This window comes from Lolium perenne, chromosome 2 (assembly GCF_019359855.2).
Source record: "Lolium perenne isolate Kyuss_39 chromosome 2, Kyuss_2.0, whole genome shotgun sequence".
NCBI lineage: Eukaryota > Viridiplantae > Streptophyta > Magnoliopsida > Poales > Poaceae > Lolium > Lolium perenne.
In genome coordinates, this window is record NC_067245.2 from 127,814,531 (window position 1) to 127,886,619 (window position 72,089).

The following is a 72,089-nucleotide window of genomic DNA, read 5'->3' on the forward strand; positions in this document are numbered from 1 at the left end:
CCCGTTCCTTCGTCATCACCTCGCTGACGACCTTCATCTTCATCGCCAAGGTTCAGATAAGAAGAGATATCGTCTTCTTCATCTTCTTGGGGCGGCGACACATAAAGAATGTCGCCGTTTATGATGCCGAAAAGATGTACCTCGGCTTCCGCATTATAGTTATCCCTAATCGGGTCGGCTCTATCGTCCGCCATATGTGTCACCCCTGAAAACATGTAGTAATTAAAAACTAATTATATTAAGTAAAGAAGGTGGCGGTGGTGAAAGGGGGGTGGCCTGGTGAAAGGGCGGTGGCGCCGGTGGTGAAAGGGCGCGGTGGCGGTGGCGGTGGCGAAAGGGCGGTAGTGCACCGCCCCCTTCGATAGCGTAACAAAATTATAATTACGCGGGGTCGGTGGCGAAAGGGCAATGGCAGTACGCGCCGTAAACAAAAAAAACCCCGCGCGTATACGGAGGGGGCGGCGAGGGGGGCAGCGCATCGCTAGGTATGAGGAGGACGGTCTGCCTCCTGGGAACTTCCACGAGGCCGGCCGTCGGCTATGGTGGTACGGCCGGACTCTACTGAGCGTTATGGACTACATCGCGGCCGGCGATATCCCCCGCCTGCGCTACCCTCAGTTCGAGCCACGAGCGCCGCCCGACGACAGCGACGACGACAGCAGCGACGACAACGGCGACGACAACGGTGACAACTTAGAAGGCGATGACTACCAGTACAACGGCGGCGACTATGAAGACTACGAGTATGCATATTATACGCCTAGGCAGGAGTATGACTAAGTCACTCCAAATTTCATATGTATCATCAGTGGTATTTACGGCTCCTCTAGTCCTTTTCCCATTATACGCCTAGGCAGGAGTATGACTTAGTCACTCCAAATTTCATGTATCATCAGTGGTATCTCGAATCAATCGAATCATTCGAAAATGGACACCAAACACATCACAGATAATATAATTCACATGATCCATTCAACAAAGTTTGGTACAATAAATTATTACACATCATTTCTTCCCTTGTGTCCCTGCTTGCTTACGATTGAGCCGTATCCATGGAGCATCCTCATCATTTAACTTAATGCTTGGGTCGGTGTTCACTTTGAAGGGCGGAATTTCACCAAACATATTATAATCTTCTAACATGTCTGTCTTGCACTCCACTCCCACGATGTTTCTTTTCCCTGAAAGAACAATGTGGCGCTTTGGATCATCGCATGATGTACTGATTGTTTTCTTATCTTTCCGTTTCCTCGGTTTGCTACTCATGTCCTTCACATAGAAAACCTGAGCGACATCTTTCGCTAGGACGAATGGTTCGTCAAGGTAACCAAGATTGTTGAAATCCACCATTGTCATTCCGTATTGCTGGTCCACCTTTACCCCACCTCCTGTTAGCTTGAACCATTTGCACCAGAACAAAGGGACCTTAAAGGAGGGTCCATAGTCAAGTTCCCATATCTCCTCTATGTAACCATAATATGTGACTTTTTGCCCATTCTCGGTTGCTGCATCAAAGCGGACACCACTGTTTTGATTGGTGCTCTTTTTATCTTGGGCGATCGTGTAAAATGTATTCCCATTTATCTCGTACCCTTGGAAAGTCGTTATAGTCGAAGATGGTGTCTTGGCCAACATGTACAGCTGATCTACAACATGATCGTCATTCATTAAATGTTTTCTCAACCAACTGCCGAAAGTCTCCATGTGGGACTTCGTAATCCAGGATTCAGGCTTCCCCGGGTTGTCCTCGCGTAAAATATTCTTGTGTTTCTCAAAGTACGGAGCCACCAAGCTGGAATTAGTTAGAACTGTGTGGTGTGCTTCAGTCATAGAATGGCCGTCCATACATATCGTTGATTTCCTGCCGATCGTGCCTTTTCCACTTAGTCTCCCCTCGTGCCGCGATCGAGGAAGACCAATCGGCTTAAGGTAAGGAGCAAAGTCAACACAGAACTCAATTACCTCCTCATTTCCATAGCCCTTGGCAATTCTTCCTTCTGGCCTAGCACGGTTACGAACATATTTCTTTAATACTCCCATGAACCTCTCAAAGGGGAACATATTGTGTAGAAATACCGGACCGAGGATGGAAATCTCTTCGACTAGGTGAACCAGGAGGTGCGTCATAATATTGAAGAAGGATGGCGGGAACACCAACTCGAAACTGACAAGACATTGGACCACATCGTTCTGTAGCCGTGGTAGATCTTTTGGATTGATTACCTTCTGAGAGATTGCATTGAGGAATGCACATAGCTTCACAATGGCTACTCGAACATTTTCCGGTAGGAGCCCCCTCAAAGCAATCGGAAGCAATTGCGTCATAATCACGTGGCAGTCGTGAGACTTCAGGTTTTGGAACTTTTTGTCCGCCATGTTTATTATTCCCTTTATATTCGACGAGAATCCAGCCGGGACCTTCGTACTGCTCAGTCATTCAAAAAAGATGACCTTCTCTTCTTTGGTCAGAGCGTAGCTGGCACGACCTTGAAACCATTCCGGATGCCGGTCATTAGGGTCTTTCAAACGTTGCTGGTCCTGCCGTGCTTCCTTTGTATCATTTGTCTTCCCATACACGCCCAAGAAGCTTAGGAGGTTCACGCAAATATTCTTCGTAACATGCATCACGTCGATTGCAGAGCAGACATCTAGGACTTTCCAATATTCTAGCTCCCAGAATATAGATTTCTTCTTCCACATGGGTGCGCGCCCGTTAGCTCCCTGCGGAACTGATTGTCCGCCAGGACCCTTTCCAAAGATGACTTTCAAATCCTTGACCATATCAAATACCTCAGCACCAGTATGTTCCGCAGGCTTCGCCCGGTGATCTGCCTTGCCGTTGTAATGCTTGCCTTTCTTTCTTACTGGATGAATTTTCGGAAGAAATCGACGATGCCCAAGGTACACGTTCTTCTTACAATTTGGCAAATATACGCTTTTAGTCTCATGTAAGCAGTGCGTGCATGCATTGTATCCCTTATTTGACAGTCCGGAAAGGTTACTAAGAGCAGGCCAATCGTTGATGGTTACGAAAAGCAACGCTCGTAGGTCAAATTCCTCTTCTTTGTGCTCATCCCACACACGTACACCAGGTCTGCCCCACAACTGTAAAAGTTCATCAACTAATGGCCTTAGGTACACATCGATGTCGTTGCCGGGTTGCTTCGGACCTTGGATGAGCACTGGCATCATAATGAACTTCCGCTTCATGCACAACCAAGGAGGAAGGTTGTAGATGCATAGAGTCACGGGCCAGGTGCTATGGCTGGAGCTCTGCTCGCCAAAAGGATTCATGCCATCTGTACTTAGACCAAATCTTATGTTTCTTGCGTCAGCTGCAAAATCTTTGAACTCTCTATCGATCTTTCTCCATTGCGTTCCATCTGCGGGGTGTCTCAACTGCCCGTCCAACTTACGGTCCTCTTTGTGCCATCGCAACAACTTGGCATGCTCTTTGTTCCTGAACAGACGTTTCAACTGTGGTATTATAGGAGCATACCACATCACCTTGGCGGGAACCCTCTTCATGGGTTTCTGGCCCTCAACATCATCACCAGGGTCATCGCCTCTGATCTTATAACACAATTCAGTGCATACCGGGCATTCATTCAAATTCTCGTATTCACCGCGGTAGAGGATGCAGTCATTGATGCATGCATGTATCTTCAGAACCTCTAAACCTAGAGGGCAGACAACCTTCTTTGCTTCGTACGTACTGGCGGACAACTCGTTATTCTTTGGAAACATATGCTTCAACATTTTCAGCAAGTTTTCAAATCCCGAGTCAACTACGCCTTCCTGTGCCTTCCATTTCAGCAAATCCAGTGTGCAGCCCAGCTTTTTGAGACCATTATCGCATCCGGGGTACAGCGACTTTTTGTGATCCTCTAACATGCGATCCAAATTCTCCCTCTCCTTTTCAGTTCGACTTCTCCGTGCATCAGCAATGGTCCGACCAAGATCATCAACGGGCTCATCACGTGCCTCTTCTTCACCTTCCCCTTCACCTTCCCCTTCACCTTCCCCACCTTCAGCATCCTCCATGAAAGTATCACCGAAATGATCAAGATAGTTTTCATCGATGAAATCATCCCCTTCTTCATCTTCTTCCATTATAACCCCTCTTTCTCCATGCTTGGTCCAACAATTATAGCTTGGCATGAAACCCTGCCGAAGCAGGTGCATGTGAACATCTCTTGAGGAAGAGTAACCCTTCTGATTCTTACAGGCAACACATGGACAGATAACAAAACCCCCCTGCTTGTTCGCATTAGCCACTACGAGGAAATCTTTCAAACCCGTAGTGAACTCGCCGGAGAGTCGATTACCGTACATCCATTGCCGATTCATCTGCATTATTATAATATAAAATATATAATTAACCAATATGCATTTGTTAAACTAACTAACTAACTACAAACAATAGAAATCAAACAATGAACTACACACATATGCATATTTTATCAATGACACATCAAAGGTTCAAGTTGCTAACCGCGATCGAGGTGGAAAAAATAAATTAGGAAGCTCAAGTGTGGCTCCGACACTTCATATCATGTTTGTTTCATGCTCTTGGGGCATTTCATCAAACACCTTGTGTGCATAAGAGGAACCAAAAGCAAACCTAACACCCCTTATGAAGTTTGTGAAGAGAATGACTCCAAATGGCTAAGTGCTGGCTGCTGGATGGGTATATATAGGGGAGGGGCTTTAGTCGCGGTTGGCCTAGCAAACCGTGACTAAAGGTGCCCGAAGGCCTTTAGTCGCGGTTGGCCTGGCCAACCGCGACTAAAGCCCCTCACGTGCACCAGCTGGCCAGCGAGCGCCCTGGGCCCAGGCCTTTGGTCGCGGTTCGCCTCCCGAACCACAACTAAAGGTCCCATTAGTCACGGTTCCAAATATTTGGGGACTAATGGGGCTGGATGGAAGACCCTTTTTCCACCGGTGGGAAACTACTACTTGTTACATCCTTCAGTTTTTCTAGATGTAGAAAATAGCAGGGTGGCTATCGGTTCTCGGGCAGCGCCGACTGCTGAGTTATTGAAACCTACGTGTGGAGTGTGTACAAATCTCGGGCATGCAGCATGGCTGATGGCTTGGATTTGTCAGTGTATTGTGACCTTAACTTGAAAAACTACTCCTAATTAAATCCATGGATCAGGTGTGCAAACTTTTAAGAGCATCTCCAGCCGCGTTTTCCAAAGCGTTCCCCAAACCGCGCTGGATTAAGCGTTTGGGGGATGTGTTTCGTTTGGGGGACGTCGCTTCCCAGTCGCGTCCCCCAAACAAAATTTCGCAAATTTTAAACTTAAGCGAGATTCATCCAAACTTGCCATATATTACATAGATTCGAACGAAATTTGGCTAAATTTAAACTAAACCGAATCTAGAACCACTTGCGGCGGCCGGAGGCGTCGTAGTACTGCTGGAAGTTGTACATCTCGTCGGTGACGACCTCCTGCTTGACGCGCTCATCCACGGGCTCGTCGACGGGCTCGTCCTTCACCAAGCCGCTTGGTCCTGCCTCGCCGTCGTCGGTGAGGTCCACCAGCGGCTTGCCGGAGTCACGGATGGACAAGGCGATCGCCGCGTCGAGGTCGCCCCTCCAGGCGTCCTTGTCGTTCATGGACGCCAAGAACGCCGCCCGCAGACCTGGGCAGTCCTCGGGGTCGTCGCTGCTGGCGATGAGCCGCTGCTGCCGCTCGTACTCCGCCAGCAGCACCGCCTGCGACGCTTCCTCTGGCTCCTCCTTCACCTCCGGCTTCGGGATGAGGAGGGCGTCGCCGCGCCTCCCTTGCTGCCGCCGGCTGCCGCTGCCGCCACGCCTCGTGTTGACGGGCGTCCCCGGCTCCTCCTTCACCTCCCGTTTGGGGACGGTGTACGGCGCCGACCGGTAAGACGAGGACAGCATCGATCGCGCCGGTCCTGAGGAAGAAGAGTGCGAGGAGGACGAGTACGTCGTCCTCCTCGGCTGCCATTGAGGAGACGGCGGCGGTGACGACGGCATCTCCAGCCTTGGAGCGCCGTTGCGGATGTCGCGGATGACGTTCTCGAGGGTGCGCCCCGGAACGCCCCAAAACAGGGCACGGCCGTCCTTGTTCCAGCTATTGGGGCCGCCGACGAGCCCGTCAGTGCTGTGCATCTCGACGTCGTACTTCGCCTGGAAGTACGTCGTCCACCAGGCGTCGTTGTTGTTGGCTGCCCACGTCGGATCCAACCGCTCCTCGGCGGTGAGTTGAGCCCGACGGGCCTTGATGGCGTCCCTCCATTGGTCCGTGCGCGGCTTCGGCGGCGGCGGAACGCCAATGCCATTCACGGCAATCTTCCAGCCACCGCTGCTTGGCAGCCGCATGTCCGGCGGGACTGGATAGCGGGCCTTGTACAGCGCCCACGCCTCCGCCACGGTGAGGCTACCGCGGCCGAAGCCGTTCGCCGCGGCGATCTTGCGGGAGGACGAGCTCGACATTTTTGGAGCGGCGAGGAGAAGATCTGGGAGGGGGGGAGGCGGCGGCGACGAGATGGTTTGTGAGCGGTGAGAACTGCAGGGCATCTTTAAACAGCGGCGGCAGCGGGTGGTTGCACGCAATAACGCCGGCGCGGACGACCACACGGCCATGCACGACGAGACGTGTCCCTGCGTCGCCTGGGAAAACAGGGACGCCTTTAACGTCGCTTGACCAAAGGTAGGCGACGGGGGTTTAGGCTTCCGAGCCGCTGACGCGTCGGGCCCGCGTCGGTTCGCCTCGCTTTTCGTTGTGTCCGGCGTGCCCGGAGCGTCCCCTGTGGGACGGGGACGGGCTCGGGGTGCCGGACACCGTATGGGGGCGCTCCGGACAAAAATAGGCTTTGGGGGGGGGACGCGGCTGGAACGGTTTTTTGGACCGGCGCGCTCCAAATCCCTTTGGGGGACGCGGCCTCTAAGGCTCAGAATTTCCACCAAATTTGGTCCGCACTGGTGCTAGAAGTCCAACAATACTCTCTGACGAGTAGTAATGATCTAATGGGGAGCTGGTCAGCTCTACCAGAGGAATGGACCCGATGGTGCGACGACTAACTATCCAACTTGCCTGCTGGATATCACTTGTAGCTTTTCCCATTGATTGCAATGGTAACGGCACCTCGCCTGAAAACTTGGGTCAGTTCAGGTGTTTGCATCACGCAGAACTACATCACGACCAGGGCAAAGACAAAAGTATCACCATCGAACGGGAGGTCGTTGTGCAGCGCGCCTCTCGTCGCCGGTGACCTTATTATATTGGGAAACACTATTAATTAATTTGATGATGTTTGAAGTACAGATCTGTGTTGTAGTCTTGTAGATCTTGAATAAGAATAAATTCTAACTATGCTTTAGTTAGATACAAATTTTCTGTTGGCAACTCTTTTTGTTTCTCACCTCCTATCTGTACTACAAACATGATCATACTTTGTGCAAACAAAAAAAATATTTGACCATGTTTGCTGAAGGGGATTCAAAATTTTCGAGAGCCCTTGAGGTACACTAAATGAATGCTGTTGTTTCCTCAAAAAAAAAAAAAAATGAATGCTGTTGCTCTTGTAGTACATGCTAAATTAGTTGATTTTCATACGTAATAATTAATGGCAGCTCTCATGGATCCCGTGGCGAGTGAGATGTCATCATGCCCAGTGGAAACAAATGAGTGTGATGATGTTGAATCCATTGTTGTAGCGAGCTCTACCATATCAGACGACTTCTGTACACCAACGAGCAGGAAGAACTATCCTTTCTGTGTGCGTGTATCTGGACTTTAGTCTTTTCGTTTACCTCTCCCCTCTCACATACATTTTTCTGCTGATATTATAATCAATTTTTCAGGTGACGTCCTGGACCCCGGAATGTGATGAGGCAAAAAAGCGAGCCATTGGCATGCAGTTCAAAGATTTGGCTGATGCTGAGCACTTCTACAAGTCGTATACCCATACTGTTGGTTTTTCTTTACGAACTTCGAACAATCTTTGTGCCAATGTTTTTCTGTACGGTTGACCTAGTTACATAGCATATTTCCTTATTCTGAACCAGTTGAGTCATCTTCCATAGTTTGCATTTACTGGAGCCACATTAGTTTCATCCGAAATAATGGGACCTACAACCAGTAGACTACAACCTTTGATTTATGATGAAACTACATTGGTGTAGGTTTGTTTCATTCTTTCTGCCTATGTAGTTTCTCTTCAAATTCTGGAGTCTGGACGTGTCTATATATTGGTTATTGCCTTGCAGAATTACATTGGCTTCAGTGCCTGAATACTGAGTGAACTGGTGTTCACCGTTGTAAGTGTTATTTTACAACAGGGTATACACAGGTAGTACAAAATGAGACAATGGCGACTTGATGTAGAATGTCTCTACTGAATGTATGCACAGATCGGAGAAGAATAGATCTGCAGCCTCTCAATGTGAAATACTTCATGTTCCTGGGCTACACAAAAACTTGTGCATACATAATTTTCTGGATTTTTTTTTAAATGTTGTCTTCTCAGGAAACTTGTGAATTTTATTTTGCAGATATTTGAAGCACACCAACGCACTGGGTTCATTTAGAAGCGCTTGACGCATGATAGAAGTTGACCAGTTGTCTCGTAATATTAGAAATATGTATATTATCTGCAAGTTATGTATTGATTGTTACTTCCTAGAACTAATATGAATGCAAACTTTATACTGGCCACTGATGGGTGGTTCCAGAAAAGTAGATATGCTTAGTTGATACCTTTTTTACCTATGGGGTTGACAATTTATGAAGTTTGTATAACTAGTATAAATGCCCGTGCGTTGCTACGGGAACAAAACAAATCTATGTATAAAAAATATAACCTAAGGGTATTATATTCATGTGTCTATTTCTTAACAATGGAACAATGAACATTATATTCGAACCATGCATCAACATATTGTTTACATATGTGAAGTCCCTATCAGGGTTTGAAGCTATGGATGGCAACATTAGTAGGCTTAACCTCCTGTCACTTTTAATCTCATATGTGTATATATCATAAGTTTACACAATAAATTCATGTTTGCTCCTGAACACAATGTTCAAAATATTCGGGTGGAAACCTCAACGGAAAAAAAACTGCAGTGATCCAAGAGGATAACTGGACTCACGCCCCTAATTTCTGCTCTTTACAATTAATGGAAAGAAGAAAAAAAATGAATCGAGTAAAGCGAGAGAACCTTGAATCGATATATGAATAAAGGCACGGAGAGTCTAAAATCTATATAAAAAAAGAGTAAAGCTAGAGAAGAAAAATGGTGCTCGCTTGTTCTTGGGCGGTCGCGGCGACATCTATCTGCTCGCTTGTTCTTGGGAGACGGTGCGTCCGCTGCGGTGGCATTGGATTCTCCGCAGCTGGCTCGCCGTCCATTTCGCGAGCGCGAGGGCCGATCTACATTAGTACGGGCGTCGTGCGGGGCTAGGGTAATCATCTTCCACGACCGGCCACTATCTGCCCCGCTCGCCCCCACCTCCTGCTCGCTCGTCGGCCGAACACCACCTTCTCGCCTGCCCCGCGCCACCCACCCTCTTGCCAGGGAGCTACCTACATCCTACCCCGCGTGCCGCCCAGCAGTCCGCCGCCGCAGCCGCGCGGCTCCGACCCCGACCACCGGTCTCTCTACAGTCTCCATCTGGCCGGAGGAATTCCGACACGTGCATATCACCGCCCCACTCCTCACCAACCTTCACTCGCAAGGAGTCTCAGGGTGGACGATGGGCGAGAGCCAGGCAATGGCGCCGCCCCAACCCTCCCCAACCTCCACTCGCAGCGTGCGTCTTCTCCCAGCCTCCCGTACAGCCGCTCGACCCTCTGCGGAGCTCGCTGGCGCAGATGCGCAACTCTCCCCAACTTGTGCGCCGCCCCATCCGTCACGCCTCACGCGGCGAGGGAGCACTGCTGCCTAGGTGTTCCCCATCGGGAAGAGCAGGCTCGAGGCCGTCCAGTGCACCAGCGCCCTGCAAGTCCACTTCGCGCCGCTTAGTAGTTCAGCTCGTGCCTCCCACGTCAGCTCACCATCTGCTCAAATGAACCGTTGCTTCTGCTGATATGAATTGCAGGGCGTCTTTAAAAGTCAGTCCGTCATCCGATCTGTGCGACGTGCTGCGGCAGCAGCGGGATGCTGCAGCGAGAATAGAGGAGCGGGGAAGCACGGCTGCTTGAGGATGAGCAAGGGCGATCTTACATCCAGCTGCCAGCTCTCGCTATCGGTATGTTACCGCTCTCTGTAGTATCTCAATAGCAGCGATTCTATTTGTCACACCAATTGCTTACATTTGAACAAAAAATGTCCCACCAAGTGGAAAGTTCAGAAGATGAAACCACTTTTAACACTTCGAAACTTTTTGTAGTCACTTTGGTCAGAAGGGAACCTTGGAGTCAATCAGAGTTCAACAGAAACCCTCCCCCCGCGTCGCCCTCCTCTGGCGGCCAGGGGGGAGCCCTACCCGCCGCCGCCCCTAGCCACCCTCCACCTCTCCTCCCCGTTTCACCGCCGCCGGAGGGGGGCCGGCAAAGCCGCGCGCTCCCCTGGGAAGGTGGCGGCGGGGCGGTTCCTTTCCCTCCCGCGTTCCCTGGCGAGAGGGAGCTCGTCGGGCGCAGGGCATGGCGGCGGGCGCTGGGGCCGGCGATGACGGCGTCGCAGGCGGCTGTGTTGGCGCGTGGGCGGGGCGCAGCGATGGCGCAGCGGTGCTGGCGGGGCGGGCATGGCGGCGCGCGCTCGGGCCCAGATGGGCTTCGGCGGGCCTGCTCGGGATCGCCCCTGCTCGCGCTGGCTCGGCCCGTGGATGTCGGGGCTGAGGCGGCGCCCTTCTTCCCGGCCTTCACCGGCGTTGCTGCAGGGGTGGGGGCGGTGCTGGATGGCGGGGCGGCGGCCCTGCGGGTGTGATGTCGGTGGTTGGCGGCAACTGTGGCCGCGATGGCGGCATGGTGGCTTGACCGGGGCCTCGCGCTGCTGCGGCCGACGGCTCTGCCTTGGACCCCCCGTGTTGGCGTCCGTCGAAGTTCCCTCTCTGTGGTGGTTGGCGGCGTCCGCGGAGCTCTTCTCGGTGAGTTGGTCGGCAGTAATTGTGCGACTTGGCTCTTCAACCCCGCGTGGTGCGGGTGGTGGCAGCCGAGCTCGCGGAGCTCCTTGGTCTGATGGAGGTGGCGGTGGTGGCTTGTGTGTGGCGGTGGCGCCGCTTCTGCACATGAGGTGTGTCTGCGGACTGCGGGCTGTCAGCGTTTTTCGATCTTCGTCTCGCTGTCTGGCCGCGTGAGGATGTGGTGGTTCGTTTGCTCCGGGCGAAAGCCTGACCGCGCGGCGTCTATGGATGTCGCCGTCCTTCTTGGGGGGCGGTCGTGGAGCTCTACGACCATCGCTGCCTCGGGTTCACGTCTTCGGGTGAAAGCCTTGATCCTATGGGATCGGACGACGGCGTCGATTCTTCGTCGTGTCCCCTCTTGAGGGCGTCGTCTTGAAGGTGGTGACCCCCTTCGCGCACTCCGGCGGGGTAGGCACACATGGCTTCTGGGTTGGCAGGAGGTCAATCGGAGGTCCAGGTGTTCCGGGTGGAGTCTTGTGAGGCAACGACGATGGTGGTGACCAAGGTTTGGTTGCGGCAAGGTCATGTTAGTCGGCTCCGTTCCGGCGTGTTCGAATGTCTTCGTGGTGATCTCTTCTTGCTGTGAAGTCGAAGCCACCCTCGGGCGGTGTACGATGACCTGCTGCGTGAGGCGGTCCGATGAAGGTTCTATTCGGCGTTTGTCTTGCGCATCTCCTCTCCGAGGCTCGTCGTCAGAAGCGGAGCTGCCGGTCTCTCTCCGAAGAGCCATCTGTTTGGCATAGGCCGGCTTGAGCTTCTTAGCTTTTGTGGGTAGCCAAGGTGGCTGGATGTGCCCTTGTGGCGGTGTGTGTGGTTTGGGTGTGCCATTATGGCACAGTTGTTGTTGGTTTTTGCTCGGTTTTCTCCTAAAAACCGGGCACCTTCTGCTTAATAAATGGACGAGGCAAAGCTTTTGCCTCTGTTTCGAAAAAAAAAAAAACTTTGGTCAGAAGGAGATTGTAGCTGTCAAGGACAGTTTCATTCAGTTTGGTTGTAGTGTAGGCGTGGCACCACATATACTTTCCATAGCAGCGGAAAGTGGTGTAAAAGCATGAAGCAGTAAAGATAACTTCTTATACATCTGTATATCCTAGATACGTAGCATAATACACAGCACAGAGTAGGCATTTGGAAAAGATAGCTATTAGATGATTGCTTAAAAAATACACTAAAAACTGAGCTGAATGCATTTTAGGTAGTAAAACACACCCAGAGATGATACGGCATGGATCAGATATTACGATAGGAGGACGATAACAGGGCAGTCCATGAACAGGCGGGTAAACCTGTAGGCAGTAGAAACCTGAGCATGAGAGTATCCGTTAGAATTTTTGTTAGAAGGGTATATGAATGACATAGATTAAAATCAAAACAAAAAAGAGCACAATAATATAGCTACAGAGAGGCATATGGATAACCTGACACGTCCAGCATCAACAACAGGAGAGCGATAGCAGGTGTACCAAATAGATAGTCATTCGTTCTAAAATCTAAACCCACAGCACATAGCATAACAGAGATATGCATGTCTAATCAAGTAATCAAAATTATATGCTTTTCTGGCTTGCTTTTTTTTCTGAACATTTGCAATTTTAATAGTAGAGGTTGTTAACTAATGTAGGAAAAAAAGAAGAGAATCAGTACCATAGGGGGGCTCGACGGGCCGTGTTGGCACCAAGTATACGGCCCCTAAGGAAGGTAAGTGGAAAAGCTGAACTTCACTCCGAAAGCTGACATTTGTTGCACCTTATATTCTTATAAGCAAAGACCATAAGCTTATCTTTGGTAACCTGACGAATAAATAAAAATTAGAAAAGCAAAGGAAGAGCTGATTTCACAGAGACCATAGTCATTGCAGAGTAAGGTGATTGAAACAATCAGAAGCAGTATAAAGACAGAAGAAAATAGAGGGCTGACTATAGTATAGCATGGAAATGGTTACTAACAGAAAATATAGATAACACAGCCGTTGCATGTTTGCTGACAATTAAATTCAGTAGTTGACACTCCTATGGGGCCAAACATAGTTTCAGTTTGCATGGTTCATGTCTCAGATTCCATGTTTACATATATGGAAATGCACTAACGAGAATCAGTAGTAAATTTAGAAGAAAATCTAAAGAGAAAAATTCAGCTAACAATGACGTGTCCAAAAATTAAATGAATCAGAAAAGAAAACTGTACCATATTAAATGAGAGACCTATGAGAATAAGATGCAATAATTGGTTGATCAGAGAAGATGGAAAACTGCCTCAACTGAGAAACACAATGGTCCCTGTCCACGCTTTGAAGGTGAAAATGTGTATCAGGCTATCAGCCGGTAAAAACAGATGGCTAGGTCTATGGCAAACGTGGCAAATTAAGCTCAGTCCCTCCGGTTCATATTAATTGACTCTAATATGGATGTATCTAGACACATTTTAGTTCTAGATACATCTATATTAAGTCAATTAATATGGATTGGAGGGAGTAACATAATATTGCTATTTTTTACCAATTGGCATATTAGGATATGCATCTAAGTTTATCCATTTCTTATTGTCACTTTCTAAGATTGTTTCCTGTGGGCCGTAGGTGACACCACACTGGCCTGGTCGTTTCATTGTAATCACTCTTCCTGCTGAACTGAGCTAGTTGTGATGATCTCCACCTCTCCTGATCGTTTGCCTTGGTGCGTGCTTCGCCCTCAGGAGTTTCTGCATGCACAATCCCGGTGAGGAGATATGAGCTCATTTTCATAAATTATCTTTTTGAGACAGAACTAAACATGAAAACTTGGTGATGAATCACAACACCGGCCTGAAGGATTAGAGAATATCAAATTTTACCACTGTAAGGTCCATTGGTACGGAAACAACTAATGTGAGCTCATGTAGTACCCCTGCAAGCTTCTACAGACATCATGAATTAAGTGATAGTTTGAATAAATAATATGGATCAATCAAGAATTCAGGTCACAAATGATTAATCAGGAGGGAGTTACCTACCTGTGCCACTCCAGTTGCACAAAAACTAATGTAAAGTTTCAGATTCCTTCATGAATTAAACTTTGGCAGTGGGAAAGGCTACACCTAGTTCTCCTCACAAGACTAAGATGCACAATAAGCAAATCAAATCTGCAAAACAAGGTGCAGTCAACTAACATGTTTACTCATGTCATTACCTAAATAAATTGGTTAATGCTTCCTTTAAACCTCGAGATCCTTGTACTCCTTCTGACCCGACTCCCGGATCTGCACCAAATCAGATTATGACTAACTGGCTCTTTTGAGAAAGTCACAACAATATTCAAATACCTATATCTATTCACCTTCCATGATTGCACAGGGGCAACCTCTTGCACATTGTATTTGAGCCTAGACATCCTTTTGCTCCACAACCAAGCTTTTTAGAAGCTCAATTTCAATGAGCTAACTAATAGAAGCTACCTGCTCCATCAAATTGCGAACAACCAGAGCTGGTGGAGGTAAACCATGGGCTGCACACCGCCATATTTGTATTATTTGATAAGGTCAAGGGTGACTTTTCAGTTGTGACTGACCGTGAGCTCCATCTTGACTTGGATCAACCTTCAACTGTTATAAAGAGTTAGTAGTTAGTACAGAAGGGAGATATGTGATAGATCAAAAGGCAAACGAACCTAAGACTTTAATCCCTCTTCCAATGTTAAGCAACGGTTGTTACAAAATGAAGATGTGTGATGATCAAAAGGGAAACTAAACATAAATATAAACAAGCTGCTTCATCTTTTGAGGAAATCGGCAACATCATTGCCTGTCCACTACATCACTAACATAACTAAGCTAACATTGTCGGCATAATGTAGGACAAAACATGCCATCAATTTACCTTCCAGGATGAAATCACACACATGCTCCTTGGATACGCCCAACACGCGCAGCACCACCCCAATGTCGTGACACCTCGGAGCACCGAGCAATCACACATCCCTCACTGCCATTGTCGCTGACTTCTTCGGGTAAATCTGGATCATCTCATCATTTATGCTATAAAACATAAGGGTTGCATGCAGTTGAAGGAGATATGCCCTAGAGGCAATAATAAAGTGGTTATTATTTATATCTTTATGTTTATGATAAATGTTTATATATCATGCTAGAATTGTATTAACCGAAACATTAGTACATGTGTGATATGTAGACAAACAAGAAGTCCCTAGTATGCCTCTTAAACTAGCTTGTTGATTAATGGATGATTAGTTTCATAATCATGAACATTGGATGTTATTAATAACAAGGTTATGTCATTGTGTGAATGATATAATGGACACACCCAATTAAGCGTAGCATAAGATCTCGTCATTAAGTTATTTGCTATAAGCTTTCGATACATAGTTACCTAGTCCTTATGACCATGAGATCATGTAAATCACTTATACCGGAAAGGTACTTTGATTACACCAAACACCACTGCGTAAATGGGTGGCTATAAAGGTGGGATTAAGTATCCGGAAAGTATGAGTTGAGGCATATGGATCAACAGTGGGATTTGTCCATCCCGATGACGGATAGATATACTCTGGGCCCTCTCGGTGGAATGTCGTCTAATGTCTTGCAAGCATATGAATGAGTTCATAAGAGACCACATACCACGGTACGAGTAAAGAGTACTTGTCAGGAGACGAGGTTGAACAAGGTATAGAGTGATACCGAAGATCAAACCTCGGACAAGTAAAATATCGCGAGACAAAGGGAATTGGTAATATATGTGTATGGTTCATTCGATCACTAAAGTCATCGTTGAATATGTGGGAGCCATTATGGATCTCCAGATCCCGCTGTTGGTTATTGGTCGGAGTGAGTACTCAACCATGTCCGCATAGTTCTCGAACCGTAGGGTGACACACTTAAAGTTGGATGTTGAAATGGTAGCACTTGAATTATGGAATGGAGTTCGAATATTTGTTCGGAGTCCCGGATGAGATCCCGGACATCACGAGGAGTTCCGGAATGGTCCGGAGAATAAGATTCATATATAGGATGTCATTTTATGTGAAATAAAATGTCGCGGAAGGTTCTATGGAAGGTTCTAGAAGGTTCTAGAAAAGTCCGGAAGAAACCACCAAGGAAGGTGGAGTCCACAAGGGACTCCACCTCCATGGCCGGCCAGCCCTAGATGGGGTGGAGTCCCAAGTGGACTCCACCATAGGGGGCCGGCCACCCCCACATGGGAGGTGGGAATCCCACCTTTGGGTGGGAGTCCTAGTTGGGCTAGGTTTCCCCCTCCTATGGAAGGTTTTGGTTTCGGGTCTTATTCGAAGACTTGGACACCAACACTTGGGATCCACCTATATAATGAGGGGCCAAGGGAGGGGGCCGGCCACCCCCAAGACCATAGCTTGGCCGCCCCCTTGAGTGGCCGGCCACCCCTCCCAAACCCTAGCTTTGCTCCTCCACTTCATATTGCCCGCGTAGCTTAGCGAAGCTCCGCCGGACTTCTACACCGCCACCGACACCACGCCGTCGTGCTGTCGGATTCAAGAGGAGCTACTACTTCCGCTGCCCGCTGGAACGGGGAGGTGGACGTCGTCTTCATCAACAACCGAACGTGTGACCGAGTACGGAGGTGCTGCCCGTTCGTGGCGCCGGAACCGATCGTGATCAAGATCTTCTACGCGCTTTTGCAAGCGGCAAGTGATCGTCTACCGCAGCAACAAGAGCCTCATCTTGTAGGCTTTGGAATCTCTTCAAGGGTGAGACTCGATACCCCCTCGTTGCTACCGTCTTCTAGATTGCATCTTGGCTTGGATTGCGTGTTCGCCGTAGGAAAATTTTTGTTTTCTATGCAACGTTATCCTACGGTGGTATCGAGCCGTGTCTATGCATAGATGGTTGCACGAGTAGAACACAATGGTTTGTGGGCGTTGATGCTCTTGTTATCTTTAGTTTGAGTACTTTGCATCTTTATGGCATAGTGGGATGAAGCGGCTCGGACTAACTTTACATGACCGCGTTCATGAGACTTGTTCCTCGTTCGACATGCAACTTGTATTGCATAAGAGGCTTTGATGGTGTCTGTCTCTCCTACTATAGTAAAGATTCAATTTACTCTTCTATTGAAAACATTAGTATCAACGTTGTGGTTCATGTTCGTAGGTAGATTAGATCTCTCTCGAAAACCCTAAACCACGTAAAATATGCAAACCAAATTAGAGACGTCTAACTTGTTTTTGCGGGGTTTGGTGATGTGATATGGCCATAATGTGATGATGAATATGTATGAGATGATCATTATTGTATTGTGGCAACCGGCAGGAGCCTTATGGTTGTCTTTAAATTTCATGTTGAGTAGTATTTCAAAGTAGTTGTAATAGTTGCTACATGGAGGACAATCATGAAGACGGCGCCATTGACCTTGACGCTACGCCGACGATGATGGAGATCATGCCCGAAGATGATGGAGATCATATCCGTGCTTTGGAGATGAAGATCAAAGGCGCAAGAACAAAAGGGCCATATCATATCACATATGAACTGCATGTGATGTTAATCCTTTTTATGCATCTTATTTTGCTTAGATCATGACGGTAGCATTATAAGATGATCCCTCACTAAAATATCAAGATAATAAAGTGTTCATCCTTAGTAGCACCGTTGCCAAGTCTTGTCGTTTCGAAGCACCTCGTGATGATCGGGTGTGATAGATTCAATAAGTACATATAACGGGTGCAAGACAGTTTTGCACATGCGGATACTAAGGTGGCCTTGACGAGCCTAGCATGTACGAGACATGGTCTCGGAACACGTGATACCGAAAGGTAGAGCATGAATCATATGGTTGATATGATGAACACTTTGAGTGTTCGCCATTGAAATCACACCTTTTCTCGTGATGATCGGGTTTAGGTGCGGTGGATTTGGTTCGTGTGATCACTAAGACAATGCGAGGGATATTGTTTTGAGTGGGAGTTCACTTAGGTTTTTAATTATGTTGAATTAAAATTTGAACTCAATTTGTCATAAACTTAGTCTAAACTATTGCAAATATATGTTGTAGAGATGGCGTCCCCAATCAATTTTAATCGGTTCCTAGAGAAAGAGAAACTTAAGAGCAACGGTAGCAACTTCACCGACTGGTTCCGTCATGTGAGGATCTTCCTCTGGCGGAAATCTGCAATTTGTGCTTGATGCACCGCTAGGTGACCCTCCTGCAGAAAATGAATCCGATGAAGTAAAAGCTGTTTACGCGACTCGGAAAACTCGGTACTCTCAAGTTCGGTGTGCCATCTGTGCGATCTGGAATCCGATCTTCAAAAACGTTTTGAGCACCATGATCCTCATGAGTTGATGAATGAGCTGAAAGCTATATTCGAGACTCATGCGGCGATGGAATGCTATGAAGCATCGAAACATTTCTTCACCGTATGATGGAAGAAGGCAGCTCCGTTAGTGAGCACATGCTCGCCATGACCGGGCATGCGAAGAAACTCGATGACTTGGGAATAGTGATTCCTAACGGACTGGGATTAATCGTGTCCTTCAATCACCGCCACCAAGTTACAAGAACTTTGTGATGAACTACAATATGCAGTAACATGAACAAGGAGTTACCTGAACTTTTTGGCATGCTAAAAGCTGCTGAGATTGAGATCAAGAAAGAGCATCAAGTGTTGATGGTCAACAAGACCACCAGTTTCAAGAAACAGGCAAGTCTAAGGGAAAATTCAAGAAGGGTGGCAAGAAAGCTGCCACGCCTCCTATGAAACCTAAGAACGGCCCTAAGCCTGATGCTGAGTGCTATTACTGCAAGGAGAAGGGACACTGGAAGCGTAATTGCTCCAAGTATCTGGCTGATCTGAAGAGCGGCCTTGTCAAGAAGAAGAAAGAAGGTATATTTGATATACATGTTATAGATGTTCATTTCACTGGTTCTCGTTCTAGTACCTGGTATTTGATATTGGTTCGGTTGCTCATATTTGTAACTCGAAACAGGAACTAAAGAATAAACGACAACTGCTGAAAGATGAAGTGACGATGCGCGTTGGAAACGGATCCAAGGTCAATGTGATCGCAGTCGGCACACTTCCTCTACATCTACCTTCGGGATTAGTTTTAAGCCTAAATAATTACTATTATGTACCTGCGTTGAGCATGAACATTATATCTGGATCTTGTTTAATGCAAGACGGTTATTCATTCAAGTCTGAGAATAATGGTTGTTCTATTTTTATGAATAATATCTTTTATGGTCGAGCACCACAAAAGAATGGCTTATTTCTATTAGATCTCGATAGTAGTGATACGCATATACATAACATTGATGCTAAGCGAATTAAACTTAATGATAATTCTACTTATATGTGGCACTGTCGTCTTGGTCATATTGGAGTGAAACGCATGAAGAAACTCCATCCTGATGGTTTCGTTGAAGGACTTGACTTGGAGTCACTTGATAGATGCGAAGCATGTCTAATGGGTAAAATGACAAAGACTCCATTTTACGGTATGATGGAGCGAGCTACGACTTATTGGAAATCATACATACAGATGTATGTGGACCAATGAGCGTAGCATCGCGCGGTGGTTATCGTTATGTTCTAACCTTCACAGATGATCTGAGTAGATATGGGTATATCTATTTCATGAAACATAAATCCGAAACTTTCGAGAAGTTTAAGGAATTTCAAAGTGAAGTAGAAAATCAACGTAACAAGAAGATCAAATTTCTACGATCTGATCGTGGAGGTGAATATCTGAGTTATGAGTTTGGCATGCATTTAAAGAAATGCGGAATACTTTCACAATTGACACCGCCGGGAACACCTCAACGAAACGGTGTGTCCGAACGTCGTAATCGAACTCTCTTAGATATGGTTCGTAGTATGATGTCTCTTACAGATTTGCCGTTATCATTTTGGAGTTATGCATTAGAGACAGCCGCATTCACTTTAAATAGAGCACCATCAAAATCCGTAGAAACGACACCGTATGAATTATGGTTTAATAAGAAACCTAAGCTGTCGTTCTGAAAGTTTGGGGTTGCGAAGCCTATGTAAAGAAGTTACAACCGGACAAGCTAGAACCCAAAGCGGAGAAATGCGTCTTCATAGGATACCCTAAGGAAACTATAGGGTACACTTTCTATCACAAATCCGAAGGCAAAATCTTTGTTGCTAAGAACGGAACCTTTCTTGAGAAAGAATTTCTCACTAAAGAAGTATTTGGAAGAAAAGTAGAACTCGATGAGATTGATGAATCTATACTCGTTGATCAAGTAGCGCGATGCGGAAGTTGTACTGTACCGCCTACACCGCAACAGAGGAAGCTAATGATAATGATCATGAAACTTCGAACGAGGAAACTGCGAACCTCGCAGATCGACAAGGAACGTGCCACTCTGATTGGTATGATCCTTGTCTAAATGTCATGATTGTAGATAACAATGATGAGGACCTGCGACGTATGAAGAAGCGATGATGAGCCCAGATTCCAACAAATGGCAAGAAGCCATGAAATCCGAAATGGGATCCATGTATGATAACAAAGTATGGACTTTGGTAGACTTACCCGATAGCCGAAAGGCTGTCGAGAATAAATGGATCTTCAAGAGAAAAACAGATGCTGATGGTAATATTATCGTCTATAAAGCTCGACTTGTCGCAAAGGGTTTCCGACAAATTCAAGGAGTTGACTACGATGAGACTTTCTCACTGTAGCGAAGCTAAAATCTGTGAGGATTTTGTTAGCAATAGCTGCATTTTTCGATTATGAGATTTGGCGAGATGGATGTCAAAACGGCGTTCCTTAATGGAGACATTGAGGAAGAGTTGTATATGGTACAACCCAAAGGTTTTGTCGATCCTAAAAATGCTGACAAAGTATGCAAACTTCAGCGTTCAATCTATGGACTGAAGCAAGCATCAAGAAGTTGGAACCGACGCTGTGATAAGGTGTTCTAAGACGTGGGGTTTATACGGTGTCATGGAGAGGCCTGTATTTACAAGAAAGTGAGTGGGAGCTCTGTAGCATTCCTGATATTATATGTAGATGACATATTATTGATCGGGAATGATATAGAACTATTAAGCGATGTTAAGGGTTATTTGAATAATAGTTTTTCAATGAAAGACCTTGGTGAAGCATCATATATATTAGGCATCAAGATTTATAGAGATAGATCAAGACGCCTAATAGGGCTATCACAGAGTACATATCTGGACAAGATTCTAAAGAAGTTTAGAATGGACGAAAGTAAGAAAGGGTTCTTACCAATGTTACCGAGGCAAGGTATTGAGTAAAACTCAAGGACCGGCAACGCCAGAAGAAAGAGAAAGGAAGTCTAACATCCCCAATGCCTCCGCAGAAGGATATATCATGTAACCCATGCTATGTACTAGACCGGATATAGCACATGCTTTGTTAGTTTGACTAGCAGATATCAAAGTGATCCAGGAATGGAACACTGGACAGCGGTCAAGAATATTCTGAAGTACTTGAAAAGAACTAAGGATATGTTTCTTTGTTATGGAGGTGACCAAGAGCTCGTTGTAAACGGTTACACCGATGCAAGTTGGAACACTGATCCTGATGACTCTAAGTCACAATCTGGGTACGTGTTTATATTGAATGGTGCTGCGATGGTGGGCAAGCTCGAAGCGGTGCACGGTGGCGAAGTCTTCAACGAGAATCGAGTACATAGCGGCTTCGGAGGCTTCATCGAAGCGGTATGGATGAAGAGGTTCATTGTAGAGCTCGGTGTGGTTCCTAGTGCATTGGACCCATTAATCATTTACTGTGATAACATGGGTGCCATCGCCAATGCACAAGAGCCAAGGTCACACAAGAGGCTGAAGCATATCAAGCTGCGTTACCACTCGATTCGCGAGTACATCGAAGATGGAGAAGTAAAGATTTGCAAAGTACACACGGCTCTGACTGTAGCAGATCCGTTGACTAAAGCTCTCCCTAGGGCAAAGCATGACCAACACCAGAATGCCATGGGTGTTAGGTATATTACAATGTAATCTAGATTATTGACTCTAGTGCAAGTGGGAGACTGAAGGAGATATGCCCTAGAGGCAATAATAAAGTGGTTATTATTTATATCTTTATGTTTATGATAAATGTTTATATATCATGCTAGAATTGTATTAACCGAAACATTAGTACATGTGTGATATGTAGACAAACAAGAAGTCCCTAGTATGCCTCTTAAACTAGCTTGTTGATTAATGGATGATTAGTTTCATAATCATGAACATTGGATGTTATTAATAACAAGGTTATGTCATTGTGTGAATGATATAATGGACACACCCAATTAAGCGTAGCATAAGATCTCGTCATTAAGTTATTTGCTATAAGCTTTCGATACATAGTTACCTAGTCCTTATGACCATGAGATCATGTAAATCACTTATACCGGAAAGGTACTTTGATTACACCAAACACCACTGCGTAAATGGGTGGCTATAAAGGTGGGATTAAGTATCCGGAAAGTATGAGTTGAGGCATATGGATCAACAGTGGGATTTGTCCATCCCGATGACGGATAGATATACTCTGGGCCCTCTCGGTGGAATGTCGTCTAATGTCTTGCAATCATATGTATGAGTTGATAATTGACCACATTCCACGGTACGAGTAAAGAGTACTTGTCGGGGAGACGAGGTTGAACAAGGTATAGAGTGATACCGAAGATCAAACCTCGGACAAGTAAAATATCGCGAGACAAAGGGAATTGGTAATATATGTGTATGGTTCATTCGATCACTAAAGTCATCGTTGAATATGTGGGAGCCATTATGGATCTCCGTATCCCGCTGTTGGTTATTGGTCGGAGTGAGTACTCAACCATGTCCGCATAGTTCTCGAACCGTAGGGTGACACACTTAAAGTTGGATGTTGAAATGGTAGCACTTGAATTATGGAATGGAGTTCGAATATTTGTTCGGAGTCCCGGATGAGATCCCGGACATCACGAGGAGTTCCGGAATGGTCGGGAGAATAAGATTCATATATAGGATGTCATTTTATGTGAAATAAAATGTCGCGGAAGGTTCTATGGAAGGTTCTAGAAGGTTCTAGAAAAGTCCGGAAGAAACCACCAAGGAAGGTGGAGTCCACAAGGGACTCCACCTCCATGGCCGGCCAGCCCTAGATGGGGTGGAGTCCCAAGTGGACTCCACCATAGGGGGCCGGCCACCCCCCACATGGGAGGTGGGAATCCCACCTTTGGGTGGGAGTCCTAGTTGGGCTAGGTTTCCCCCTCCTATGGAAGGTTTTGGTTTCGGGTCTTATTCGAAGACTTGGACACCAACACTTGGGATCCACCTATATAATGAGGGGCCAAGGGAGGGGGCCGGCCACCCCCAAGACCATAGCTTGGCCGCCCCCCTTGAGTGGCCGGCCACCCCCTCCCAAACCCTAGCTTTGCTCCTCCACTTCATATTGCCCGCGTAGCTTAGCGAAGCTCCGCCGGACTTCTACACCGCCACCGACACCACGCCGTCGTGCTGTCGGATTCAAGAGGAGCTACTACTTCCGCTGCCCGCTGGAACGGGGAGGTGGACGTCGTCTTCATCAACAACCGAACGTGTGACCGAGTACGGAGGTGCTGCCCGTTCGTGGCGCCGGAACCGATCGTGATCAAGATCTTCTACGCGCTTTTGCAAGCGGCAAGTGATCGTCTACCGCAGCAACAAGAGCCTCATCTTGTAGGCTTTGGAATCTCTTCAAGGGTGAGACTCGATACCCCCTCGTTGCTACCGTCTTCTAGATTGCATCTTGGCTTGGATTGCGTGTTCGCCGTAGGAAAATTTTTGTTTTCTATGCAACGTTATCCTACAGCAGTATCACATCAAATCCAAATTCCAGGTGGAACAGAAAAAAGGCAAATAAAGTGTGCTTTCTTACTACAATGATCTGAGGTTTAGCTTGTCAGAGTGGAGCGGCCCCAGGACTTGTGATGGTGGAACTGGCACGGAGGGGTTCCGCACGTGCGTCAGCATCAGTTTGGGAACCCGACCGTGTGGTCTCCAGAGGAACTACATCACATCAGATACTGAACACTGTTAGCGATACATGCTTGGAAAGCAATGATATGTCACAAGTCGTTAACATAATGCTATTAGTATGTCAGTAAAAAAAATCTTATTTGGTGACCATGCTTCAAGACTGGCCTATTTTTTCCAAACTCTAGATAATCTAAACGGACACATTTGAATCTCTTAATCTCAGCTCACACTTTATCTAAATACTGAGTAGTATATGTCGATCGTAGTGAGCGAATAGCGTGAAATAAACATTTCATTTGTTGTGTTGAAAGCAGTGTAGAACTTCATCAGGTGATTTATCCTTTCAAATTTATTCTCAACCATCATTCCTAGTGAATTTACACTATCAGCTTGTCATAGTTCGATGAATCCTTAGCATGTAAGCGCTGACATACCATATGAGAAGTATACATGAAATGATGATCATATTTAAGGGAGCTGGATTCTAAAAGTGCCATAGACATCTCCTGCTTAGGAGTTAGGAATTACAAAACATAGGTAAATAATTTTCTTCTATATAAAAATTAGAAATCTCTACTACTTAAATTAGTTCATGTCTTTGTGTGCTTCCAATTGGATATGAAAATAATTTTTGTAAATGAGTTTCTGTTCTTACAAAGACTTAGTTAAAACAACAAAATTGTGAGAAAGTGCCCGAAACCTCCAACTTTCATGCTGATTAGCACGTCTTTCATGCCTCAAATTATTTACAACAAAAAATATTTATCTGTTAGAAGAACGATACCAATATGGCACATCCAATTGCCAGTGTAGATACATTTTCCTAAATTATGTTCATTTACTGAAGACTGTAGTTTACTCCATGTATTTGCAGTTTCAGAGACCCAAGTAACTCACCATTTAAGCTTCGTGCTTCTCTCATGGTACGATCCTCTTCCTGCTGAGCCCCCTTTCTCCTCGGTAACTAAGAGAATAGTACTACTACTAACTAATACTATACTAACTAATACTAATATATAGATAATGAAAATTGAAAAGAACTGTCTTTTCTGTATACTTTTCCCGTTCTATTGCAACTGCGGGTCTTAACTGTGACTAACAACATGCAAACAACAAAACTTGGCCACGCCCACAACATGTAACTGATTTTCCCTTAAACTATAGTACTTTCATCAGTTATTTCTGACAAAACAATATTCAAGATTGTAAAATAAGTTGCAACACGAAGTACCCAAAACTTGATGATGATGCAGAGTATAGCCATGGATAGTAAACAGGTGCTGCCATGTTGTCAAAGAAAATCTTTCCATCCTCTTGGTGTGAAGAATGATGCCTATTTATGCAATATCACAAACATGTATCCAGTCTTATTATTTACCCTATGAACAACAAAACGACTGTACCTGCGCGTATTCTTAGATTTCAACTGATCGGGTATCCCGAGACCTATAAAAATTACCATCATCTAATGAAAATTTCAGGAAAATGCTAATCTTGACCTTCAGCATCATGCGTGCAGCTTGACAGATACTCTTAAATGTTTGTCCAATTGACCGGCCTGGAACAAAATACATATTCACACTTCATGTCTTAGATAATGATTTTTTAAAGAAATTGTAGCAATTACACAAACTCCATTTACATCAACTGCATTTTTTTCTTTTCGACAGCCAATACCACCAGATACAGTAAATATGGTATCTCCTAACAAGGGATGTAATTAATATGTAATCAGACGGTGGTTACCTTGATATTCATGTGGATGTTAAATTTCATCAGTTCGTAGATCTCCTCACATGCCTTTTTCAACAGCCTGAACCTCACATAAGTCATTTTTCAATATGAATCAGTGAAATAGTGTGTATGGCCTACATAGAATGGGAAAAAGTCATCTACTCCCATTCACTGATTCACGTATATATGCCAATCTATTAGTGCACAATGCCATTACCAGTCTACATCATCTACATGTTCATCGAGGAGTCATGTATGCACTGAAGCACTCTTGGGACTTTGGCAGGTTTCTCTCGTAATACGTATGAATCTAGCGGACTTAGGAGTAGTACCTTCGTGGTCATGTGGCACTTAGGCAACGCGCTCTTGTAATTCTTCTCTTCATCAATGATGGCCGAACGAAGACGAACGACTACGGCTGTAGGCCAGGGAGGATCAGTTCTACAAGGAACTGCAGGAGCGGCATACAGGTTGCATCTCGAGGTAGACGAACTGATCGGGGAGGAACAACTGCTTAATCTGGTCGGGGAAGTTTAGCGGGTGGAGATCCGGCCGCGCGGACGGGGAAGTGGACCGGAGTTAGACGACCACCATCGTGGAGCGACGCACCCCCTGTGCTCCCGTTCGTCCTCTGCATCTCCAACTCCGTGGCCGGCCCTCCGTCCAACCCTAGCTAGGAAGCGGCGGCGCTGGTTCCATGGTTCGTGACTCGTGAGGGAGGCGATGTAGTATTGTAGTGTGTGCGATGGATTTGTTGGGCTTGGCCCATTCGGCCGCGATAACGCGCGACGAAGTGGGACGACGAAGGTGTCTGACGTATTGGCAGAATAACGAACCTATTCCTTCTTTTTAAGTAGTGTAGATACCTAGATTACCTGATGTATGATGCCATGTTTCATTATCTGGAAATTATCTATTAATTGATTATGCAGTTTTATTATTTAGTTCTCTTTTTACTTGCCAGGTGCACTACTGCTAACTTTAACTAAAATATTTACACAATGTAACTGAAACAAATATTTACTAACATAAAAATTCCGGTCAGCCTTCAGCCCATATTCTGCAAACATGGGAAGTGTTAAGTGGTATAGGAAGATCCAGGAACAAGCAAAGGTGGCGCAGGAAGGTCCAGGGACGTAAGAGCATCTCCACTCGTTTGCCCTCCCCACGCCGAAATCTGAGGAAATTTACGTCCGGATTGGACGTAAATTTGGCGTGGGGAGGAGTAGTTTTCCAGCCGCGATCTCAGGCGAAGACGGCGATCTAAATTTGAAAAACGGAAACTTGACAAACTACGACATAAAACGGTCGAATTTAGACTAAATTTAATGATATTTACTATATAGAGGGCGAAGTTCATACATAGAGACCGAATTCGACTATATTTCGAATTCGGCTAGGGGAATACAACTGTAAATATAAAAACACGGCGCTCTACATGCCGAAATGGCGGTAGAACACCGTGTAGTCGCCGCCATCATCGTCGGAGCCGTCGTTGTCGAACTGCGGCGACGCCGAAGCCGCCTGGCTGCTGCCTTGGCCGGCGTCTCCCCACCGGCCACTGGTGCGAGGCGGGGATGGCGATGGCTTGTACAGGTCGTCGTCGGAGGCTTCGAGGTCGACGACGGGGACGGCGGCACCGGATGGAGGAGTTGCAGGCCGGCGGTAGCGAGCGACGTCCTGGAGGAGCCTCGCCTGCCGCTCCGCCTCCTCCTTCTCCCACTGCTCCCTGCCTGGTCGAGCGGCATGGCGCTCTCAGCGGGGACGAGGTCCTGGAGGGACCTCGCGATGACGGCCTCGAGGATGGCGGCGTCCTCGGCGCTTTCGGCCTCCTCCACCTTCACCTTCGCCGGCTTGCGCTTCCGCTCGCCGGAGGTGTCATGTTCGCGCTTCGGGCAGAGCCGTCCTTGTGTCGTCGAAGGCTCGCGGATGACGATGCCGCCGCCGCCGCGCGTGCGGTAGCTCGGCGGGGAAGCCGGCTCCTTTTTCACCGGCTCCAAGGATGGCGCTGACCTGGAGAGCGACCTCGACGCCGTGTCGGAAGACGACGAGCTGGCAGCCATGCGCCGTGGCTGCCAGCTGTTTCCCCGGTGGCGGCTGGTCGATGCCCTCGATGGAGGGGGCATCGTGAGCACCGGGGAGTTCCCGCCCTCGATGTGCTCGAGGACGTTATGGGGCGTCCTATTCGGCGCGCTCCACCAACGCCGGCGACCCGCGGCGTTGTTGCGCGGAGGCGGAGGTGGCGGGCCGTCGTAGGACGCCAGTTCCCGCTCCCACCGCCGGAGGAAGAAGGAGTTCCACCGCGTGTAGTTCTCGGGGTGGTGGCGCGGGTCGGCGCGTTCTTCCTCCGTCATCGCCATCCGAGCCTCCTCGATGGCGACGTCGAGGGCGTGGCCCTGGGGCGGCGGCGGGATTGGCACGCCACCAGCACTTAGCCGCCACTCGCCGCCGGGAGGCCTCGTGTCCGGCGGGCAGGGGTACCCCGCCTGGTGGAGGAGGTGCCCCTCCCACGCATGGAGCGACCGGTGGGGGAAGCCGTTGTTGGCTGCGCCGTCGTCGTCGTAGAACGCCATCGGGAGAGTGGAGGGAGAGTGGAGCAGGGATACGCGTCACGGCGAGCGGAGCGGCGTATATAGGCGCGGCTGGCGCCGGCGATTAATGCCGCGTGGAATGTGACGCGTCCGCGGCGAACTGACCGGCGGCAGCCTTTACTGCGCGCGGAAGACGATGCGTGCGCGGAAGACGATGCGCGTGTCGCTGACCGGTCGGGGCCACCTCCGCGGCGAAGACGAAACGAAAGCGCGGGAGAGATTTCTCGGCGTTTCGCGCGCTTTCGTTTCGTCCGGAGTCCCCGAGCGCTCCCCGGTAGGCCGGGGTTGGCGTGGGCTCGCCGGATGGATGAAAGCCCACATCCGGCGAAAAACGAGGAACCGGGGGCGCGGCTGGACCATTTTTCGCCGTCCGGATGAAAAAATGGCACGCCGGGGGCCTGTTCGGGGAGACGAGTGGAGATGCTCTAAGGCACAACATGTACTAGCGGACCTGATTTTTCAAGACAATATATGCGAAGGACCTCAATGCAAATTGTAAAGTGTCTGCGGGTGGTTTTTTGTAAAATGACAAGAGGGTAGTCATGTGAGCATCTAAACCAGTCGTACAGGATCCAACGGTCCAAAGTGAAAATTTTTAGATTTTCAGGATATGGCCATTTCCACCTAATACGCCCCGGACATAACACATGAATATCTTGAAAGATTTTATTTTTAAACTTTATCAATTTTTTTCTTATTTAAACTAGAAAGACGATCCACAAGGGGGTGTGCTGATGGTGCGCCACTGAGATACCATGCCATGGTACACGATTGCTTAGCGGGTGGTAAATTTTGCCCATTTTTAAACCATGCCCAGATTTACTAGTGCTGCACCATGCCATGGTAGCGCATGATTCCCATGGTGCACCACTAGTGGTGCGCCACTGCTAGTGATATTGTGGCTATACTTTTTCTGGTAGTAAGTTAGTAACTTGATGACGCTATTTCACATTCTAAAACAAATAAACAAAAAAGGACATCAGGAAAATACTTTCTTCAGCAGGCATGGTTGTTCACTATTTGTCAAAAAACCATTTGAGCTATACGCAGTACATTGATGTGAAGAAAGATCACCTTTGGATACCTATACATGTAATTCCATAGAGTTCCCTGGGGGGAAAGTCCTGTACAGTGTCACTCATTAGCTATCCAGATCTTTAATTCTCAAAAAAAAAAAAGCTATCCAGATCTTTAATGTTATGCTACATCTGATGTCAATGTGCGGCTCATCTTTGCTTTACAATCTTCTCATCCCCAGTCCAGTTTTCAGGTACAAAAGATATCCACGCTAAGGGTAACAATGCAGCCAAACTTTGCAGCAGAATACCCAAAGGCAAGTTCGAGTAGTCCCTAGCAGACAAACCAATCAGGGCAGACAACCCAACGCCATACACGCCACTTAGTATTGCTGAAAGCACCAACCCAGACGTGAAGAAAGCAAAGAGCGAACCTTCACAACCAGGTGGGCAGAGGCTTGATAACAAAATCGAGAATGGCAGGACCTTGAATTGAGCAATTGCCTCAGCAAGAGCTGAGAAACAGAGGACATATATCTCGTTCGGTATTCCCAACATAAGGTTCACTTGCTTCACTAGAATCAATTCTGACAGAACTGCGAAAGCATACATTATCTGAACTCCCCACACAAGGTGCCTCAAAGGGATCTGTTTAAGATAGCGGTTGTAAAGTACAGTTAGAGATACGACCATGACCTGTCCCATTACTTTTGAAAGACCGATGATTGATGGATCAAGCTTCAGATACTGTGTTTGAAAGCAGAACATCGTTCCAGAAAAACTAGGCACAACAGCAAACGAAGTCATGATCCATGCAAGTGGGTAAAATATCCTTTCCTTGCGGACTGCTGTCATTAAGTTCGAGAATTGCTTGCGAAGATTGACCGACAAAGAACTTCTGACAAGAAGACTGTTGGAGTTGCCATGGGAACTTGGCAGTGTTTCTTTTGTACTCATGGAGAGTGCTAGTTGAAGGCCAAGGAGGACTGAGAATGCTGTGAACATAGTCTTTGGTTCTTGTGTTCTCAGCAGAACGTATCCACCTGACAAGTTCCCTAGGAGGGATCCAGCTGCAAGACCTATGAATGCATAAGATTGTAGTACACCTTTCTTCTGTGTTCTACTAAACTCCGTGACAACAGCATCACTTACAACTTCCGTCACAGATGCTCCGAGATTTCCAATCAGAATGCATACCATTTCAGTTGTAAATGTGTCACCCGTAACCGGCATGATAGCAAGTGTCCCCCAAGCAATAAGCTGCAGGAATGCTGAAAGCACACAAGAGTAGCCAACTTTAGCATAAGTCAGTTTAACACACAACAACAACTCGGGTAGGCTAGACATGAAACCCGGCGGAAACACAAGTAAACCAAAACAAATAGAGAAAAAAAAAACAAGTAAACTAAGGGCATCTCCAGCGCCCGACGCAAACGGACAAAATGTGTCCGTTTCGGTCCGCACGAACAGAAAATGAGTAAAACTCTTGCCCAACGGCCCAACACAAAGTGGCTGGCTTGTCCGTGCGGACGCATTCCCGGCCCAAATTTGGACTGGCAATGCGTCGGGCGCGGAGACAAGCCGCATCCGCACGTGTACCCCTCAACTAACCCTAAAAACCAAACGCAGTAGCCACCAAATCGCGTCCCTCCCTCCTCTTGCAACCCTAGAGCGATGCCAGTGCTTCCCCATCCCCTCACCATTGCCGGCGCCGTCTATCAAGCCACAACTTGTTGGAGACCGAGATTGGTGCTAGAATTGCCCTATGAACAGAAGATGCTAGTGATTGCTTTTCTGTGGTGTTGGACTGAAAGAAACAAGAGCAACCACAAGGAGGGGTTCAGCTCATAAATGAATTCCAGTTTACTGTCTGGCGCCACATCGGGGAATGGGCAGAACAGCTGAAGAAACAGACAAATGTCACGGTCAAACAGCGGTCATACTAGCAACCTCTGCCTGCGACTTTGTAAAGATCAACGTGGACTCTGCCTTCACAGCCGATCTGAAATCAGAAGGCTGGGGTGCAATATGCAGAGATAGCTCAGCTGATAATGTTGCAGATGCATCTCCCTCACGGATCCAGTTAACCCTATCACCGGCAAGGGGGCGTAATCCTTCGTGGAGTCGAGGTGGATGAGGATGGGGAACTGGGGGCCCTGGAGACCCTCGGTCTCCGGCGATCCTTCTTGTGGCGGCGCGTGATCGCGAGGCTCCGGCGGCAGGTCGAGCACGGAGAAGTCGTTGGAGGTCGGGATGGCATCAGGGTTGGCCGCCCAGGCCCAGGCGTAGACACAGGAGGTGTTTGCCCAGGTCAGGGACTGCCGCTCGAGATGGTCGATGACGCAGGAGCGGCCGACGGCGTCTTGTAGCTTCTCCTTAGTCCAGCACGGGAGCGGGACGCGCTCCACCGCGAGGCGGCAGTAGAAGCGCCAGACGCGCTGGTGGCCGCCCGTCGCCGGCCTCCAGGGCGAGAGCGATAGGGTGGTGCCACGGCAGGCAGCTCGCCCGGCCGCGAGCACGATGTCGCGGTGGCCAGGGTGCTCGAAGCGGACGAGAAACGGCTCCGGATGATGCTTGGACACGTGCATCCGGCCTGCAGGGACGGCGAGGTCGCGGTCGATCGCGCGGGCGACGTGGTGCGTGGTGATGTCGGGGCGCGGCTCGGGCAAGGAGACGAGCACCGTAGAGAAACGGAGCTGGTCGATGGAGTCCTCCATGCCCGGCGAGCAGAAGGTGAAGGTGGAGCCCCTCCCAGGCCGCTGCGCCGGCTCACCAAGGCAGAGCTCGCACGCCATGGGCAGCGGTGGAGGGGACGGGGCGGGGAGGGGCGGCGGGGGCGGGGAGGGGTCGCTGCCCAGGCCGGAGCGGCGCTTACGGCAGCGGCGAGCGCGATGCCCGAAATGGAGGCAGCATGCGCACCGCACAGGGTCTCTGCAGTGTGAGGCACGGTGGTCTGAGGCGAGGCACCGGAGGCAGCGGCCTTTGAAGCGCAGGGTAAAGGGGTCCGGGCGTGCTGGGGAGCTGGAGCGGGGCAGGTCGCCATTTACGCCGCGCGCCGAAGATGGTACGGCCAGCGCACGCCGCCGGCGCCTCGGGGAGATGAGTTGCCATTCTGGGCCATCATCACCCAAGCGGTCAACACAGAGGGGATCCGATGCTTGGCCGCGAGATCCGCAAGCGCAGAGCGGGCGGATCCGGTCCGGAGGTTGGCCTCAGGCCGCCTTGAAGGCGTGCAGGTGGTAGATCGAGGGCGCCCGCCCTGGCCGGCGCAGGCAATGAATGCTCCTTGCCCGCAGGGGCCTGGGGCGCGCCTGCCCGCTCGGAGAGCCCGCTTCAAAGCGGCGGAGAGGCTCCCGCGTGCCAGCAGCGGCATGGGCGAGCGCCGGCGCAGCAGCCGGAGTAGCCGGGACCCGGTGGAGGAGGCGCAGCCGCGTGGCCGCGTTTTGCGCAGATCCCGCAGGCGCTGATACGTCTCCGACGTATCGATAATTTCTTATGTTCCATGCCACATTATTGATGTTATCTACATGTTTTATGCACACTTTATGTCATATTCGTGCATTTTCTGGAACTAACCTATTAACAAGATGCCGAAGTGCCGATTCTTTGTTTTATTGTTTTTGGTTTCAGAAATCCTAGTAAGGAAATATTCTCGGAATTGGACGAAATCAAAGCCCAGGGGCCTATTTTTCCACGGAGCTTCCAGAAGACCGAAGAACACACGAAGTGGGGCCACGAGGTGGCGACACCACGTGGCGGCGCGGCCCAGGGGGGCCCGCGCCGCCCTATGGTGTGGCCCCCTCGTCTGGCCCCCGACTCTGCCCTTCCGCCTACAAATAGCCTCCGTGACGAAAACCCCGATCGAGAACCACGATACGGAAAACCTTCCAGAGACGCCGCCGCCGCCGATCCCATCTCGGGGGATCCAGGAGATCGCCTCCGGCACCCTGCCGGAGAGGGGAATCATCTCCCGGAGGACTCTACGCCGCCATGGTCGCCTCCGGTGTGATGTGTGAGTAGTCTACCCCTGGACTATGGGTCCATAGCAGTAGCTAGATGGTTGTCTTCTCCCCATTGTGCTATCATTGTCGGATCTTGTGAGCTGCCTAACATGATCAAGATCATCTATCTGTAATCCTATATGTTGCGTTTGTTGGGATCCGATGAATAGAGAATACTTGTTATGTTGATTATCAAAGTTATGCTTATGTGTTGTTTATGATCTTGCATGCTCTCCGTTACTAGTAGATGCTCTGGCCAAGTAGATGCTTGTAACTCCAAGAGGGAGTACTTATGCTCGATAGTGGGTTCATGCCTGCATTGACACCTGGGACAGTGACAGAAAGTTCTAAGGTTGTGTTGTGCTGTTGCCACTAGGGATAAAACATTGATACTATGTCTAAGGATATAGTTGTTGATTACATTACGCACCATACTTAATGCAATTGTCTGTTGCTTGCAACTTAATACTGGAGGGGGTTCGGATGATAACCTGAAGGTGGACTTTTTAGGCATAGATGCAGTTGGATGGCGGTCTATGTACTTTGTCGTAATGCCCAATTAAATCTCACTATACTCATCATGATATGTATGTGCATTGTCATGCTCTCTTTATTTGTCAATTGCCCAACTGTAATTTGTTCACCCAACATGTTGTTCGTCTTATGGGAGAGACACCTCTAGTGAACTGTGGACCCCGGTCCAATTCTCTTTACTGAAATACAATCTCTTTGCAATACGTTCTACTGTTTTACGCAAACAATCATCTTCCACACAATACGGTTAACTCTTTGTTACAGCAAGCCGGTGAGATTGACAACCTCACTGTTTCGTTGGGGCAAAGTACTTTGGTTGTGTTGTGCAGGTTCCACGTTGGCGCCGGAATCCCTGGTGTTGCGCCGCACTACATCTCGCCGCCATCAACCTTCAACGTGCTTCTTGGCTCCTCCTGGTTCGATAAACCTTGGTTTCTTTCTGAGGGAAAACTTGCTGCTGTGCGCATCATACCTTCCTCTTGGGGTTGCCCAACGAACGTGTGAAATACACGCCATCAAGCTCTTTTTCTGGCGCCGTTGCCGGGGAGATCAAGACACGCTGCAAGGGGAGTCTCCACTTCTCAATCTCTTTACTTTGTTTTTGTCTTGCTTTATTTTATTTACTACTTTGTTTGCTGCACTAAATCAAAATACAAAAAAATTAGTTGCTAGTTTTACTTTATTTGTTATCTTGTTTGCTATATCAAAAACACAAAAAAATTAGTTTACTTGCATTTACTTTATTCATCATGTTTCCTTTTAATTTTACCACGAAAAACATACCGGTAGGACATGGGTCTATAGTTGGGAGAAATAATATAGAAGAATTTTTCAATCATGTTAGTACTATTGAAAATTTTGAAGATAGACACTTGGTAGACCTTGCGCCTACTTATGAAATTGCTGCTGCGCATTTAGTCCGCTTGTTGGAAACTAAATTTGTTAATCTTAATCCTATAATCCAACACATGTTCTTCACACTTGGTGATATGGAAGAAGGGGAAAAGAAAGATTTTGTGTTAGAAACCCTTCTTAGAGAATTTGGAGGTCTAGCAAGAGAAGCTAGAAAGGTGTTTGCTAAATTTAATATGCTTGGTTCTCCAACTAATTTTGTTAGTCTCCTTGAAAAGATGGATATGGATAGAATAAGATTCACTAACAATGTTGATAATGGAGGGGAGATCAAAGCACCAATACCATGTAAGCTCCTAGCTATGAATGATGCGCTAGAAAATAACTATGCTTGGCTTGTTCCTGAAAATTTGTTTGATGAGAGTAGCACGCCTAAGACTAATGAAAAGGGAGATGCTGAAACTTATGTATCCAATATAATATGCCTGGTTGAGAAAAGCCCACACCCCGCTAACGATGCACCACCCTTTGATAATACTTGATGCACACTTTCTGCGCCTAGCTGAAAGGCGTTAAAGAAAAGCGCTTATGGGAGACAACCCATGTTTTTTTTTTTTTTTTTTTACCTACAGTACTTTGTTTTTATTTTGTGTCTTGGAAGTTGTTTACTACTGTAGCAACCTCTCCTTATCTTAGTTTTGTGTTTTGTTGTGCCAAGTTAAGCCGTTGATAGAAAAGTAAGTACTAGATTTGGATTACTGCACAGTTCCAGATTTCTTTGCTGTCACGAATCTGGGTCCACCTCCCTGTAGGTAACTCAGAAAATTAAGCCAATTTACGTGCATGATCCTCAGATATGTACGCAACTTTCATTCAATTTGAGCATTTTCATCTGAGCAAGTCTGGGGCCATTTTAAAATTCGTCAATACGAACTGTTCTGTTTTGACAGATTCTGCCTTTTATTTCGCATTGCCTCTTTCGCTATGTTGGATGAATTTCTTTGATCCACTAATGTCCAGTAGCATTATGCAATGTCCAGAAGTGTTAAGAATGATTGTGTCACCTCTGAATATGTCAATTTATAATGTGCACTAACCCTCTAATGAGTTGTTTCGAGTTTGGTGTGGAGGAAGTTTTCAAGGATCAAGAGAGGAGTATGATGCAACATGATCAAGGAGAGTGAAAGCTCTAAGCTTGGGGATGCACCCGGTGGTTCACCCTTGCATATATCAAGAAGACTCAAGCGTCTAAGCTTGGGGATGCCCAAGGCATCCCCTTCTTCATCGACAACATTATCAGGTTCCTCCCCTGAAACTATATTTTTATTCCATCACATCTTATGTGCTTTTTCTTGGAGCGTCGGTTTGTTTTTATTTTTGTTTTGTTTGAATAAAATGGATCCTAGCATTCACTTTATGGGAGAGAGACACGCTCCGCTGTAGCATATGGACAAGTATGTCCTTGGTTTCTACTCATAGTATTCATGGCGAAGTTTCTCCTTCGTTAAATTGTTATATGGTTGGAATTGGAAAATGATACATGTAGTAATTGCTATAAATGTTTTGGGTAATGTGATACTTGGCAATTGTTGTGCTCATGTTTAAGCTCTTGCATCATATACTTTGCACCCATTAATGAAGAAATACATAGAGCATGCTAAAATTTGGTTTGCATATTTGGTTTCTCTAAGGTCTAGATAATTTCTAGTATTGAGTTTGAACAACAAGGAAGACGGTGTAGAGTCTTATAATGTTTTCAATATGTCTTTTATGTGAGTTTTGCTGCACCGGTTCATCCTTGTGTTTGTTTCAAATAAGCCTTGCTAGCCTAAACCTTGTATCGAGAGGGAATACTTCTCATGCATCCAAAATACTTGAGCCAACCACTATGCCATTTGTGTCCACCATACCTACCTATGCTACATGGTATTTTCCGCCATTCCAAAGTAAATTGCTTGAGTGCTACCTTTAAAATTCCATCATTCACCTTTGCAATATATAGCTCATGGGACAAATAGCTTAAAAACTATTGTGGTATTGAATATGTAATTATGCACTTTATCTCTTATTAAGTTGCTTGTTGTGCGATAACCATGTTTACTGGGGAACGCCATCAACTCATTGTTGAATTTCATGTGAGTTGCTATGCATGTTCGTCTTGTCTGAAGTAAGGGCGATCTACTCTGAGTTGAATGGTTTGAGCATGCATATTGTGAGAGAAGAACATTGGGCCGCTAACTAAAGCCATGTTCCATGGTGGAAGTTTCAGTTTTGGACAAACATCCTCAAATCTCTAATGAGAAAAGAATTAATTGTTGTTGAATGCTTAAAGCATTAAAAGAGGAGTCCATTATCTGTTGTCTATGTTGTCCCGGTATGGATGTCTAAGTTGAGAATAATCAAAAGCGAGAAATCCAATGCGAGCTTTCTCCTTAGACCTTTGTACAGGCGGCATAGAGGTACCCCTTTGTGATACTTGGTTAAAGCATATGTATTGCGGTGATAATCCAGGTAGTCCAAGCTAATTAGGACAAGGTGCGGGCACTATTAGTACACTATGCATGAGGCTTGCAACTTATAAGATATAATTTACATGATGCATATGCTTTATTACTACCGTTGACAAAATTGTTTCATGTTTTCAAAATCAAAGCTCTAGCACAAATATAGCAATCGATGCTTTTCCTCTATGAGGACCATTCTTTTACTTTCAATGTTGAGTCAGTTCACCTATTTCTCTCCACCTCAAGAAGCAAACACTTGTGTGAACTATGCATTGATTCCTACATACTTGCTTATTGCACTTATTATATTACTCTATGTTGACAATATCCATGAGATATACATGTTATAAGTTGAAAGCAACCGCTGAAACTTAATCTTCTTTTGTGTTGCTTCAATGCCTTTACTTTGAATTATTGCTTTATGAGTTAACTCTTATGCAAGACTTATTGATGCTTGTCTTGAAGTGCTATTCATGAAAAGTCTTTGCTATATGATTCACTTGTTTACTCATGTCATACACATTGTTTTGATCGCTGCATTCACTACATATGCTTTACAAATAGTATGATCAAGATTATGATGGCATGTCACTCCAGAAATTATCTGTGTTATCGTTTTACCTGCTCGGGACGAGCAGAACTAAGCTTGGGGATGCTGATACGTCTCCGACGTATCGATAATTTCTTATGTTCCATGCCACATTATTGATGTTATCTACATGTTTTATGCACACTTTATGTCATATTCGTGCATTTTCTGGAACTAACCTATTAACAAGATGCCGAAGTGCCGATTCTGTTTTCATTGCTGTTTTGGTTTCAGAAATCCTAGTAAGGAAATATTCTCGAAATTGGACGAAATCAAAGCCCAGGGGCCTATTTTTCCACGGAGCTTCCAGAAGACCGAAGAACACACGAAGTGGGGCCACGAGGTGGCGACACCACGTGGCGGCGCGGCCCAGGGGGGGCCCGCGCCGCCCTATGGTGTGGCCCCCTCGTCTGGCCCCCGACTCTGCCCTTCCGCCTACAAAGAGCCTCCGTGACGAAAACCCCAGTCCCGCGAACCACGATACGGAAAACCTTCCAGAGACGCCGCCGCCGCCGATCCCATCTCGGGGGATCCAGGAGATCGCCTCCGGCACCCTGCCGGAGAGGGGAATCATCTCCGGAGGACTCTACGCCGCCATGGTCGCCTCCGGTGTGATGTGTGAGTAGTCTACCCCTGGACTATGGGTCCATAGCAGTAGCTAGATGGTTGTCTTCTCCCCATTGTGCTATCATTGTCGGATCTTGTGAGCTGCCTAACATGATCAAGATCATCTATCTGTAATCCTATATGTTGCGTTTGTTGGGATCCGATGAATAGAGAATACTTGTTATGTTGATTATCAAAGTTATGCTTATGTGTTGTTTATGATCTTGCATGCTCTCCGTTACTAGTAGATGCTCTGGCCAAGTAGATGCTTGTAACTCCAAGAGGGAGTACTTATGCTCGATAGTGGGTTCATGCCTGCATTGACACCGGGACGATGTGACAGAAAGTTCTAAGGTTGTGTTGTGCTGTTGCCACTAGGGATAAAACATTGATGCTATGTCTAAGGATGTAGTTGTTGATTACATTACGCACCATACTTAATGCAATTGTCTGTTGCTTGCAACTTAATACTGGAGGGGGTTCGGATGATAACCTGAAGGTGGACTTTTTAGGCATAGATGCAGTTGGATGGCGGTCTATGTACTTTGTCGTAATGCCCAATTAAATCTCACTATACTCATCATGATATGTATGTGCATTGTCATGCTCTCTTTATTTGTCAATTGCCCAACTGTAATTTGTTCACCCAACATGCTGTTCGTCTTATGGGAGAGACACCTCTAGTGAACTGTGGACCCCGGTCCAATTCTCTTTACTGAAATACAATCTCTTGCAATCTTTGTTCTCTTGTTTTCGCAAACAATCATCTTCCACACAATACGGTTAACTCTTTGTTACAGCAAGCCGGTGAGATTGACAACCTCACTGTTTCGTTGGGGCAAAGTACTTTGGTTGTGTTGTGCAGGTTCCACGTTGGCGCCGGAATCCCTGGTGTTGCGCCGCACTACATCTCGCCGCCATCAACCTTCAACGTGCTTCTTGGCTCCTCCTGGTTCGATAAACCTTGGTTTCTTTCTGAGGGAAAACTTGCTGCTGTGCGCATCATACCTTCCTCTTGGGGTTGCCCAACGAACGTGTGAAATACACGCCATCAGGCGCCCAACGCTGGGAGGGAGAAACAGGACGGGGGAGGGTGGTCGACGGGCCCGGAGCGGACGGCGCCGATATGGTGGTCGTCAGGGGACTGGGCGTGACCGACGAGAGGCTGGTGGGGAGGGGGGAGGCCGCCGACGGGCTAGCAGGCACCGGCGGGGAGCACGAGGCCGCACACCCCAGGGAGGGAGACGCGAGAGCCATAGCACCGTATCAGTAAGGCCAATGCTCGCAGGCGCAAGAACTTCATCCCCTCGGTTGTCGGTGCCCATGGAGTTGCTACTGAGCACGGGCACAAGGCGGCAGTCATCAAGGATTTCTTTGGCTCCCTGCTTGGCACTCCGGCGCCTGCTGCCCACACGTTCGACTGGGACGCGCTTGGCTTACCCTCCCTGGACCTCTCAGAGCTCGACGAAGCCTTCACCCCTGAGGAGATCCTGGCTGCGATTGCCGACCTGCCGGCCGACCGCGCCCCTGGCCCTGACGGCTTTAGTGGCGCCTTCTTCAAAGCGGCGGCGCCAATCATCTTGCAGGACCTTGTGCTGGCCTTCCAGCAGCTGTTCCAGCTCAACAGAACTAGCCTGCACAAGATGAATGACGCCCATGTGGTCCTGATCCCTAAGGTTGACGGCGCCGACAGCATTGGAGACTTCCGACCGATCAGCTTGCTGCATAGTTTCGCCAAGTTGTTCATGAAGGTGTTGGCTTCCCGCCTTGCGAAGCGCATCGATGAACTTGTCTCGCCGGTTCAGAGCGCTTTCATCAAAGGGCGATCCATCCAGGACAACTTCCTGCTCGTCCAAGGGCAAGTCCGCCGCCTGCACCGCGCCAAGCGACCCTCCTTGCTGGTCAAGCTCGACATTGCGAAAGCCTTTGACAGCGTTTCCTGGGTCTATCTGCTGGACATGCTTCGAGCCCATGGTTTTAGTCAGCGCTGGTGTGACTGGATTGCGCTGCTCCTCTCCACAGCCTCCTCGCGGGTCCTCCTTAACGGTGTGGTTGGCGACCGCATCCGTCACCTCCGCGGCCTGCGACAGGGGGACCCCCTGTTCCCTTTCCTCTTCATCCTCGCTATGGAGCCCCTGCAGCGGCTCATTGCGATGGCTGTAGATGATGGTCTGCTTTCGCGACTCCCCGGCCAAGCGAATGGGGTGCGAACCTCGCTGTATGCTGATGATGCGGTTTTCTTCATCCGGCCGGTCAAAGAAGAGCTTGAGGCTATTCGTCAGATCCTGCAACGCTTTGGTGACGTGACCGGCTCCGTGTTAACTTCGCCAAGACTAGCGTCATCCCCATCCGATGTGAGGCCTTGGACATCCTGGACATAGTCTCGCCGCTTGGGGCTCGGATCGCGTCCTTGCCGTGCAAGTTCCTGGGTCTACCGCTGAGTCTTCGGAAGTTGCGGAAGGTTGATTTTCAGCCTCTCCTGGACCGCATTGCAAGCAGGCTCGCCTGCTGGAAGGCCAAGCTGCTCTCGGCGGCAGGTTGGCCTGTCCTGCTGAATGCCGTCCTGTTTGCCCAGTCGGTGTATTTGATCTCGGTGCATGCCATGCCAGTCTGGGTCCGGAAAGAGATTGATCGTATCAGGCGCGCCTGGCTTTGGCGTGGGGAGGATACCTACCATGGCGGGCACTGCAAGGTTGCCTGGAGCCGGATCTGCCGTCCGCGGGAGCTTGGAGGCCTTGGCATCATTGACCTCGACTTCTTTGGCACTGCGCTTCGCCTCAAGTGGCTTTGGCTGGAGCGTACGGCTTCAGACAAGCCCTGCTACGTTGCCGACCGCCAGCTTTTTACGGCTGCGACTTCGGTCGCGGTTGGAGATGGAACCACGGCGCGGTTTTGGCTCGATAGTTGGATGGACGGCCAGGCATCTTTCGTGGTTTTCCCCGAGCTCTTCGTTGCTTCCCGCCGTAAGCATCGCTCGGTCTCAGAGGCTCTGCATGACCAGCGGTGGGTCGCTGACTTGAGGGGTCGCGTTACCCCTCAGCTGCTGCCAGCGTTTGTGAGCTTTTGGCTCGCTGTTGCTGAGCTACGCCCTCTCTCAGGCACCGCGGACACCTTCCTGTGGCGTTGTACTGAGTCAGGCTCCTACTTGGCTTCCTCCGCTTATCGGATGCAGTTCCTGGGATCTACGCGTTCGCCGCTGTTGTCCACTATTTGGCAGGCCTGGGCCCCGGCCAAGTGTAGGCTGCTGGCTTGGTTGTTTTTCCAGAACAGGGTCCTCACGGCGGACCGTCTCATGGCTAGGCGCTGGCCAAACTCCTACTTCTGCCCCCTGTGTATGCGCAACTTGGAGACGGCGGAGCACTTGTTGGTGGAGTGCCCTTGGTCCGCGGCGCTATGGTTCAGGGTGGCGGCCAAGTTTGGCATTGCTTCCATGCGGCCGGATGCTTGGAGCCTCCCAGTGGCGTCGCTTCCGGCTTGGCTCGCTTCGCTCTCCGCCTTGGTGGGTGTTCCCGCCAAAACTGCCAAGTCCCTCGCTCTGCTCGTGATCTGGATGATTTGGCGTGAGCGCAATGCGCGCATCTTCCGGGATCAGTGCCGATCACCGGACGCCGCCGCACGGGAGTTGTTTGATGAGGCGGCCTCTTGGACCCTTGCGGGGTGTCGACACATCCGATGCCGCGAGTAGTCCCGTGTGTGTTCGGTTGGGCTAGCCCCGACTGGTGTTTCGTGTAATCTGTAACCTGTAACCCAAGCTCCTTGTAGCTCTCTTCTTCTATCAATGAAAAGCGCAGTCCTCCTGCGTCGTTTCAAAAAAAAAAAAAATGTTGCAGATGCTTTGCATGCGGAAACTGTACAAATGTTGAAGGCCTCTAATCTTGCAGACCATCTTGGTGTTGGGCGGGTACTATTTGAGACTTATTTTGCTATGCTTGTGCAGGTTTTGGGCTCATCGACGTATGATCATGCTCCCCTGGGAATCCTCTTTAGTGAACTGAAATTCCGTATGAGTACTCGTTTCATCGAGGCTCGTATTATGCATGTGTCGGGAGATTGTAACACACCAGCGCATGTGTTGGCTGCTTTTGGTACCGTTGTTAGTCATGGCGACCATTCTCTGTGGATATCGAACTACCCGGCTGATGTAACCCGTGAGGTGACCAGCAATTTAGCTGTGTCGTAATGGAATACGAATGTTCCATTTCAAAAAAAAATTGACTTCGTTACTTAACAAACATTATATGTAATTAACATTTAATTCTCACAGTAGAGATTATCAGCATAGAAAGATAACCACTTAACAAAAATGACTATTCAGTTTGGCCGATACTCACGCACCAGCAGGTTTTGATTTAACATTAACTGTAACAGGGTATAGGAGTTGCTATATAATCACGGACATGAAATTAAACCAGCAGGTAACAGAGATTACGCCTAACGAAAAAACCAAGTGTGGAACGAAAACTGCCAAAAAAGGTGAGTAGGGCATTTCATTTTGGATTAACCTCGTTAATTTAAGACTGGATAAACATCATGAAGAGTCTCTCCAAATCACAGTATGGCATGGGGGGCGGGGGGAGGCGTAAATCTTACGTTCGCAGCTTTCAGAGACTAGCGGACCACCAGAATATGGGTGCCCTATGAGAATGCCTGCTTGCCATTGTGTGGCCACCAAGAAAAAAAATAGCGCGCTATAACAAAATACCGTCGGCCGAAAAATACGCTATTAGCGTACTATAACGCGCTAATAGCACGCTATAGCACGCTATAGCGCCAGAATGATGTAGCGTGGGATGTCTAGAAACGCTATAGCGTGCTATTAGCGTCGAAATAGCGCGCTATTTTTTTCCATGGTGGCCACCAGTATAAGTAAGACATCTATCAGGTACCACTAGAATAAGGGAAATCTTTGATTTGCCAACTAGGCAAAGTTCAAAATGTGTGACTAGCAATAAGAGCAAATACACATCGGGCAGGAAAGTGTGTTGCTACATTGACCGGATACCTAAGAGGCTTTCGAAAACGGATCTTTCTCTCAGACAGGTGCCGACCGCTACAGTACCTATGAAGCTTCCAGAGACGTATCTTTCTCTAGAACAGGTGCCGACTACATACTACAGACTACAGTAGTAGATATGACTTTAAAAGCAATACAGCAACTGGCCAACAATCAAAGGATTAGTTCGACCACTCTATTGGTTAATAATACACTAAATAGAAAAAATAATCTCCTGAGAGAAATACTATCCCAATAACAGTGAAATTCGACAATAGCTGCAGTTTTCCACAAGGACTCCTAATTTCAGAGAGATAGGTAGGAATGTTGTCACTGTCAGGAGCTCTATTTTCCACAGCTCTCGTTTCATTTTATCCTTATTTTTTAAGAAAATAAGGGAAAGCATACATAATTTTCACAGCAATAGCAAGGATTTTCAAAGTTCAAACATTCATTCAATTTAGTACTTATTCTGAGATAGTATTTAAGCCGAAAGGAACTCAATCTCACATCTGTTTGGGGAGTATTTCACATATAAACGAGGAAGAACAAAGGTTCCTAATCAGACTATCGGAGTGAGGAAAACAAAAAACGGGGGGGGGGGGGGGGGGGGGGAGGGGCTGACGAATTACCTCCAGCTGAGACGTAGGGGAGTCGGTGCTGGTGGCCGATGTATACAGCATCGGAGAGAACACCGAAGAGCGGCTTGGCGACGAGCGGGAGGCTGCCGGCGTTCTGCACGAGCTGGAGTGCGACGGGGCTCAGCCCGAGCCCGCGCGTGAGGTGAAAATTGAGCGCTAGCCACGGGAAGCACCGGAAGCCCTGCACCCAGTACCCCATCCCGCACACCCACCACACCCGCCGCATCTCTCGCAACGACCCCCACCTCTCCGCTGTCGTCCGCGGCGGCGCCGCCTTTTCCATAGGCGCGGTTGTCGCCGCAGCAGAGCAGCCCTTGAACTTCCCGAGCCGGCATCACTGCGGGGTTGGCGTGCCGAGGCGCAGCGTTACGCGGTGCGCGTTATCAGCGACGGAGGTCGAGGCCCTTGCGGATGGCCGATGGGGGCACGGCGCGCACGGCGAGAGGCAGAGCATTTCGGACGCCGACGGGGAGGAATAGGACATGCAGAGGCGAGGCCCGGGAAAAGGTGGGTTGGAGAAAGCGTCGCGGCGGGAGAAGGAGCGTTCCCCTGAAGGGAGGCGACAGAGGCCGCGCTGCCTCGATTCGGCGGTTTGCGCCGTGTGGGTGTGGGCGCCACCCGGGGATGCTGGAAACCAGGAATTTTCTAGGCCCAGGCTCCAGGGCTCCAGGCCCGAAGGCGATGGGATGCTCAGCGCATCTCCAACGCGGAGATCCAAACCCAAAACGGAGACCACTTTCATCCGTTTGGATAAAAACGGGTCCCAACGCGCAGACCTAAATGCAAAACGGACGGCCATTAAAGTCCGGGGCGACCCAAATCTGATTTAAATTTGGGTGGACTTTGCGTCTGTCCGGCTGGCTCGGAACAGCTCCGCACGTCCGTTTTTATCTGCATGGCCCCACATGTTCTCTCTCCTGTGTCTTCTTTTTTCTATGGACCTGGCCGGAATAGCCACCGGAGTTCGGCTGGCCTGGCCAACTGCAGCCACCACCCACACATGGAGCACCCTGGCGCCGAGTTCTCCTTTTATTTCATCCCTAGCGGAAGTAGCCGCTGCCAAAACGAGCTCCGGCGGTAGAGCTCGTCGACAGCGACGCGTAGAGCGACGGCCAAGGGCGCGTGCACGGGCGCCGGCCGCTCGCCACGCCGGCGCAAGCACGGTCGCCTGCCGCGCGAGCCACGTGCGGGGGCGAGTGCGCGTGGGCACGGTCGCCGCACGCGTTGCTGCCGCTTCGCACCACGCCGTTGGAGCTGGCCGCCCCACGCCGCTGCGGAGCCGCGCGCGGCTGCAGCTCCGCCCGGGCCGCACCCTCGCCTGGATGTTGCCTCGCGCCGCCCCTGCCTCGCCCAGCCTCGCGGCGCACCTCGTCGCGCGCCAGGGCAGCCCCGCCCGCCTCGCTGTGCTTCCTCTTGGCCGCGCCTCGGGCCGCCGCCGCTGGCCGTCGTCCCGTGCCTCGCCGCGCCCCGCCAAGACGCGAGCGCCGCTGGCCACGCCTCGGGTCGCCGCCGCTGGCCGCTGTCCCGTGCCTCGCCGCGCCCGCCCCGCCAAGACGTGGCGCCGGTGGCCGCGCCTCGGTCCGCCTCCGCTGGCTGCCGTCCCGTGCCTCGCCGCGCGCCGCCCCGCTCACCGGAGCGGAGGTCGACGCGGGCGGGCAGAGCTCGCCGGGGCGGACGTTGACGCGGGCGGGCAGAGCTCCCAGGGCGGAGGTCGATGCGGGCGGGGACTGCCGGGGCGGAGGTCGACGGGGGCGGGAACTGCCGGGGCGGAGGTCGATGTGGGCGGGAGCTGCCGGGGCGGAGCTCGAGATGGAGCAGAGCGGGGAGGGGAGGGGAGAAGCGGAGCGGTGGCCTGGGCGTGGCGCGGCTGGAGGCGTGTGGCCGGCGAGCGTCGGCGGCTTGGGCGTGGCGCAGCTGGAGGAGCTGGCCGCGCGGTGTGTATGCTGCTGGTTTGCTGCTTTGCTAGTAGTACTACGGGAAGAAAAAAGAGCAACAATTATTTGCGTCACAGCCCGCGTTGGGGAACAGAATGGGTGCCGAAGGTTTCGGTACATCCACATGTGCAGAGGCCGACCCAAACAACAAAAAGTGGACGTCGGAACGCGTCCGTTTAGATCGCTGCGTTGGAGATGCCCTCAGGTACATGGATTAGCCGGAAATGCTGCTTTCCTAGTCTTGCGAGACAGGCATGTGCGTTGCTTTCGTCGTTTGTATTGCGATGTGCCTTTTCTTGCCGTGTCGTTGGCGTCATGCTGGGCATGCGGTGCGCGCTGCCGCAAGAACCCGGGCATTTGTCGGCAAGTGAAATTCATTTTTTTCTTTTTGAAAAATACAGCACCGTCCTGGACTTTTACACAAAGGAACATAAACAGAAAAGCAAAACGCGATCAAGCCCTCGGTCCTCTCCACCGGGATTGGTCCTCCACTGCCGGCGCCATAACACCGCCGGGACGTACCACTTGGCGGCAAGACGATGCTAGACTCCGGCGAGAAGCTGCAGAAAAGGCCTCCGATCTGGAGGTTGAAGAATCACCTGCACGGCGACTGGAGGGGCCGCCGCTCTGGCCACAGATCACAACGGCGAACATGGCCACCGTGCAGTTCGCTCCAAGCTGCAGCACGAACTGTCCCCGCCACCCTCGAGAAGAACTCGACGCACTGCTCCACTTCGACCCCATGCCTCCATGGCCGCCCGGAAGAAGAATCGCAGCGCCATGAATCCACCTCGAGAGGTAGCCACGGTCGATGAAATTATTCAGAGAAGAGCAGGAGAACCAACCAGACCTCATCACCGCCATCTTCCACCACGGACGCCAGCAGCAGAAGAAGACCAGTCGCTTGCTGGCGCCGCTCGTCGATGCAGACAACAAACTCCCACTCACCAGGAAGGGAAGAGAAGAAAGAGAAGAAACCGGGCATCCGCCACGAACCTACACAAACGAACAGCAAATATGTAAATCAAGACACCGAGCACCTCCCCCATCCGTTCCCAAACCAGTGACGCTGGCGGTGAAGGTCCGGGCTCAGGCCGGGCCTGAGATCTAGGCACCCTCTTTTTTTCCGCCTCCCTTATCGCTTTAAGTAAAATTCGTTTAAGGCTGCCGCTGCATACATAAGGGCATCTTCCAAGGCTCGACGCAACCTTTTTGATCGCATGGTTAAAAAATGCGTCTGCATCTAGGTCAAGAGGCCCGATGATAAGGGTTGAACCCTAGGGGAGGCCCGACCTTCACGGATTTTGGTGAGATTCGTGGGGGAGGTGGTAGAACACGAAGAACACGGAAGGGGTCAGGGATACAAACTCACACACACACAAATCGGTTTGTCCTCGTTGGCCCGAACCACCAACTCGATAAAGTTGCAGGAAAAACCTTTCGGTAGAACTCCCGCAAAAAGATCGACAAATCGAATCTAAGAGATCTAGAAGGGTGAAAAGATCAAGGTTGGCAGAAGTGCAAGCAAAAGACCCAAAGGTAGAAGTGCAAGCAAAAGACCAACAATTGATAGAAGTCACCAAAGAGATCACAAGGATTCAACAAGGAGATCGAGTGATACAAGATCTAAGATCTATGGTAGGGTTTCCCACATGGGGGCAAGAGCATGGCTCATGTTCTTTCTCAATTCTATTCGAACCCTAGATCTGAGCCAACGAGGCTATTTATAGTAGGAGGGTCGAAGGGATAAGTTACGTGCTGAAACAGGCAGTTCTGACTGAAACGCGTATCGGTGGAAGTTCTGGTCCTTGGGGGCGGTATGTCAACACCCGGATTTTTAAGTCCAGATGCCTATTATGCCATACATCGCAATCCCAGGAAGATTGTTTTTGCGAGACATAATGTAACATCCCAAAAATTTCAAAACAAACAAAATAGATTTCCCTAGTTCCAAATTTTGGAACCAACAAAAACTTTTATTAAATTAAGTTGATACATAGAGATCTTGCTTAATTCTTGTGCTTTTGCCATGATTGCTTGTTTAACTAGTATTTGAAATACTCTTAAACCCTAAACCTCACATTCCTTTTTACCATCCAAGTTAAAATAAAATAAAAAGAATTTAAATAAGAAAAAGGCATATGTGCCTATGGCTATTTTTGCAAAACTTTACCCTAGGCCTTTCCACTTTATTAAGAGGATTGGAAAACCTTCATAAACCTTTTCTAGTACTTCTCAAACCCAATCCAAGTTGAAACAAAAGAAAATAAAAAGAAACTAAAATGCCATAGAGGCATATGAGAGTAAAATGCAAATTTGTGAATTTGAGGATCTTGACCCTAAGACTTGTGGTGAATGGTTGGATCACTCCTATATACCATTTCAACACTCAACAACATCAATTGGGTCAAGCCAAGTCAAATTAAAAATCAAATGCAACTTATGCATGGATGCATATGACCCATAGCCCTTTCCCCAAATCTTGACTTAGGCACTTATACCTTGACCAAATGGTGTGAAAACATATCTAAACCTAATCTAACACTAAATTGACCCTCAACCTTGCCGAAGTAAAGCAAGGGGAGTAAATTACAAGAATAAGGAAATTTTGCCATGTCACCTCTCATGTGTTATGGCCAATTTTGCAAATCTTTGAGCTAGACCATTTGGAATGGTTTCAGTGGTTTGGAAATGTTCCTAAACTAATAAGAATCACATTTAAGTCAAGAAAAATCAAACCAAATGGAGAGAAATGAAATAGTGAGAAATTCCCACTTTTACTCACATACACTTTAGCCAATTTTGCAAATCTTCAACCAAGGCCACATTGGCTTGTGCCATTGTGTGTAAAACACTTATATATCAATAACACACCCTTTTGAATCAAAGAAACCCAATTCAAATCAAAGAGGAATTCAAATTCAACTAACATGTGATAATGGTCACTTTGCACATTTATATCATCTTCACCACTTTGCACCCCTGGTTTTGACTTTTCCTAAACCAACCTTGACCAACTCTCTCCATGTCATCCAAGACCATGTCAAGAGGAACCACTTTGCTGTTGACCACCAGAGCTGACTTTGACCAGGTTGACCAGAATAGATGAGGCAAGTAGAGACATTGAAACTAGGAGAAGATTCACCCCAATTTGAAATCTTGCAAATCAACTCCAAATTGACCACCACCACCACCAATCTACTTCAAATATTATATGAATGCAATCCACCAAAAATCTTTCCAAAATTTGACAAAATTTCTCTTGCGGCCATTTATACAAACACCTTGTGGGCAGAATCAATATTGAAGCCCATGTTGGATTTTTGGTTGGACCAAGTCCAACCCTGCCCTTCTCTGCTGCCCTGGAGCATCCTCTCACCCCTCAGGACCAGTGCCAACACCTGCCATCCCTTGCCTTGGACCATCTTGACTAGAACAATGCATGCCGTGGCATGGCAAGTCACCACCATGCTCACCTCCTCTCCTCTCCCATCCAAGGCACCTCAGCATGTCCCCTAGCTTGCCATCACTCTGCTGATCACGACCACACACACCCTAACCCCAGAAGACGATGACACTGCCCAGGACCTGCGCGCCCAGACGCGCCCAGCACCTGCCAGGATCGGCATGGACGCGCGCCAGGACGCCTCTGGACGCGCCAGAGCATCGCCGTGCCCCATTGACTCTGACCTCCCCCTCGCTCTCCCCAGGCACCAATCGCGTCGCCATGGTACCCTCTACCTCCCAGACAACGCCAATTGGCCACGGACCTGCTGTAGACGACGCCATCGTCCACAACCTTCCGCCACCGTACTGCCATGACGCGAGGAAGCGGATGACACGACCACTCCATCTCTGGCCTCGCCACGAAGCGCGTCAGCACCACCACGATGTCGCCTACACGACGATCCCATTCCTTGCCCCTTCGTCGCCCTGGAAAGACGAGCTCGTCGATGACCTTGCCCGCTCCCCGCAGCACCTCTGGCCCCTATAAAAGTAGGCTGCCCCGAGACGATTTCTTCACACCCTCGCGCTTCTCTCTCACCACTGAGCCTCCTCGACCACCTCTCTCACTCAATTATCCACCGGAGCCCTCCAATTCGTCGCCGGAGCCCGCGGAGGAGCTGAGATCACCGCCGTCGATTGCGGCCACCATTGGAGACGCCGCCGGTGCCACCAGCTTCCCCTTCCACGACAACGACGCCGCCGCACGTCGCCACCCCTCGCCAGAGCTCCAGCACGCCGCCGACCCCCTACCTCCGCCGCTCCAGCACGCTACTCCCCCGACGACGACGACTGTCGGCCGTAGATCCTTGATCTAATCCGACGGTTTCTATTTCAAGGTACCGATTCGGTAGATATGACCCGCTGACGCCTGGGCCCTACCTCGTCAGACGGCCCGCTACGTTTAAAACGTTAGTTGGGCTGGCCTGTCTGCGATTCAAATCTTTCGGCCCAATAGTTTTCCCGCCTAGCCCATCTGCTGTAATTCAAATATTTTGTTTCAGCAAATTTCAATATTGGTCCCTTATTATAAATTGAATAGTTTAAAATATACAAACCCAAATTTAGCAAATCAAAATGTTCCAGAATCCTTATGAAATCCTCTAACTCATCCCACTAGATTGAACCCTAGATCGTTATAGAATTAAAGTAGAAAAATAAACAAGGCAGAGACTTTTGTGACTTAGAATAATTATTAAAAATCAACCAAAAATGCTTTTGAGTTGATTCCAACTCCTATAAATCACATTTCACTTGCGCTAATTGTTTCTGCAAAAATATGCCATGCTTACTTTGGATGATCATGGCCTAGCTTAATTAAAGGACTATATGGCTATTTCTAGTCAAAGATATTGTCCAAAACTATTTAAAAATAACATGGGAGTGTTTCTCTCATTTAAATCTTGTCATGAACTTTTCAAATGAGATAGAGACTCTGGTCATTTAGGTCTCATGTGAATTGTTTGATGATATTAAATCTTTATCATGTTAGGATTAAATTGTATGAGGTGCTTCACCTCATTTAAATCATTTTCTTAAATGATAAGTATGATGAGGTTGACTTTGGTCAACCTAGGTCATATATTATTCATGAGATAAATTAAATCTTAATAAGATAATGAGAGGAAATTATTTCTCTAAGTAATTAAAAGTAACACCTAAGTTAGTATGAGAGGAAATTATTTTTCTTAAATAAGAAAACCCATCCACCAACTTAATAGTAATGTGTGATGCTAGTTTAAGTTGTGTGAATCATGTGTGTGCTTAGTTTAGTACATGAGTTTGGTATGATGATGGTATACCTCGTATTCGTATTTTAGACGCTAGTACCAAGGAGTATCCAGAGGAGGAGGAGGTCTACTTCCAAGGAGAAGAAGACCACTTTGACCAATTCCCCAACCAAGGCAAGATAATACTCTTGCAAAGTGCAAAGCTCACCATGAGCAAGGCATCCCCCATTTATTTTATGTTCATGATCCTATATCCAAGTTTTACTTTACAAGCTTTATCACTTTTGTTTTATCAAAGTACTTTTGATTTATGATTTACTTGGTTAGTATTGGATTAGTACAAGAGTATCAAAGTTAGCCTAGAAGCAAAGCAGATTAGTTAGCTCCCCTCATACTTAGATGCTAGTGATAAATTAAAATTGACTATTCTAGATGGGAACATGTGTCTGTGAAATGACTTTGAAAACCTTGGAATGATGAGTCATTCTATTGAAAGATTTTGAAGGTGAATATGACTGGTGAATGACTTGGTGAATTTTACAAAACTGATGGTTGGGTTCGGATGCGATACCATTCCAATTTTACAAGTACCCCCACAATACCTGAATCTGGGTAAGGCTTGACTGGAAATTTATGTGTCTTATGGGTTCCCTCTAAACAAGCGTCATAGAGGTTATGCCGAGGCTGCCTCCGTTGAAAGTGAATTGACGTGAATTGAGGTGAATTGTACGGCCAAGCCCTGTGCAGTTCCCGGGATAATAGTTGGCTATCACCGGGAGGCCAAGCTCATGGGGAGAGGTGCCTATACTAGGGTATGTAAATGAAAGGTTAGAATTGATAGTTCGCGTACTGCGTACGATAAATCAGGGCCAGTTACCCCTGACGAACTATTGCAATTGTTGTGGCACAAGTGTACAACCTCTGCAGAGTTAAACATATTCGAATAGCCGCGTCCGCGGTCATGGATAGTTGGGAAGGCCATATTGTTCCGTCATCAGAACTTTTCTACAAATATGAAGGGTGACTTATGAATTTGAATTTGAATGGTGACTTTGACTTTGAATCACAACAGAGTTGTGGGAATGACACTAATGTTCCCACTTGAGTTAGTTAGCACTTGAATAAGTCTTTTCTCAAATACTTGTGAACTAAAATTGGCTTTATGCAAAATAAACTAGAGCTTAGAACCCCTTACTAGAATTGTTAGCACTTACATTAGTATTAGTTTGCAAGTACTTTAAAGTACTCACGGCTGTGTCCCTGGCTATTCAAATGGCCAGACTATGAAGAGGAGCAGAACTATCAATATGACGACCAGCAGGATGCCTACGACAACTAGGGAATTTTCTGACGTCAGACGTTGGCCTGTGGACTAGAGAGTCACTTCTATTTACGCTTCTGCTATGAAACTATGAACTTTGTGTCCGTTGATCAATAGATCAACTATTTGTGTAATATTGGATCATGTGATCTCGATTTGTAAGACGACTATGGTATGTAATGAATGATGACTTATGATATTCAACTATTATGTCTCGCAACAACAATATTCCTGGGATTGCGATGTATGGCATAATAGGCATCTGGACTTAAAAATCCGGGTGTTGACACATAACAGTTGATATCATAGAGTCATCATTCATTACAAACCATAGTCTTCTTACAACAACGGATCACATGATCCACAGTTACAATAATAGTTGATCTAATGATCAACAAACACAACACATAGCGGAAGCGAAGTAGTAGTAGTCCATCTAATCCACAGGCAACGCTTGACGTTAGGAGATGATCCTAATTATCGTAGACGTCCTGCTGTCCATCGTCCTGATACTGCTGCTCCTCTTCATAGTCTGGCCATTGGAATAGCTAGGGACACAACCATGAGTAGTTTAAAGTACTCGCAAACTAATACTAATGTAAGTACTATCAATTTTATTAAGGGGTGCTAAGCTAGAGTTTTATTTGCGTAAAACCTATTTTATTTCATAAACCTTATAAAAGTAAGACTCCTTATTTGCCTAACTTAACTCAAGTGGGAACATTAGTGTCATTACCACAACCATGTTGTTTTCAAGTCAAGTTCACCATTCAATTTCAGAATTAGCTGACAACGGAACAGTATGGCCTTTCCAATCGTCCGTAACCGTGGACACGGCTATTCGAATAGGTTTACACTCTGCAGAGGTTGCACACTTATGCCACAACTTTTGATTACATCCGTCAGGGATAACCCTGAATAATCATAACTCAGTATGCGGATCATCAACCATAACCTTTCACTTATAAACTCTAGTATAGGCACCTCTCCCCATGAGTTTGGCCTCCTGGTGATAGCCAACTGTTATCCCGGGAACTGCACAGGGCTTGGGTCGTACATTCACCTCATTTCATGTCATTTCACTTTCAACGGAGGCAGCCTCGGCATAACCTCTATGACGCTTGTTTAGAGGGAACCCATACTAAAGTGCATAAGTTTCTAGTTAAGCCTTACCCATAATCAGGTATTGTGGGGGTACTCAAAAATTGGAAAGGTATCGCATCCAAACCCAATTATCAGTTTTTGTCAAAGACACCAAGTCATTCATGTCATATTCAACTTCAAAATCTTTCAATAGAATGACTCATCATTCCAAGGTTTTCAAAGTCATTGGTTTTCACATGTTCCCATCTAGAGTAGTCATCTTTAGTTTAGCACTAGCAACTAGTCATGAGGGGTGCTAATCTAACTTGTATCTCTGTAAGCTACTTTTGATGTTCTTGTAACCCTCTATACTTAGACCAAAGTTAACTATAAAGTAAGCTTTGATAAAATAAAGTAAAGGCTTGCAAGAATAAAAATGGGGATTGGATCCTTAAATAAACATAGAAATGTAATGGTGCCTTGCTCCATTAGAGCTTTGCACTTGGGAACTTTGCAAGAGTATTAGCTTGCCTTGAGTGGTGTATTGATCAAAGTGTTCTTCTTCCACCTCGTAGACCTCCTCCTCCTGGTATTCCTCGGTACTAGCGTCTATAAGCGGATACAAGGTATACAATCACCAAACAATTCTTAAGGCTAGACTAAACACACAAATGGTTCACACTTAATCATTCTAGCATCACACATTAATCATAAGAGGGGGTTGACTTGTGTTTTAAGAAACTTGTAAGAGGAAATAATTTCCTCTCATTGAATCTTCTTAAGATTTAATTTCCACAGATAATGAAGTATGATCATATGTTGACCAAGGTCAACATTTCATAAATATCAATTGGGGAAAAGATTTAAATGAGATACTATATCTCATGCAATTTAAAACTACTATGGGATAATTTAACATCATTAAGTAATTAAATATGAGGTGCTTTAGCCTAAGGTCATTACCTCATATTGGATTACTTAAGACAATGATTTAAATGAGAGAGTACTCTCACTATTTAAACAAATTAATCTAGATGATTTAAATGGACTAGAAATGGCTCCATAGCCATTATTTTGCTCTAGTCCATGATCATACTAATAACTATGCTATCTTTTTGCATAAACAATTAGATTTCATCAAATTTGATTTATGAGTGTTGGAATCAACTCAAAATCACTTATGGTCGAAATTTAAATAAAGTTTGAAGTTTGAAAAGGCCCTGGCTTGTTATGTTTGCTACTTTAATTCTACAACACATCTAGGGGTGTAACCAGTGTAGTTATTTAGATCATTTCTTAAGCTATCCAAATATATAAAATTCACCAAATTTGGTTTAGCCGATTTGAAAATACTTAAGTTTGAACAAAGCATCTGCAAGCAATTCAAATAATTCCCAAATTTGATTTCAAACTGTTGGGCTTAGGCGGGAAACGATACTGGGCTGCTGCGGGGGAAAAGACTTGGGCCAGCCCACTTCACGTCCAGCGCGAGCAGGCCGCCTGATAGGGTGGGCTCCACCTATCATTGGCTAGTAGGATTAGAAAGGGATCCAACGGCGCACGAGCGTGGTCTTCTCTGGCGAGATGCCGTGGCTCTGGCAGCGAGGCTAGGGGGTTGGAGGGGCTACCGGTGCTCCGGCGGTCGACGGTGATGTGCGCAGTGACGTTGGCGTGGAGGACGAGTCGACTGGTACTAGCAGCATCGCTCGAGGAAGCTCCAATCGACGGCGATGATCTGCGGGTACTGGCGGGCTCCGACGTCAAATTGGCGCTGCTCCGACGATGAGGTGGCTCGGGCTTTGGTTGAGGAGAAGCAGGGATGGGAGGAGAGTGAGGTGCTGTGAAGAATGGAGGCGCGGGGGAGCTCTATTTATAGAATCGGAGAGGTGCTGCGGGTGCCCGTGGAGGTCGACCATGGCGCGGCCGTTCCAGTGTGCGAAAGGCCAAGGCGAGGACAGCGTGGAGTAGCTGGCATCATGGCGATGCTCAACGGCTAGCTGGCGCAGAGAAAGGGTGATGGGATCGCTCGAGATGATCCCATGTCTGCGGCGGTACTGGCGGTGAAAAGTGGAAGAGGACGACGGCGACGATGCACGCGCAGGCGCTTGAGCATGTCTACTGGCTAGCTGGAGAGGTGCTGGTGCTTGCTGCAGAAGCGGATGGGTAGGGAAGGACTGAGGAGATGGGGCGTGGCCATGCTCTGGCGCGTCCAGGGCGTGGTGACCACGCCGACTGGCATGCCTGGGCGTCCTGGGCGCGTGTTGGCCTGGCCAATGCCAGCCTCTCGCGTGCCAGGGCCGTGCATGGTGATGATCAACAATGCAGAGGGAATGTACTGGACACGATTAAAGTGAGAAGAGAGGATCTGAGAGAGAGAGATGGCATGCTGGCCGGCATGCGCACGGCATGGTTCAATTCTGAGCCTCTCCACACTTTATTCACCACGGGCAAGTACTTGTGTTGATGCAGGAGATGCAGAGGATGAAAATCATCACAAACCAAAAGTGGTTTAGGCAAAAATCCAGTGAGTAATAGCATGTTTGTTCAATCCAGAATGTTTCCTGCCAGGTATTCGACACAATGGCCGCATGAACATTTTGTTCAAATTTTGCAATTCTTTTTGGTGAGATTGATTCAAATAAGGTTTAGAGTAGAATGGTGGTGGTGGTGTGCAAAATGGTGTAGGTTTGTGAGATTTCAAAAAGTGTATGATCTATACTTTGTTCCTAGGTTGCCACTTGTCATCCTTATATTAAGCAAAGTAGGCAGAGTCAACTATGGTGGTCAACACAAAAAGTGTTCACCTTGATATGCTCTTGGATGAGGTGGAAAAATATGGGTGGGTTTAGTTTAGGATTTGCTTAATAGAAGGGCTCAAAGTGGGTAACAAAATATAAGGGGCAGATTTGACCATTATCCAATGTAACAAGAATTTGATTTTTTCCTTTGTTTTGATTTGTGTTGCTTTGATGCAAAAGTGTTTATTATTGGTATATTGAAGTTTCCCAAGTATCGGCACAAGTCAAGGTGGCCTTGTTTGAGGATTTGCAAAATTGCCATAAGTGTATGTGAGTGATTATGGGTATTTCTTCCTTTCTTCTTTTTCTCTCTTTTTGAGTTCCATGATCATGCCCTAGGGTTTAAGCATCTTTACTAAGCATACAAACCATCATCAAGGCAAAATCAATTCACTCATGTATGATCACTATGTACATATGCAACACTAAGCATGGCACTAGATTTAATTAAAAGTTTTTGTTAGTTCTAAATTTTGAACAATTGAATTCTTTGTCTTTATTGATTGGAAAAATTGGGATGTTACAAACCCTTCCCCCTTACAAAAGATCTCGTCCCGAGATCTTAAAGAAAACTAGGTACTAAAGAGATCTGGGAATTCCTTCTTCATATCTTGTTCTCGCTCCCAAGTGGCTTCCTCTTCGGTGTGATTATTCCACTGAATCTTCGGGAACTTGATACTTCTGGTGCGGGTGGTTCAGAATTCTTCCTCCAAGATACGAATGGGTACTTCATGATAGGTCAAGTCCTTGTTGATATCCACCGATCTGTGATCGATGTTCTTGAAAACTTCCGTCTTCTCCGGAACTTCTAAACACTTCCGCAACAAGGATATGTGAAACACATTATGCATCGCGGACATTTCTTCCGGCAGTTCCAGTTGATAAGATACTTCTCCTCGGCAACTCAGGACTTTGAAGGGTCCAACATATCAGGGTGCAAGCTTTACTCTAAGTTGGAATCTCTGCATTCCTTTAAGGGGTGATACTTTGAGATACACAAAATCTCCGATATCGAAGGTCATCTCTCGGCGTCTCTTGTCGGCATAACTCTTCTATCTCGACTGAGCAGTCTTGAGGTATTCACGGATCTTGTGAACCTTCTCTTCAGCTTCTCGAAGAATATCGGGGCCGAAGATTTGACTATCTCCGACTTCTGACCAGTTAAGAGGGGTACGACACTTCCTTCCATACAAGGCTTCAAACGGGGCCATTTGTAAACTTTTTTTTTTTGAAGGTGAAACAGTGGGGAAAATCCCCACTGCAATTTTTATTTATATATATATAAAGGATGTTACAAATGTACAAGGTGTACAAAGAAGCAAAAGAAAAGAAGAAAAGAAGAAGAAAGAAGAAAAAATCTAATCTAAGGTATCTAAGCCATACTAATCATCTGAAAAGTTGAACCCATATTTTGAATTGATCAGCCCATTTCTTTTTCATTCTGTAGGAGAGCAAATGTAGCTCTTGTTTGAATACTGTTTTCCATGCAACAATCGAAGGAACTTGTCCTTCAAAGAGCTTTCTGTTTCTGACAATCCATATGGACCAGGATGCCAAAATGATAACCTCAACAGCAAAAGGTATTTGCAGCTTTTCCTTCATATCATAAAATGCTTCAAACACTGATTGTTGGATAGAAATTTGTGGACATAATATAAGCCAACATTCTTGAGCAAAAGGGCAGCTCCAAAAGAGATGTGCCAGTGTTTCCTCTTGCTGACACTGAAGTGTGACACATGCATAGGACTGTAGAACACAATTTTTCCTCCTCAAAAGATTCCTTGTATTCAGACGATCATGCAGAAGCAGCCAAAAAAAGAATTGGTGCTTAGGTTGACAGGAAGATTCCCATATCCAAGTGAAGAATTTGGGCGCACTCTGAACTCCAATCAAGAATTTGTATGCCTTTATTGTTGAAAATTTATCAGAACCCCAAATGTAAGTCCACGAATCAGAGACATGTTCATTATCCTCAAACTGGATAGAATCACATAAGATCTCAAGTTGTTCAAACTCAGCAAAAGCTTGTTGGGAGAGAGGAAGATGAAACATGTCTTGAAGATATTCCATGTGCATCACTTTGCTGACAGATAAATCTATTTTCTTAGCAAAAGTTAAGAGATGAGGGAACTTGTGATGAAGACAACTATCTCCCCACAAATCAGTCCAAAACAAGGCAGTCTTTCCATTTCCCAGTTTGCATCTAGCCATAGCTTTATAAGAATCAATGAGCTTCAGGTGAGATTTCCACCAGAAGGAACCTTCTAGTTTAATACCTGGTGGCCTGTCTTCATTATAGTAAGTATCCCTTATGAGATTCACACATGGAATGTCTACATTGTTGTAGAATTTATCCAGATTCTTCAGAAGTAAAGATTTATTTTGTACTTCCAAGTTGAGAACTCCTAGGCCTCCTTGATCTTTAGGTCTGCAGATCTTTTTCCATGAGACTAAAGCATTCCCTTTTGCTTGCACATCTGTAGTTTTTTTCCTCCAAAGGCAGTGCCTCATATACTTGATGACCTGATCCTTGATTGTAACAGGTACATCCAAGCAACACATAAAGAATATGGGGAGTGAAGCAAACACTGATTTGACAAGTTGCAATTTGCCACCATAATTCAAGAAGTCTGCTATACCACCTAGCCTTGTTTGAACTCTTTGTATCATTGGTAAGAAGCATTCCAGAGATGGTTTTGTGATGCTAAGTGGTAGGCCCAAATAAGTGAAGGGGAGGGTTCCAATTTTACAATTCAAAGTAGCAGCAAAGTGTGCCAATCTTTCTGCTGATAAATTAATGGGCATCATGCTTGACTTCTGGTAATTTACTTTAAGCCCAGTGGATATAGCAAAGGAATGTAGGATAGCTTTAAGGCAGAGAAGCTGTTGAGCATTTGCTTTCATAACAAGAAGAGTGTCATCAGCATATTGGATCACAGGGAAGTCTGGGCAAGGTGTGCAGGGTATTGGCTTTATGATAAGGTTTTGCACCATGGTTTGATTCAAAATAGATTGAAGAAAATCAGCAGCCAAGACAAAAAGTAGAGGAGACAAAGGATCCCCCTGTCTAACTCCCCTTTTGCAATAGAACTTCTTACCAGGCACTCCATTTAACATGACAGCAGAAGTACCAGTAGATAGGATCATTGAAATCCACTTTATCCACTTATCACCAAAACCTTTAGCCTTAAGAATTTGGATAATTGTTGAATGTTCAATCATATCAAATGCTTTCTCAAAGTCCAACTTCAAAATAAGAACCTCTTCCTTTGACTGATGACATTGATGAAGATATTCAAAAGCCCAACCAAGACAGTCTTGAATGGATCTTTTCTTTAGGAACCCATATTGATTTTTGTGTACTAGTGAGAGAATGATGTCTTGAAGTCTATTTGCAAGCAGTTTTGTAATGATCTTTAGCACTGAGTTTAGCAAAGATATGGGTCTGAAATCTCCTGGAGTGCTTGGATTGTCTGTCTTTGGTATCAGGGTGATGAAAGAGGAATTTATACTCTCAAGAGAAATATTCCCAGTGTGAAAATCACAAAGCAATTTCTTTACATCTGGAGCAATAATGGACCAGCAATTCTTAATAAATTCATTGTTAAAACCATCAGGCCCAGGAGACTTATCATTTGGTAAATGTTTGATAACATCTTCTATTTCCTTGTCAGAAAAAGGTGCTTGCAGCATATTGTTCATATCTTCAGAGACAGTTGACTCAATAAAATCTTGGAGATTGAACTGCATGGCAGGATTATCTGACTGACCCATTCTATCTTTAAAAGCCTGCCACAGAATGGCTGCTTTTCCTTCATGATCAGCAATTTCCACTTGGTCTGAATTCTGTAATACTGATATGTAATTATGCCTGTAATTAATAGTGGCTTTTGAATGGAAGAATTTTGTGTTTGCATCTCCAAGCTTGACCCATTTAATCTTGCCCCTCTGCTGCCAATATGATTTTTGATTCTGCAATAAAGTGATGAGATGTGTCTTTAGTGTATCTCTCAAATTCCATTCAGTAACAGAGAGGGTTCTGATCTCTTCTATAATATCAATGAGAGTAATCACTTCATTCACCATGCTGATAAGATTTTTTAAGCATGGGAGATTCTTTGCCCATAGCTTGAGACTTCTTCTAAGGTTTTTAAATTTTTCATTGATATTTTTAGCACTATCATCATGACCCACTGGAATACTCCAAGCAGCCTAAACAATTTGTTTGAATTCACTATGCTGTAACCAGTGATTCTCTATTCTGAACACATTTGCCTTTGGAATCTTTGTGTTAAACACAACCACACAAGGAACATGGTCAGAAGTGGGTTTCACCAAAGGGTAGGCAAAGGTAGCTGGATAAGAAATAGTCCAGGAAGAAGAGGTAAAGAACCAATCCAACTTTTCCAACAAAGGATCTTTCTGCATGTTACTCCAGGTAAATTTTCTTCCTTTTAGAGGTAGTTCCACAATGCCAAGATTACTAATTGCCTCATTGAACAATAACATATCATTAAGATCACCACCAGGTTTGTTTCTATCAGAAGGGCTTCGAATGAAGTTAAAATCTCCCATGATTAGCCAATCAGTATCAGGGGGCATGTCTATGTTGGCAAACCAGTCAATGAACTGAGCTTTTTTATCAGCTTGGCATGGTCCATAAATATTAGTGAGAATCCAAGTATCATTGGAGAGATTACATTTGAAATTCACTGATATGGAAAAATCATTGTGAAAAGCTAGTTCACCATTAAATAAGGAACCATTCCAAATAATAATAAGGCCACCAGAAGCTCCCACTGAAGGCACATATTCAAATTTATTGAATTTTTTTGGGCAGAATTTCCTTATGTAAGCCAGGTCAAAAGATTCCCTCTTTGTTTCTTGTAAACAAATAATATCACAACCAGACTCTTCAATTTTATTAGTAAGAGCCACCCATTTCTTATCAGAATTAATACCTCTCAGGTTCCAATTCATCACTTTCCAAGATTTGCAATTATCCATGGAAAACCAAGTAGTTTATCATTATCAGACCCAAAGTAAAGCATACCTTAGGCACCAGGTACACAAAGAAGAGAGACTTAACACAATCATTTGTGTCATACAAGTTTTCCTGAATACTCAAAAGCATACTGAGAGAACCACAACTTAACAAGTTCTGATAGGACACTGGGAGCAAACATGTACCCATAAAAGCAAAATTACATATTGTAAAATGCATAGATAACTACTTGAGTGCTTTCTTCTTGGCCTGCTGTGCAAGGACAACAGCCTTGTCTTGCCCCTTTTCACTTGGCTTTTTTCTGTGACCTATAGTTCCTTGTGCTCCAGATACTTGATTATCTCCTCCAATTGTCTTGCTTTTCTTCAGAATATTCTTTTCCACAGTTTCTTCTGCCACCTTACAAAAAGACAGTGCCAGATTCTTAACCACTTTAGAACTCATAATAGGTGGTGCAGCATTACAAGTGATACAGTTTTTGTTTGCACAAGTTGCATGGTTTTTATAGCCATCATTTAGCAGAACTAGCCTTGGACTTCTTCTTACCTCTGATTCAACCAAGGCAGCTTTCCCATCTCTTCTCTTTCTTTTTTGGAGTGATAGTATTGTCCACTGCCAAAGTGGAAAGAGAGTTCTCTTCTTCTATAGCAGGCATGGAAAAGCAAGAAGGGGCCTTGGAGGTTGCACATTTATCTGGAACAGCAAACTGAACAAAGGTTTCATTATTCAGAGGTTCTTTAAGAATATGCCAAAGCTGAGAAGAAAGAAAGCTTTTTGCCCAATCAAACTTCTCTGGGGTTAAGAGCATAAGAGTTATGAAGTTGATCCAACTCACTGGTATGTCCACCACAGAATAATTGCTCTTCTTTTGAGATTCATGCATATTGGGTGCAAAATATTTCTCCCAAAGACACAAACCCTCTGAAGATAACTTCCTCGTTAAGTCATGCTCTTCAGGTATGGGAAAGAAATGTGTTTGGACTTTGCCAAGCATCAGCTGAAGGTGTGCTTCATTTGGAGATGCAACGTTAACATTATCAGGCAGAAACACATCATCCTCAATATCAGCTCCATCCAGAGAAGCAGAGTTATTGATATTTGAAGCAGAGGAAATATTTTCAGAGGAGACATCCAGAGAATCATCTTGAGCAGAGTAAGCCTGTAGAATATTGAGTAGTCCTTCTCCCAAGGGCAAGACAGGTTGATCCAAGTGCAATTCTGAAGATGCAGATTGAGTTTGGGGAGCAATGTCCAAAAGACCCAAGGGGTTGTGTGTAGCTGAATCTTCAGAGCTTGAAGAAGAGAGATTGACAAAGCTGTGTTCATCCAGAAGGGGAGGTCCTTGATCCTCTACATCCAAAGCAAATTCTTCCTGCTGAGCAATATCCATTTCCACTTCCATTGGCTGAGGCTGCTCTTGTTCTGCACCCATGGCCCAGTGCCCCCATCCATCCCCAACATCTGCATTGTCTTGATCCTCTGGCTGTGCAGGCTGTGCTGGCTGAGCTTGTTGTGCTGGTGCATGGTTGAGTAAAGGAGCTGGTAAAGCATGAGCAGGCATAGGGTGAGGGTCAACTCCTTCATCAGGTAATGGGTCCTCATCTTGTGGTCCCCCTCCAAGAAGATTATGCTGCAAAACCTCCACCAGAAAGGTCCAAGACTCTGCATCGGGCCTTGAGCTCTCTGTCATTCTAATGCTTCTTGGGATGTCCTGCAGATCAGTGACTCTAACCTTAACCAACACACGTCCCTTTCGATTAGGGTCCCTTTCCCATAGCAGTAAAGAACCAATGTCAGAGAAACATGCATTCAGGTCTTCAGTTTTCATATGATCCAAAGGAGGACCAACAAAAAGCAACCAGACATCTCTATTAAAAGTGACCCCTCTCCAATTAGGACCCTCATCATGTCTAACAAAAGATACATTGACATCACCAAACTGATTCGGACTAGAGGAAATAAGTCTGTCCCTATCACTTACATTCCTGAACTGAACATATGCAGCTCCAAACGGACAAGAGTGCAGGCTAACAAAACCAACTCTAGCAACCTCTGTGAGATACTCCTCAAGCACCTCAGTAATATTTGCAAAGGGAACCAAACCTTCGAGGAAAGGATCAAAGGTGGCAATGGCGTACTGCTCGTGTTCCTTTGGTCGACGCGGAACCACCACCCTCTTCACACCGACCCGCCCAGCAATGTTCTGAATCTGGTAGCCTGCCGGCACGAATGGCCTGGGGTCGATTGGAATATTGGCCATTGCCGTCGCCAGACCCGCCGACTGCTTGGCGATGGCGGTGAGAGGGGAGAGCGGTTGCGGAGCAGTCGATGGTGGCGAATGCGAGGAGACGGAAGCGACAAGGGAAGGTGATATTTTTTTCCCAAAGGAGAAATCCTTGAAATCCGAAAAGGAGGAAACCTCCTGAATTAATGGGGCCGGCCCATGGGCTTTAAACCAGGTATGGTAAGAATTGTCGGGCCATTGCACAGCATTAAAAGTGGGGAATTTGAAAAAAGGAATCAAGCCCGGTAACCGTGGTCGGGACGGAATAATCTTTAAATGAGAGCTTTGAAAGATTTGTGCGTGATCAGTGGAGGAATCCGTTTGGAAAGCGGAATTATGCATGGGCTCCAAGACAGAATTGGAAGGCATCTGAATGCGCTGAAAAACCGACACACGCTGTGCTCCAAAGGAATTTGAATTTTTTCTCTTTACTACTTGCCATTCTGAGTCACTTTCTTTGTAAAACCCTTTTTCTTCTATGAGCCAGTTTGGACCACCATAACCCCAAAGACTCAAGAATAATTCAAACAAAGGTGTGCTAATCTTCAAAAGATTGTAAATTTCAAAACCTACTGCAGATGAGGCCACGGAAAATTGAAAGGTTCTATCTCGTAAAAACTTAACTCTGTAAGAAGCAGCATTTCCTCCAAAGCAAGATTGCAAAGTAACAGCCACAGTGTGTATATCTAACTTGAAGACAGCTCTTCCAAAAGAAACCACCAGTAAAAAAGCTCTTCTATGGGAAAACTTGTCAAGGGTAACAGTGTGGCCAAACTTACTTTTGCATGCTGCTTCAAAAGAAATTCCTCTTGTGAAGTCTAGGGCAAGATCCTTGTGATAAACCCCTAAATCATTGCTGACTTGAGATATGTTTGAGGAAATACTTGAAGATTTCAACAATTGCACACCTTGATCCAGAGAATCTGAAATAATACGCTCCCCCACCAACACAGTATGAGATTTGAGGTCAATGATCAAACCAGAGTGAACTCTTTCATTTTCCAGAAGGAATCTAGCATCAAGAACCTCCTCCTTCATATCCAAGAGGACCAACCTTTTGGCCTGAGGCCTAAGAATAAGGAATGCTTGAAAGGAGGAAGAGCCCTTTTGAAAATGAGAACAAGAGACTTTCCAACGAACAGGGGGAGCTTCTGGGATAGGAATAGCAGTTGTGTTTTTTGAGGACTTCACCACTTGGACAAAACTCCTGGAACCAAGAGCAGACTTGTTTGTAGGTGTAGAAGATACATAACCATAGGCAAAATCCGGAGATCCAATACATTCACCCACTAAAACCGAATGATCCTTGAAATCCAAAATAGCCCCAATCTTAACTTGTTCACCTTGAGTAAGGGATCTAGCAGATATCACTTGTTCTTTTGAGTCAATAAGAAAAATCCTTTGAGCCTTAGGCTTGAGAACAAGAAAAGCAGATTTACCCATGGGGATCTTCGAATCCATGAGGCCCAAGGGAGAAAAGGTTACTCTCCATCTGAGAGGAGTAGGCTCCGAAAAGGACGAAAAACCAGGAGGTGACACGAGGCATTCTTGCACAAACACCAGATGAGAAGGAAATCTAATGGAAGATCCAGTGTAGAAAACCTCTCCAACACGCAAGGATTTACCAACCAAAGGAGAATCTTTATGATTAACTAGGAAAATTGCCCGTGCGTTGCACCGGGGTGATTGAAATCAGGGACGGAGCTGCCTTATGACCATTGATGTCAGAGGATCTCCACTCGTCCCCCCGAACAGGCCCCCGGCGAGCGTTTTTTCCATCCGGACGGCGTAATTCGGTCCAGTCGCGCCCCCGGTTCCTCGTTTTCGTCCGGATTTGGCCCTTCATCCATCCGGCGAGCCCACGCCATCCCCGGCCCCCCGGGAAGCGCTCGGGGAGTCCGGACGAAACGAAAGCGCGCGTGGCCCCAACTTGTCGGCGACAATGGCCTGGGTTTGTACGGCAATACCCTCGTCTTCCCGATCTACGGCAATACCCTCGTCTTCCCGATCTACGGCAATACCCTCGTCGAACGAAAGGTTTGAACTCTCAAGTGGTGCAACATAGATAGATTATATATATTTTGAATATAATTCGAATAAACATAAAAATTACATATAAAAACTTTAAAACAAACTTAAACTACTTCTTCCTACATGGCCCCGCCTCATCGTCGTGGCGGCGACGCTTCCGGCTCGTCACCTCCTCGTCGGAGGAAGTTGAGTCCTCCTCCTCGTCAGTGTCCTCAGCCTCTTCGTCGTCCTCCTCCTGCTGCTCCTCCTCCTCCTTTTCCTCGGCCTGCTCCTTGGCCTCTTCGTCCTCCTCCTCGTCCTCCTCGTCGTCATCCCATTCGTCCTCGCTGGCCGGCGGGGGGGAATCGTCGCTGCTGGACGATGCAGCTTTATCCCACCAATGGCGCCATCCAGGCGGCTTCCCCTCGCTGTCGGTGTCCGATGGCCAAGAGAGATCGCTCATGGTTGACGGAGGATGGTGAGGAGAGAACAGATGAATGGCGTCGGCCGTCGGAAACCGTATATGTAGGTCTCTCGACGAAGAGAGCGGCGGTTGCTCTTTCGCGGAGTTCGTGCTCCATTACGGCGGTTCTCGCATCGAGGCCACTTCGACCGTTCCCGACGAGTCGTTTCGGCTCTCCAGACCACTTCGCGACGGTTCAATGCGTCGAGGGAACTCCGACGATTGCCCTTCCCGGTGACTGCGCCGTCGCTATGCACGCGGTGGGTGCGCGTCAATCGGCGACCATGGGCTCGCGGCTGGAAAAATGGGCCTCCCCAGGCCACAAAATACATCCATCCGGCGCTAAATAACGCCGGATTTCGGCCTGGGGAGCCCCAACGGCTGGGGATGCTCTCAGCTTACCACAATGAAAGTTCGGAAATCCTTCACTAAGTAGCATCAATTAGTGTTCATTTGTAAATGATGACACCCATGAATATGGAGGATATAGAGGTGACCCCATAGTCACTCTTTTCTAGCTTCGTCCCTGATTGAAATCTGGCTCTCCAGTCTAAAATATTCCAGACTTCGTCACGATACGACACTACAACGTAAAATGCATAATTCTAGAGTCTTTTTTTGGTCTTAGGATTTGTTTTAGACTGGTTTGCAGTTTGCACAAACAACACAATTTGCATAGATGAAGTCATACTTCGCTAGTTTGCAAGATAAACACATAAACCACAAGGGTACGCGATACAACATCCTTTCTCCCGTAGCATAGATTTTGTGCCAAGTCCACACGACTATATTATATATCCCATACACATTGAACAAAGAACATATCCCATACACATTCAACAAAGAATTGCACAAGAGATCCTTAAGATGCTCGGTCTTGATAATAATCGTAGTGTACCCAGATTTATGCCCCAAATTTACAGTATATTAGTGAATGCTTATAAAATCAATTGAAACAGAAACACATTATATATTCACAGTCTAAGCACCAAACCTTCCCTTGATGCTGAAAGAAAGTAGGACTAAATAAACCACACAACATCAAAATTCTTTTCATAGGAAACCTCAGGCAGTTTTATTGGCTAACACTAAAATTTGTAAATAAAACTGGTGTACATGGACGGATATTTATAAAGGTTCACGTAAACAATTAAGCGAGTTGGGATCAAAGTGACCTGATTGTTGCATGTTTGACTTGCCTTTTCATGCAGGGAACACAGCGAAGGCGCTGCAGAACAAATCTCTTTCTCTCCCAGCAGCTTTTTATTTGACTGAACTCTCCTCCAATAGAAATTAGGAATTCAGGTCCACCTCTATACTGGAGCGGTACGCCCTGAGAGGAATTGCAGACCGTGAAGAGGTAGATGGCGACTGTGCGGCTGATGCGAGGCTACACGATACGTTGCCGGTGAGAGCAGGGACATGGAGAGGTCGAGGCGGCGGAATACGCGCGGGAGGCCCCCGTGTGCCGGTCTGGCACTCTCCGTTGATGTAGCCGAGCAGGAAGCGAGGTGGAGGGCAGCCGGCGGCGCTGCTGCTGGTCGTCTCGGTGGCGGGATAAGGCGCAGTGCAGAGCACGAAAGGATAAGACGTAGGCGCGGTAGGAGGGCCAAAGAAAGAGCGAAGAGGCGGACAAATTTTTCAGCGAATCGTTTTCTAACTCAGCGGTGGCAATACCCGTAATTTGAACGAAAATCCGGGGCAGAAATAGACGGACGAACAAGAAACCATATTTTCTTTATTATTAGGTATAGACTAGAGCCAGCCAATTATTTGGCCACAAAAGAAGAAACCCCGAGGCAGAACTGCTAGTGCCATCGGCAAGAAGAGATTCAAAAGAGACTTTCTGATGAGGTCTAAGACCCCGTTTGTGGCCCGATCTTGCGGTTGACCCGAAATCCAAATGGGAAAAGGTGGGAGAGCGCGAAGAACACGATGAACACGAAGAACACGAGGACTCACGCACGCACACCAACCCGATACAACCGATACTTACCCCCGTGGCTCGATGGACCACGCCAATAGAATCAACCCGGGAGAGACGCGAGGTAGAATCCCGGAGTGAGAGATCGGTGTTGGAGAAAAGAGATTGGTGAGGGAGAGAGAGTGACTTGCACTAGAATCTCACTCAACAATATCCAAATCAACAACAAGGGTTGCCTTGATTACAGAGGGATGAAACCCTAGGGAGACAAAGCTCAAGTTCATGTTTAAGCTATCATCTTGTCTGAAGAGGTAAGGGGGTGTCTGGGGTCTATATATAGGCCTACAAGACAACACATGGCGAAAAGGTACATAGGTGGGTAACTTAGGCAGTTTGGTGGGTAGTTCCCGTCGGATCCGGTGCAGGGCCGGTCGGACCGGGCACTGGGACCGGCGGTCCGGTTGTGGAGCCGGTCGACCGGTCGCCAACCGGCAGGTCGGTCTAGGGCCCGGTCGGACCGGACTACTGGCCGGTGGGCCTCCTCCTCCCTCTTCCTTCTTCTCTTCTTTCCTTCTTCTTCTTCCTTCTTCCTTGCACCATGATGAATGGCTCCTCTTCCCTTCCCTCGCTTCCTTGCACCATGGGTGTTCCTCCTCTCCGGTTCCTCGATGATTCTTGTACCTAATGATATGTAGCACACCGATATGAGGTAGCATTCCATTCAAGGTATTGACGAGGTCAAGTATCGAGAGGAAGGAGTTCACCTTGTCGCGTGTAGCGTGGTTTAGGGTTGAAGGTCCACTTGGGGGACTCTTTGGCCATGGTGTAGCGTCGACGATAGGCGGGGTTGCACTTGATGGTCTTGGTGTAGCGACGTCGGTCACCGGGGCTACATCATCTCCCCCCAGGGAAGAGTCGTCCTCGACTCTTGTTCCTCCTCATCGAAGAGGTAGTCCATGACGGTTGTCCCATGTAGAGTTGGGTAGTCGCGGTCGAAGAAGAACTTGGAGAAAAACCACTTGCGAAGGAAAGCTCCAAGAGGCATTTGGCAAAAATGGGAACCAAAAGAGTGTGGGTGTATCCAACATGTGGAAGGGCAAAAATTTGTGCATGTAAGAGTTGTATGGTGTCAAAAATGTGCGGTGTAGTATTGTCCCAAACAAGTGGAACAAACAAAAGGCAAGTGTCGGCGGCAAAATTTGGGGCAAAATTGTTATGTGTAATGGCAAAGCGATGGAGACTTCGAACTTGGGAGAGTATGGTTGGCTTGAGCCGAGTATGAGTGTCCTCAAGTGTGAAAGAATCCAATGCAATTGCCAAAGATGAAATGAGAAATCCAAAGAAGAGCAACTTTATGAGTGACATGTGGCACAAGATGCATAAGGTGTCACTCACATGTATGACATGGTCCTTGAGATTCTTGGAGTGTATGATGATAACATCAAGACATACAACAATCATTGTGCCAACAAGATGTTTCAAGATAGTTTGCAAAAGAGGCCAAAGAGGGGACGAGGCCTTGGGCCAAACCGGAAACTCGACAAGGCAAGTCGGAAACACACGAGGGCGAAAGCTTGTGGGAACATACCCATTGGTGTGATTCCCGCGGGTGAGGTCCTTGTTGGGGTAGCTCTCAATTGCGCGTTTCGTGAGCTCATGCTCCGTAGCGGTGGAAGTTGATGGTCGGGTACCTACACATGGAATGAGCAAAACAAAGAGCGTATGTGCATGGTAGAGGAACACATCATCCATCATGATGTTCCAAGACTTGTGCACATCACCATTAGTGTCAAGCAAGATGGTATGAAATGCATGGCGATGGTGCATATGGCAAGAAGGTGCATTCATGGCATGTGGTAACTCATGATCATCAAAAATAGAGAAGGCTATGGGGGCCATCTCATGGACAATGAAATAAGCATTCTTGCATACCAAGCATAAGAAAGAGCAATTGTTCACAATCTTAGATGCAAGGATCATGGAATGGTGTAAACATTTGGGGCAAAGCATGTGGAACATGTTATCATTGTTGTCGACAACCCTATGTAAAGAGCAAGTGTTCATCAAGGGTGTCACAACACAAGCATGATCATAATCATTATCATTACGAGCGAGCGGGGAAAATGTGAAGCTCTCATAGCATTGCATGGTCATTGTATCACAAGCAATCAATTTCACATGATCAACAATGTTATCAAGCAAAGCATCACATGGGAAAGTGAAAGTAGCATGTGAAGTAGCAAATGGATCATCGAGATCATGCATGCACTCATAAGTCATCATGTCCACTAGTGGGATCATGGCATCATCAACACCTATGTTGTTACCTTTGTAGGCCGACTCATTTGAGGTAGGTGTTGTGGAAGTAGGAGGATCCATGTGGTCGACATGTCCATCTTGGAGCAAGCATGGTGAGATATCATCATCTTCATGCACCATGTACATCGTCTCCATGAGCGGGAACTCATCCTCCGTGGAACCTAGTGCAACATAAGAAGACACAAACGAGGGAGAGGTTAATGTGTTAGCAAATGCGATGTCCGCCATGGACCTATCATCTACCTCTCTCAACTCACTTTGTGTATCACTCATGTCCTCCAAACGGAAGCACTCAAACTCACATATGGGGTGGAAGTCACTCAACTCACTATCACTCTCACTCAAGTGGGCTAAGTGGCTCTCATTCTCACATGGGATTGGTACCAACTCATCAACGAAGCATAGGGGAGTAGGCTCGACTTTCTCATCTCCATGTGCCTCCTTGGTTGAAGGGAAATTCCCATGCTCAACCATCTCAACTCCATGCGCCTCCATAGGTGAAGGGAGAATCCCATGGTCACCATGCTCAACTCCATCGTCTCCCAAGTCGTCCTCAAGTGGTGGTGTCGTGGTGTAGTAGAGAGCTAGGCTCGGATCCACATCAACCTTGAGTTGACCTTGGCGATCTTCATCTTGAAGTGTGGGCGCGATAGGCATCTTGGAGACTTGAGCATTGAGCTCGTCGAAGTAGAGCTTCTTGGCGCTTGGCGTTGTGCATTGCCATGCCACGTGACCCTTGGCCTTGCACACCTCACATAGGAGATTGGGACATTCCCGTGGAGGGTGGCCTTGTTGCTTGCATTTGTAGCATCGGAGTCCATAGGCACGTGACGAGGTAGAGGCCATTGTGGTGGTGGCACAAGAGGTGGAAGTCGCCTTATGAGGAAGGTATGCTCGATGTGCACTTGCCATCCTTGGAGTGGTAGGCACCCTATCAAGGTGTTTGTCGCCTTCATGTCGAGGCTCTCGTCTTCGTGCATCATCACCATGGCTTGAGTGGTGTCGTCGAAGACTCGTGGAAGATGTTGGGCGATGGCGATCATGAAGTGGGTTGTGGCGGTGAAGCTCATGTGGTGACGTATGTCGATGACGGTCCTTGCCATGCCTAGATGATGGCTCATGCGACTTGGCATGTTGCTTGTGGCGCCTTGTGGAGCTTGGAGAAGAGTGTCGATGACGCTCATGAAGGGGACGCTCTTGATGCTCCATATGGTGTACTTGAAGTCGACGATCTTGTGCATAAGCACTCTCATGGTGGCGCCTAGTGGAGCTCGGGGACGAGTGTCGATGACGAGCATGATGAGGACGCTCTTGATGATCCATATGATGGTGCCATCGTGGAGGTCCTCTATCCTCATATGTAGCTCCATTGGCCAAATAGGCGTTTCTCAAGGTGGAGTCGAGGTGAGGTTCCGCCATGGTGTCGATGTCGTAGTCGTGGCATTGCTCCACCATGTCGTCCATGCTTGACGAGCCATTGTTGATGTAGAGCTCGTCGATGTCGTCCTCAAGGTGGTGCTCCACCATGTCGTCCATGCTTGAGGAGCCATTGTCGATGTAGAGCTCCTCGATGTCGG

General features: G+C 47.2%; 1 protein-coding gene and 1 long non-coding RNA gene across 4 annotated transcripts; both read right to left on the bottom strand.

Moving 5' to 3' along the window:
• Positions 1–12,044: 12,044 nt before the first annotated feature.
• On the bottom strand, positions 12,045–26,545 carry LOC127333478 (uncharacterized). Of its 3 annotated transcripts, XR_007871183.2 has the most exons (10): positions 26,143–26,545; positions 25,823–25,889; positions 23,976–25,634; positions 14,950–15,107; positions 14,642–14,675; positions 14,411–14,528; positions 14,088–14,333; positions 13,929–13,991; positions 13,284–13,796; positions 12,045–12,889 (listed from the first exon to the last, which is right to left on the bottom strand). It is a non-coding gene; the product is annotated as an uncharacterized lncRNA (long non-coding RNA). The 3 variants fall into 3 exon arrangements; XR_007871181.2 differs by lacking the exon at positions 12,045–12,889 and having other exon boundaries at positions 13,310–13,796; positions 14,264–14,333; XR_011751953.1 differs by lacking the exon at positions 12,045–12,889 and having other exon boundaries at positions 13,310–13,796; positions 25,823–26,545.
• Positions 26,546–29,406: 2,861 nt separating this feature from the next.
• On the bottom strand, positions 29,407–44,721 carry LOC127333477 (probable folate-biopterin transporter 8, chloroplastic). The gene is made up of 2 exons (XM_051359860.2): positions 44,129–44,721; positions 29,407–30,688 (listed from the first exon to the last, which is right to left on the bottom strand). The coding sequence occupies exons 1-2, from the start codon at positions 44,418–44,420 to the stop codon at positions 29,628–29,630; spliced, it is 1,353 nt and encodes a 450-aa protein (XP_051215820.1). The 5' UTR covers positions 44,421–44,721; the 3' UTR covers positions 29,407–29,627.
• Between the last annotated feature and the right edge of the window lie 27,368 nt (positions 44,722–72,089).

Coding starts and splice junctions, on each gene's coding strand:
- LOC127333477 (XM_051359860.2), bottom strand. CDS start 44,420: ATGGAAAAGGCGGCGCCGCCGCGGACGACAGCGGAGAGGTGGGGGTCG. Junction 30,689..44,128: donor CCCCTACGTCTCAGCTGGAG/GTAATTCGTCAG, acceptor GTGTGCTTTCAG/CATTCCTGCAGCTTATTGCT.